This window comes from Oryx dammah, unplaced genomic scaffold, assembly GCF_014754425.2.
Source record: "Oryx dammah isolate SB20612 unplaced genomic scaffold, SCBI_Odam_1.1 HiC_scaffold_19, whole genome shotgun sequence".
NCBI lineage: Eukaryota > Metazoa > Chordata > Mammalia > Artiodactyla > Bovidae > Oryx > Oryx dammah.
This window is the reverse complement of record NW_024070203.1, coordinates 82146930-82219018: the sequence shown is the minus strand read 5'-3', so window position 1 is coordinate 82219018 and position 72089 is coordinate 82146930. Positions and strand designations below refer to the sequence as shown.

Sequence of the window (72089 nt, the reverse complement as noted above, 5' to 3'; positions counted from 1 at the left end):
TCAATGGTGAAAAATTGAAAGCATTTCCCCTAAAGTCAGGAACAAGACAAGGGTGCCCACTTTCACCACTACTATTCAACATAGTTCTGGAAGTTTTAGCCACAGCAATCAGAGCATAAAAAGAAATAAAAGGAATCCAAATTGGAAAAGAAGAAGTAAAACTCTCACTGTTTGCAGATGACATGATCCTCTACATAGAAAACCCTAAAGACTCTACCAGAAAATTACTAGAGCTAATTAATGAATATAGTAAAGTTGCAGGATATAAAATCAACACACAGAAATCCCTTGCATTCCTATACACTAATAATGAGAAAGTAGAAAAAGAAATTAAGGAAACAATTCCATTTACCATTGCAACAAAAAGAATAAAATACTTAGGAATATATCTACCTAAAGAAACTAAAGACCTATATATAGAAAACTATAAAACACTGATGAAAGAAATCAAAGAGGACACTAATAGATGGAAAAATATACCATGCTCATGGATCGGAAGAATCAATATAGTGAAAATGAGTATACTACCCAAAGCAATTTACAAATTCAATGCAATCCCTATCAAGCTTCCAGCGATATTTTTCACAGAACTAGAACAAATATTTTCAAGATTTGTATGGAAATACAAAAAACCACAAATAGCCAAAGCAATCTTGAGAAAGAAGAATGGAACTGGAGGAATCAACCTGCCTGACTTCACGCTCTACTACAAAGCCACAGTCATCAAGACAGTATGGTATTGGCACAAAGACAGAAATATAGATCAATGGAACAAAATAGAAAGCCCAGAGATAAATCCACACACATATGGACACCTTATCTTTGACAAAGGAGGCAAGAATATACAATGGAGTAAAGACAACCTCTTTAACAAGTGGTGCTGGGAAAACTGGTCAACCACTTGTAAAAGAATGAAACTAGATCACTTTCTAACACCGCACACAAAGATAAACTCAAAATGGATTAAAGATCTAAATGTAAGACCAGAAACTATAAAACTCCTAGAGGAGAACATAGGCAAAACACTCTCCGACATAAACCATAGCAGGATCCTCTATGATCCACCTCCCAGAATTCTGGAAATAAAAGCAAAAATAAACCAATGGGACCTAATTAAAATTAAAAGCTTCTGCACAACAAAGGAAAATATAAGCAAAGTGAAAAGACAGCCTTCCCAATGGGAGAAAATAATAGCAAATGAAGCAACTGACAAACAACTAATCTCAAAAATATACAAGCAACTCCTGCAGCTCAATTCCAGAAAAATAAATGACCCAATCAAAAAATGGGCCAAAGAACTAAATAGACATTTCTCCAAAGAAGACATACGGATGGCTAACAAACACATGAAAAGATGCTCAACATCACTCATTATTAGAGAAATGCAAATCAAAACCACAATGAGGTACCACTTCACACCAGTCAGAATGTCTGCGATCCAAAAATCTGCAAGCAATAAATGCTGGAGAGGGTGTGGAGAGAAGGGAACCCTCCTACACTGTTGGTGGGAATGCAAAGTAGTACAGCCACTATGGAGAACAGTGTGGAGATTCCTTAAAAAATTGCAAATAGAACTACCTTATGACCTAGCAATCCCACTGCTGGGCATACACACTGAGGAAACCAGAGTTGAAAGAGACACGTGTACCCCAATGTTCATTGCAGCACTGTTTATAATAGCCAGGACATGGAAACAACCTAGATGTCCATCAGCAGATGAATGGTTAAGAAAGCTGTGGTACATATACACAATGGAGTATTACTCAGCCGTTAAAAAGAATACATTTGAATCAGTTCTGATGAGATGGATGAAACTGGAGCCAATTATACAGAGTGAAGTAAGCCAGAAAGAAAAACACCAATACAGTATACTAACACATATATATGGAATTTAGAAAGATGGCAATGATGACCCTGTATGCAGGACAGCAAAAAAGACACAGATGTGTATAACAGACTTTTGGACTCAGTGGGAGAGGGAGAGGGTGAGATGACTTGGGAGAATGGTATTGAAACATGTATAATATCATGTAAGAATCGAATTGCCAGTCTATGTCCGATGCAGGATATGGCACGCTTGGGGCTGGTACATGGGGATGACCCAGAGAGATGTTGTGGGGAGGGGGGGTGAGAGGGGGGTTCAGGTTTGGGAATGCATGTACACCCGTGGTCGATTCATGTCATTGTATGGCAAAACCAATACAGAATTGTAAAGTAAAATAAAAAATAAATAAATTTTTTTTTAAAAATGCACATGGAATGTTTCAAAACAAGTCTCAACAAATTTAAGAGGGAAATTATTTAAGGCATGTTTTTGACCACAATGGTGTGAAGTTAGAAATAAATTAAAACAAGAAATATGGGAATAAAGAACATACTAATAAAAAACCAACGAAGTCAATAAAAGTCAATAAAAAACCAATAGATCAATGAAGAAATCAAAAAGAAATCAATAAATACCTTGAGACCAATTAGAATAAAGCCATAACCTTCAAAAAATCTATGGGAGGCAGCAAAATTAATTCTAAGAGAGAAGTTTATACCAATACAGGCTATCTCATGAAACAAGAAAAATTTCAAACAAACCATTTAACCTATCATCTAAAGGAATCAGAAAAAGAAGAACAAGAAAATACCAAAGTCAGCAGATGGAAGGAAATAAAGATCAAAGAGGAAATAAAATACAGAGAAGAAAATAATATAGAACAGATCAACAAAGCCAAGAACTGGTTTTTTGAAAAGATAAAAAAAAATTGATAAGCCATTACCCAGACTCATTTAAAAAGAGAGGAGGAGAAGGAACAAAATGAACAAAATAAGAAATGAAAAAGAAGGAGTTACAAATGTATCAAAGAAATCATAAGAGAATACTGTAAACAAACTGGACAAAATATGTCAACAAACTGGACAATCTAGAGGAAATGGATAGATTCCTAGAAACATGCAATCTTCTGAGACTGAATCAGGAAGAAATACTAATCTGAAAAGATCAGTTACTAGTATTGGAATTGAATCAGTGATCAAAAACTCCCAACAATTAAAAGCCCAGGACCATTCAGGGGAATTCTACCAAACATAAAAGGAATAGTTATTATATACATCTCTCAAACTATTCTAGAAAAATGAATAGGCGAGAAAATTCCTAAATTTCTTCTGATATTAAAACCAGATACTACAAAAAGAGAAAGAAAGAAAATTACAGGCCAATATCCCTGATGAATACAAATACAAAAACTCTCAACAAAATAAAAGCAAATCAAAATCAATAACATATAAATAGGTCCATACACCATGATCAAGTTTGATTTCTTCCATGGATATAAGAATGATTCAATATGTGCAAATAAATCACTGTGATACTTCACATTAACAAAAGGAGGGATAAGAAAATGCATGATCATCTCAATAGATACAGAAAAAGCATTTGACAAAACTCAACACCCATTCATGATAAAAACGCTCAACAAAATAAGGCATAAAGGGAACATACCTCAACACAATAAAGGTTATATATGACTAGACCACAGCTAACACCACATTCAATGGAGAAAAGCAGAAAGAATTTCCTTGAAGTTCAGGAGTAAGACAAGGATGACCACTCTCACCACTTTTACTCAACATAGTACTGAAACTCCTAGTCACGGTAATAATCAAGAAAAATAAACAAAATGCATCCGAACTGGAAGGGAAGAAGCAAAACTGTCACTATTTGCAAATGACACGATATTGCATATAGGAAACCCTAAAGTATCCACTAAAAAACTATTAGAACCAATAAACAAATTCAATAAAGTTGCAGAATACAAGGTTAATGTACAGAAATCTGTTGCTTTAAAAAAAAAAATCTGGCTGTGCGACATACCTTGCAGGATCTTAGATCCCTGACCGGGAATCAAGCCCAGGCACAAATGGTGAAAATGCTGAAAGCAAGAATTTCATTCAGATTTGATGGAGAAATCAGAAGATTTACAGACAAGCAAAAGCTAAGAGAATTCAACATCTCCAAACCAACATTATAACAAATGCTAAAGGAACTGCTCTAGACAGCAAACACAAAGAGAAAGACCAACAAAAACAAACTCAAAACAATTAAGAAAATTACCAGTTAAGAAAATGAAAATAGAAATATATGTTAAGTCACTTCAGTTGTGTCCAACTCTTTTGTGACCCCTGAGACTGTAGCCCACCATGCTCCTCTCTCCATGGGATTCTCCAGGCAAGAATACTGGAGTGGGTTGCCCTGCCCTCCTCCAGGCGATCATCTTGAACCAGGGAAGGAACCTGCATCATTTATGTCTCCTGCATTGGCAGGCAGGATCTTCACCACTAGCCCCACTTGGGAAGCCCCTCATAGGAACATACATATCGACAATTATCTTCAATGTAAGTGGATTAAATACCCCAACCAAGAGATACAGACTGACTGAATGGATACAAAAATAAGATCCATGTATATGCTCCCTACAAGAGACGCACTTCAACCCTAGAGACATATACAGACTGAAAGTGAGGGAATGGAAAAAGTTATGCCATGCAAATGGAAATTTTTTTAAAAAGCTGGAGTAGGAGTACTCATATCAGACAAAATAGACCTTAAAATAAAAACTGTTATACAAGAGATAAGAAAGGACACTACATAATAATAAAGGGCTTAATCCAAGAAGAAGATATAGCAATTATAAATATTTATGCACTCAACATAGGAGCACCTCAATACTTAAGACAAATGCTAATGACCAAGGACCTTAGTCGGCAAAGTAATGTATCTGCTTTTGAATATACTATCTAGGTTGGTCATAACTTTTCTTCCAAGAGTAAGAGTCTTTTAATTTCATGGCTGCAGTCACCATCTGCAGTGATTTTGGAGCCCAAAAAATAAAGTCTGACACTGTTTCCACTGTTTCCCCATCTATTTCCCATGAAGTGATGGGACCAGATGCCATGATCTTCGTTTTCTGAATGTTGAGCTTTAAGCCAACTTTTTCATTCTCCTCTTTCACTTTCATCAAGAGGCTTTTTAGTTCCTCTTCACTTTCTGCCATAAGGGTGGTGTCATCTGCATATCTGACGTTATTGATATTTCTCCCAGCAATCTTGATTCCAGCTTGTGTTTCTTCCAGTCCAGCGTTTCTCATGATGTACTCTGCATATAAGTTAAAAAAGAAAAGTGACAATATACAGCCTTGACGTACTCCTTTTCCTATTTGGAACCAGTCTGTTGTTCCATGTCCAGTTCTAACTGTTGCTTCTTGACCTGCATACAGATTTCTCAAGAGGCAGGTCAAGTGGTCTGGTATTCCCATCTCTTTCAGAATTTTCCACAGTTTATTGTGATCCACACAGTCAAAGGCTTTGGCATAGTCAGTAAAGCAGAAATAGATGTTTTTCTGGAACCTCTTGCTTTTTCCATGATCCAGCAGATGTTGGCAATTTGATCTCTGGTTCCTCTGCCTTTTCTAAAACCAGCTTGAACGTCAGGGAGCTCACAGTTCACGTATTGCTGAAGCCTGGCTTGGAGAATTTTGAGCATTACTTTACTAGCATGTGAGATGAGTGCAATTGTGTGGTAGTTTGAGCATTCTTTGGCATTGCCTTTCTTTGGAATTGGAATGAAAACTAACCTTTTCCAGTCCTGTGGCCACTGCTGAGTTTTCCACATTTGCTGGCATATTGAGTGCAGCCCTTTCACAGCATCATCTTTCAGGATTTGAAACGGCTCAACTGGAATTCCATCACCTCCACTAGCTTTGTTCGTAGTGATGCTTTCTAAGGGCCACTTGACTTCACATTCCAAGATGTCTGGCTCTAGATTAGTGATCACATCATCATGATTATCTGGGTCGTGAAGATCTTTTTTGTACAGTTCCATGTATTCTTGCCACCTCTTCTTAATATCTTCTGCTTCTGTTAGGTCCATACCATTTCTGTCCTTCATTGAGCCCATCTTTGCATGAAATGTTCCCTTGGTGTCTCTAATTTTCTTGAAGAGATCTCTAGTCTTTCCCATTCTGTTGTTTTCCTCTATTTCTTTGCATTGATCACTGAAGCAGGCTTTCTTATCTCTTCTTGCTATTCTTTGGAACTCTGCATTCAGATGCTTATATCTTGCCTTTTCTCCTTTGCTTTTCACCTCTCTTCTTTTCACAGCTATTTATAAGGCCTCCCCAGACAGCCATTTTGCTTTTTTGCATTTCTTTTTCTTGGGGATGGTCTTGATCCCTGTCTCCTGTACAATGTCACGAACCTCATTCCATAGTTCATCAGGCACTCTATCTATCAGATCTAGGCCCTTGAATCTATTTCTCACTTCTACTGTATAATCATAAGGGATTTGATTGAGGTCATACCTGAATGGTTTAGTGGTTTTCCCTACTTTCTTCAATTTAAGTCTGAATTTGGTAATAAGGAGTTCATGATCTGAGCCACAGTCAGCTCCTGGTCTTGTTTTTGTTGACTGTATAGAGCTTCTTCATCTTTGGCTGCAAAGAATAGAATCAATCTGATTTCGGTGTTGACCATCTGGTGATGTCCATGTGTAGAGTCTTCTCTTGTGTTGTTGGAAGAGGGTGTTTGCTATGACCAGTGCATTTTCTTGGCAAAACTCTATTAGTCTTTGCCCTGCTTCATTCCACATTCCAAGGCCAAATTTGCCTGTTACTCCAGGTGTTTCTTGACTTCCTACTTTTGCATTCCTATAATGAAAAGGACATCTTTTTGGGGTGTTAGTTCTAAAGTATATTCAAAAGCAGAGACATTACTTTGCCGACTAAGGCCCGTCTAGTCAAGGCTATGGTTTTTCCTGTGGTCATGTATGGATGTGAGAGTCGGACTGTGAAGAAGGCTGAGCACTGAAGAATTGATGCTTTTGAACTGTGGTGTTGGAGAAGACTCTTGAGAGTCCCTTGGACTGCAAGGAGATCCAACCAGTCCATTCTGAAGGAGATCAACCCTGGGATTTCTTTGGAAGGAATGATGCTAAAGCTGAAGCTCCAGTACTTTGGCCACCTCATGCGAAGAGCTGACTCATTGGAAAAGACTCTGATGCTGGGAGGGATTGGGGGCAGGAGGAGAAGGGGACGACCGAGGATGAGATGGCTGGATAGCATCACGGACTCGATGGACGTGAGTCTGAGTGAACTCCAGGAGATGGTGATGGACAGGGAGGCCTGGCGTGCTGCAATTCATGGAGTCACAAAGAGTTGGACATGACTGAGCAACTGAACTGAACTGAATGACCAAGGAGAAACAACCTGGAAGATATGAACACATTCTCAGAAATGAACAAATTCTTCCAAGACCAAACCAGGAAGAATTGGAAAATATAAACATACCAATCAGAAGTAAATAAATTGAAACTGTGAATAAAAATCTTCCAACAAACAAAAGTCTAGGACCATATACCTTACATACTAATTCTATCGAACATTTAGAGAAGAACTAACACCTATCCTTCTCAAACTCTTTCAAAAATTGCAGAGGGTAGAACACTCTCAAATTCTTTCTATAAGGTCACCATCACCCTGATACCAAAACCAAAGCCATCATAAAAAAAAGAAAATCATAGACAAATATCACTGATGAATATAGATGTAAAAATCCTCAACAAAACACTAGCATTCAGAATCTAACAACACATTAGAAGGATCATATACCATGATCAAGTCATGTTTATCTCAGGAACGCAAAGATTCTTCAACACAGGCAAATCAATCAGTGTGATACACCATATTAACAAATAAAGAATAAAAACTGTATGATCATCTCAATAGATACAGAAAAATCTTTTTGACAAAATTCAATATCCATTTATGATAAAGACTCTCCAGAAAATGGGCATCAAGGGAACCTACTTCAACATAATAAATATCATATATGACAAACTTACATCAAACATCATACTCAATGATGAAAAACTGAAACCATTTCCCTTAAGAACGGGAACAAGACAAGAATGTTCACTTTCACCATTCTTACTCAACATAGTTTTGAAAGTCCTCAGTACAGCAATCAGCAAGAAAAAAAGTAAAACAAATACAAGTTGAAAAAGAAGTCAAACTGTCACTGTTTACAGATAACATGTTGCTACACATAGAAAATCCTAAAGATGACACCAGAAAATTACTAGACCTAATCAATGAATTTGGCAAAGTTGGCGGAAACAAAATTAATGACAGAAATGTCTTGCATTCCTATACACTAACAATGAAAAGAGCAGAAAGAGAAATTAAGAACATAATTCCATGTACAAATGCAACAAAAGTAATAAAATACCTAGGAATAAACCTACCTAAGGAAGTATAGGACTTGTACTCAGAAAACTATAAAACCCTGATGAAATAAACAAAAAGGATATAGGCAAATGGAGAAATATACCATGTTCTTGGATTAGAAGAATGAATATAGTGAAAATGAATATACTACCCAATGCAATCTGCAGATTCAATGCAATTTCTATCAAATTACAATGACATTCTGCACAGAAGCAGAACTAAAAATTTTACAATTTGTATGGAAACACAAAAGACTCCAAATAGCCAAAGTAATCTTGAGAAAGGAAAACAGACCTGGAGGAGCAAGCCCTCAACTTCAAACTATACTACAAAGGTACAGTAAACAAGACAGTATGGTCTCACACAAAAACAGAAATATAGACCAATGGTACAAGATAGCAAGCTCAGAGATGAATTCATGCACCTATGGTCACCTAATCTATGACAAAGGAAGCAAGAATATAACAGTGTAAAAAAGACAATCTATTCAATAAGAGGTGCTAGGAAAACTGGACAGTACATGTAAAAGAATGAAATTAGAACACTACCTAACATCACACACAAAAATAAATTCAAAACGGATTAAATACCTAAATGTAAGATCAGACACTATAAAACTCTTGGAGTAAAACATAGGAAAAACAGTGAAATAAAGCACAGCAAGATCTTTTTGGATCTTGCTAGAGTAATGAAAATTAAAACAAAACTAAACAAATGGGATGTCATTAAACTTAAAAGCCCCTGCATAACAAAGGAAACTATAAACAAGAGGAAAAGACAACCCTCAAAATGAGAGAAAATATCTGCAAACAAAGCAACAAAGGATTAATCCCCAAAATATACAAACAGCTCATGCAGCTCAATATCAAAAAAACAAACAATCCAATCAAAACCTGGGCAGAAGACTTAAATAAATATGGCCAAGAGGCACCTGAAAATATCCTAAACTTCACTAATTATTAGAGAAATGCAAATAAAAGTTACAATGAAGTATCACCTCACACCAGTCAGAATGACCATCATTTAAAAAATGTGCAAACAGTAAATGCTGGAGAGGATGTGAAGAAAAGGGTACCCTCTTACGCTGCTGGTCGGACTGTAAATTGGTTTACCCACTGTGGAGAACAATATGGAGGTTCCTAAAAAAACTAAAGGTAAAACTACCAAACAACCCAGAAATCCCACTACTGGGTATATACCCTGAGAAAACCATAACTCAAAAAGACACATGTACCCCAGTGTCCATTGCAGCACTATTTACAATAGCCAGGACATGTAAATAACCTAGAGTCTACTGACAGATGAATAGATAAAGAAGATGTGGTATACATATACAATGGAATATTGCTAAGTCACTTCAGTCGTGTCCGACTCTGTGAGACCCCATAGATGGCAGCCCACCAGGCTCCCCTGTCCCTGGGATTCTTCAGGCAAGAACACTCCTCCATCCATGGGATTTTCCAGGCAAGAGTACTGGAGTGGGGTGCCATTGCCTTCTCTGACAATGGAATATTACTCAGCCATAAAAAAGGCATGAAATTGAATCAGTGTAGTGATGTGGATGAACCTAGAGCCTGTCATACAGAGTGGAGTAAGAAAGAGAAAAACAAATACCATATATTAAAGCACATATATGGAATCCAGAAAACTGGTACTAATGAGCCTATTTGTAGGGCAAGAACAGAGGTACAGATGTAGAGAATGGACTTGTAGACACAGAGGGGGAAGAAGAGAGTGGGACAAATCGAGAGTATTAACATATACACATCACCGTGTGAAAGTAGATAGCTAGCAGGCAGCTGCTGTATAGCACAGGCAGCTCAGCTTGCTGCTTTCTGGTGACCTAGAGGGGTGGAATATGGGGGTGGGAGGGAGGCTCAAAAAGGAGAGGATATATGTATACCTATGGTTGATTTGTGTTGTTGTACAGCAGAAACTAACAAAATATTGTAAAGCAATTCACATTTTTTTAAATGAGAATACCTGAGTACACTTTTTTAAAAGAAGACATATAGATATGCATATATTTGACCATATCAACAGATGCAGAAAGGGCTTTTGGTAAAGTTCAACTTCATCATTTATGATTTTTTTAAAAATCTCCAGAGAGTGGACATAGAGAGAATGTTGTTGTTGATGATGTTGTTATTATTGTTTAGTTGCTAAGTCACATCTGATTCTTTGTGACCCCATGAAGGGTAGCCCACCAGGCTCCTTTGTCCATGGGATTTCCCAGCAAGAATAATGAAGTGGGTTGTCATTTCCTTCTCCAAGGGATCTTCCCAACCCAAGAATCAAACCCATGTCTCCTACATTGGCAGGCAGAATCTTTGCTGCTGAGCCACCAGAGAGCCCACAGGGAACATACCTCAAATAAAGACCATATATGACAAACCTATATCTAACATCATACTCATGGTAAAAAGCTGAAAATATCTCCTCTACGATCAGGAGCAAAACAAGAAGGCCAATTCTCACCACTTCTCTTCAACATAGTTTTGGACGTTCTAGCTACAGAAAACAAAAGAAAAAGAAATACAAGGAGCTCAAATTGGAAAGAAAGAAGTAAAAACTGTACCTGTTTGCAGATGACATGATATTATACATAGAAAATTCTAAAGACACCACCAGAAAACTACTAGAGCTCATCAATGAATTAATTAAAGCATCAAGATACAAAATTAATATATAGAAATATGTTGCACTTCTATGAACTAACAACAAATTATCAGAAAGAGAAATTAAGGAACAATCCTATTAAGGAACCATCACATCATAAAGAATAAAATACCTATGAACAAACCTACCTGAGGAGGTAAAAGACCTGTACATTGAAAACTATAAGACATTGATTGTGAATTCCCTGGTGGTCCAGTGGTTAAGATTTCACACTTTTCGGGCAGTGGGCACAGGTTTGATTCCTGGTCAGAGAACTGACATCCTGCATGCCATGGAGCACAGCCAAAAAACAGACACCAATGAAAGAAATTGAAGATGACACAGAGAGATGGAAAGATATATCATTATGATGGATTGGAAGAATTAATATGGCTAAAATGAGCATAATGCCCAAGGCAATCAACAAATTCAATGCCATCCCTATCAAAATACCAATGGCATTTTTCACAGAAATAGAACAAATAATTTTAAAATTTGTATGGAAAAACAAGACCACTGGTAGTCAAAATAAAACTCCTGGTAGCCAGAACAATTTGAAGAAAGAACAGGGCTGGAGAAATTATGCTCCCTGACTTCAAGCTATTCTACAAAGCTACAGTAATCAAAACAGTATGGTACTGGCACAAAAACAGACACATAGATCAATAGAACATAATAGAGAGTCCAAAGATAAAGAATCTACCTGCCGGTGCAAGAGACACAGTTTCGATCCCTGATCTGGGAAGATCCCACATGCCATGGAGTAACTAAGCCTGTGTGCCACAAGTATTGAGCCTGTGCTCTAGAGCCCAGGAGCTGCAACTATTAAGCCCATGTGATGCAACTACTGAAAGCCTGTGCCCCCTAGAGCCCATGCTCAGCAACAAGAGAAGCCACCACAATGAGAAGCCTGTACATTGCAACAAAAAGGAGCCTCCACTCATTGCAGAAAGCCCACACAGCAACAAAACCCAGCACAGCCAAAATTAAAATAAATAAATAAGATTAAATATAAAAAAAGAATAGAGAGCCCAGACATAATCCAACACTCTCATGGTCAATTAATCTATAAAAAAGGAGGCAAGAATATACAAAGGAGAAGACAGTCTCTTCAATAAGTGGTGCTGGGGAAACTGGACAGCTACATGTAAAATAATGAAATTAGAACATTCTCTAATGCCATAAACAAAAATAAACTAAAATTAATTAAAGATCTAAATGTAAGATCAGATACTATAAAACTCCTAGAGGGAAAAAACATAAGCAGAACACTTTGGCATAACTTCAGCATAGTAGTTTTTCTTTTTCTTTTATTTTCTTTTTTGGATTTGTCTCCTAAAGCAAAGGAAACAAGAGCAAAAATAAACAAACGAGACCTAACTGAACTTAAAAGTTTTACACAGCAAAGAAAACCATTGACAAAACAAAAAGAAAATCTACTCAATGAGGAAAGATATTTGCAAGTGATATGACCAATAGGAATTAATATCTAGCATATATAAACAGTTCATACAACTTAATATCAAAAAATAAAACAACCCATTTTAAAAATGGGCAGAATTGAATAGACACTTTTCCAGAAAGAAAATACAGATAACCAACAGGCACTGCGCTGAAAAGATGCTCAACATTGCTATCATCAGGGAAATGCAAATCAAAACCACAAAAAGATTTTACTTCATACTTGTCAGAATGGCTTATAATCGAAAAGAACACAAATGACAAACATTGGTGAGAATGTGGAGAAAAGGGAAGCCTTGTTCACTGTTGGTGAGAATATAAATTAGTGCAGCCACATTGGAAAATAGTATGGAGATTTCTCACAAAACTAAAAATAGAGCTGCCATATGACCTGGCAATTCCACTGTTGGGCATATATACATAACAAAAACACTAAATCAAAAGGTACACTTACTTCAGTGTTCACTGTTTTTGTTGTTGTTGTTCAGTCGCTAAGTTGTGTCTGTCTCTTTGTGACTCCATGGACTGCAGCATGCCAGGCTTCCCTGTCCTTCACTATCTCTCAGAGTTTGCTCAAACAAATGCATATTGAGTCAGGGATGGCATCCAACCATCTCATCCTCTGTCACCCCTTCTCCTCCTGCCCTCAAACTTTCCCAGCATCAGGGTCTTTTCCAACAAGTCGGCTCTTCACATCAGGTGGCCAAAGTATTGGAGCTTCAGCTTTAGCATTACATCTTCCAATGAATACTCAGGGCTGATTTTCTTTAGTATTGATTGATTAGATCTCCTCACTGTCCAAGGGACTCTCAAGAGTCTTCTCCAGCACCACGGTTCAAAAGCATCAATTCTGCAGCCCTCAGCCTTCTTTATGGTCCAACTCTCACATCCATACATGACTATTGGAAAAACTATAGCTTTGACTAGACAGATCTTTGTCAGCAAAGTCATATCTCTGTTTTTTAATGTTCACAGCAGTATTATTTACAACTGCCAATGTATGAAAGCAACCTAAGTGTCCATCAACAGTTGAATGAATAAAGATGTGAGGTATATATATATATACACACATATATACACACACACAATAGAATACCATGCAGCCATTAAAAATGAAAATATTGCCATTTGTAGCAACATGGATGAACTTGAAAGTTATTATGCTAAATGAAATAAATCAGAGACAAATACTGTATGATATCACTTATATGTGGAATACAAAAAATATAACAAACTAGTGATTATAACAAAAAGGAGCAAACTCACAGATATAGAGAACAAGCTTTTCAATAGCATTGGGGAGAGGGGCAATACAGGATTTGGTGATTAAGAAATACAGAGTATTATACATAGGCTACAAGGATAGATTGCACAACACAAGGAGTGTAGCCAATATTTTATAATAACTATAAATGGAGTACAACCTTTATAAATTGTAAGCCACTATATTATACACCTATAGCTTATACAATAGAATACATCAATCATAACTCAATAAAGAAAGAAAATATTACACCCAACTTTGAACCTATAGTCAACAATCTAGATAACATGGACCGGTAGGGAGTATTGAGCTGATGTAAATGTATAACCAAGACTGCACCACTTTATGGGTTATAGTTTCAAATATATTGTTAGTAACATTGATAACATGATATAAAAATATTATTAGTAAAAATAAAATGTGAGAAAAGGGAAGTGATAGGAATTATGAAGATGCTAATTCGCTTATTTTTTAAAGCAGAGTTAGTCATAGAATCTGAAATATAACTACATGTTTTCAAAACATAAAAATTTCCATTCTTAATGACTTTTAAATCCTAGCTATTTTAGGAATTAACATCTTATGCAAGAGAAATATTTTCTAAATTTCAAGAATTCTTATATTGTATTTTTTTTCTCTGTTATTAAATTTAATAAAGTTAATAGTTTAAAACAATGACATTTTCAAAATATCTTCTCTTTCCCCCAATTTCAAAAATACAAGACAGTATAGTGCTGACTTCCCATGTGGTGCTAGTGGTAAAGAACCCACCTGCCAATGCAGGAGACAGAAGAGACATGGTTTTAGTCTCTAGGTGGGGAAGATCCCCTGGAGGAGGGCATGGCAACCCACTCCAGTATTCTTGCCTAGAGAATCCCATGGGCACAGGAGCCTGGCGGGCTACAGTCCATAGGGCTGCAAAGACTGGACAAGACTGAAGCGACTTAGCATACAGAGTACTGGCATAAGGATCAACATAGAAGTCGATGGCAGGAAGGTGAGATCCAGAAATTAACCCTTACATTAACAAGCACTTATTTTCAACAAGGCTACCAAGACAATTCAGGGAGGAAAAAAATAGTCTCTTCTATGAATGTTCTGGAACAACTGAATAATCACATGCAAAAGAATAAAATTTGACCCTTCCTCACACTGTACACAAAATTTAGCTCAAATTAGACCATCAATAAATGTAAGTGCCCAAACTTTAAAACTCTTAGAAGAAAATACAGGAGTGATTCTTCATGACCTTAGAAAGCTTTGCACCAAAAGCACTAGAAACAAAAGAAAAATTAGACAAACTGAACTTCATCAAAATTAAAATCTTTTGCACTTCAAAAAATACTATCAAACAAGTGAAAAAGACAATCCATATATTAGGAGAAAATGTTTGCAAATCCATATGTCTGATCAGGGACTTATAATTAGAATCCATAAAGAACACACAATTTAGTAATAAAAGGGACAAATAACCCATTTTAAAAATAGACAAAAGAGCTAAATAATTCCTTCTCCACAGAAGATATACAAATGACCAATAAGAACATGTAAAGACACTCAACATTACTAGCCATTGCTGCTGCTAAGTCGCTTCAGTTGTGTCTGACTCTGTGCAACCCCATAGACGGCAGCCCACCAGGCTCCCCCGTTCCTGGGATTCTCCAGGCAAGAACACTGGAGTGGGTTGCCATTTCCTTCTCCAGTACATGAAAGTGAAAAGTGAAAGTGAAGTCGCTCAGTCGTGTCCGACTCTGTGCGACCCCATGGATTGTAGCCCACCAGGCTCCTCCAACCATGGGATTTTCCAGGCAAGAGTACTGGAGTGGGATGCCATTGCCTTCTCCATTACTAGCCATTAGGAATATGAAAATCAAAACCATCATGAGATATCACTTCATACTCACTGCTGCTACTGCTGCTAAGTCACTTCAGTCATGTCTAACTCTGTGCAACCCCATAAATGGAAACCCATCAGGCTCCTCCATCCCTGGGATTCTCCAAGCAAGAGCACTGGGGTGGGCTGCCATTTCCTTCTCCAATGCATGAAAGTGAAAAGTGAAAGCACTAGAACAAGCTAAAATCAATAAAGTCAGATAATAACAAATGTCGGTAAGGATGTGGAGAAACTGGAACTCTCACACACTGCTAGTGAGAATGTATCAATAAAATGGTGCAGCTATTTTTCAAAACTGCTTGGAAATTCCCTAAAAGTTAAACACAGTACTGTCAAATGATCCAGTAATTCCACTCCTAGGTATACACCCAAGAGAAATGGAAACATGAGCCCACACAAAAACTTGTATACAAGCATTCATAGCAGCATTATTTGTAATAGCCAAAAAGTGAAAATAACCAATGTCTATGACAAATGAAGGGATAATTCAAGTTGGTATATCCATAGGATGGAATATTAATCAGCAGTAAAAAAAAAAATTCTAATAATAAGATGATACATATCTTATATATATCTAATACATATCATAAGATGGTACTTGAAAACAGTATCCTAAGTGAAAAAGGTCAGTCACAAGACAACATACTATATGATTTCATTTATGTGGCATGTTCCAAAGAAGCAAATCTATAGAGCCTGAAAGTAGATTGTTGATTGCCTGGGACTGAGAGGATTGAGAAGAAATAGACAGTGAACGCTAATCTGTGTGAAATTTCTTTGGGGGGATGATAAAAATGTTCTAAAATTGATTGTGGTAATAGTTGTACAAATCCACATGCTAAGTTGCTTCAGTCGTGTCTGGCTCTTTATGACCCCATAGCCAGACAGGCTTCTCTGTCCATGGGATTTCCCAGGCAAGAATACTGAAATGGGTTGCCATGCCCTCCTCCAGGGATCAAACCCAAGTCTCCCACACTGCAGGTGGATTCTTTACCATCTGAGCCACCAGGGAAACCCAAGAACACTAGAGTGGGCAGCTTTTCCCTTCTCCAGGGGATCTTCCTGACCCAGGAATCACACCAGGGTCTCCTGCATTACAGGCAGATTCTTTACCAACCGAGCTACCAGGGAAGCCCTAAATATGCGGAAGGGGTCAGTTAATTATTTTATGTATGTTTGATATACTTCATAATGTAAAAGAATCAAATTGTGCCTAAAATAAAATTCTAAAACACATACAAAGATCCTGCCTTTATAAGATTGCTTGTCTGCATGCCTACTATATATGTGTGTAGGTATGTATGTGTGTGTCTGAGTGTACATATGTGTGTGTGTGTATATATAAACATATATATGCTCTACCTCTATAGATAGATCAATCTAGAAAAATGTTCACCTAAAATTAACATAACATTTTATCACACAGCATTGGCATTTATTTTCTTTACTATGCTTCTAAAGTTTGGATGGCACTTCTAATAACAAATACATACCTTTTTTTTCCCTAAAAGTCAGAGTTTTGCTTTATTTTTTTCCATGCCTTATACATATTTCCTTGGTTTTTACCTAACATCCATTCCCTGTTCTAGGACCCACCCTATCCACTAGACCACATTACATTTAGTTGTCATGTCTCCTTAAGGTCCTCTGGGCTGCGCCAGTTTCTCAGACTTTCCTTATTTTGGCTGACCTTGACAAGTTTTAGGAACACTGGTCACATATGTTGCAAAGTGTCCCTGAACTGGGATTTATCCGATGGGTTTCTCATGATTACACTGGGGTTACAGGTTTTGAGGAGGAAGCCCACAGGGTAAGGTACACCACATAAAGAGCACATACTAATAATGTGACTTACCACTGTCGATATCAACCTTAATCACCGGGCTGAGGCGGTGTTCATCATGTTTCTCCTCTGTAAAGTTACCCCTTTTTTCCCTCTTCGGAAGAAAGTCACCATGTGCTCCTTACACTTAAAACGTAGGTAGCTATCCTCCACATCTTTGAGGGCAGAATATCTACAAAAAAATATTTGGAATCCTCAGCATGGGAGATTTGTCTCTTCTCCATTTATTTATTTATTCCTTCCTTCCTCCAAGCATTTATTTATCTCAGCATGAGCTTGGGGATATTTACTTTTTAACATGAATTATAATCACTTTATTGCTGAAATAATCCCAACTTTAGCCATTGGAATCTCTTTCAGTTGGCCCCTATGTCCCTTTGACATAGCCCCTTCACCGTGTGGTTTTTGTTTTGTACAAATTGTTTCAGAGCAATATGCATAAGGATTAGTCTACATTAACAGTGCTATAGATATATTAATAATGCATAGTACACTGTCAAGCACACTTAAGTAAAATTACTGATATAACTTAGCTTCCCTGATAGCTCAGCTGGTAAAGAATCTGCCTGCAATTCAGGAGACCCTGGTTTGGCCACCTGATGTGAAGAACTGACTCACTGGAAAAGACCCTGATGCTGGAAACGATTGAAGGCAGGAAGAGAAGGGGACAACAGAGGATGAGATGGTTGGATGGCATCACTGACTCGATGGACATGAGTTTCAACAAGCTCCGGGGGCTGGTGATGGACAGGGAGGCCTGGCATGCTGCAGTCCATGGAGCTGCAAAGAGTCAGACAGGACTGAGAGGCTGAACTGAACTTAGCTAACAATAATAGCTCAACAACAATATTCTTTTTTAAAATTCCACCTCATTTTTTTAAATTTTTTACATTGGGAAACACTGACATATTGCTAACAGCTAACTTCTGTGGAGGACTTACTATGTCAGCACTTACCATGCATCTACTGTTCCATTTAATCCTCACAATAACCCTACGGCTAAACCTTGAGGAATATTTAATATAAAGTTAGTATTAACCTTATTTAATACAAGGCTTAGATTCACACTCTAGAAGTCAAGCACAGCACTTCTCAAAGTGGGGTTCCTGTACCAGCAGCATCAGTAACACCTGAGAATTTGTTATGAATGCATATTCTTGGCTGTCACTCCAGACCTCCTGAATCAGAAACTCTGGGGTAGGGTTTAGAAGGTTGTGTTTTAATATACCCTCTGGACAGAGGATCCTCGTGGGCTCCATAGGGTCGAAAAGAGTCGACCTAGACTGAAGCAACTTAGCACATCCTGCACGCTAAGTGATTGTGAGTCAATTCTTGAGAAAATGATGGAGTCGGAACTTAATTCCAGGTATGAGAACTCAGAGTCCATTAAAGTCTGTGTGCTTTATCATTTAATAATATTTTCCCCTTAATTGCTAAGAAGAAAATCAGTTATAGGTGATTTCTATTTAAAAACTGGTGTTAAATGAGGTAGGATTCTAGGGTAGTTTCATTCTGTACTCTGGGCTTCTACTGCATGACTAAATAATTTTAAGTACTCAATTCACCACTAGAGAGAGTCCCTATACCCCTCAAGTATGAGTGTGTCTAATCCCTCAGTTGTGTCCAGCTCTGCGACACCACAGACTGTGTGGCCTTCCAAGCGCCTCTGTCCATGGGATTCTCCAGGCAAGAATACTGGAGCAGGTTGCCATCTTTACCTCCAGGGGATCTTCCCCACCCACAGATTGAACCCACATCTCCTATGTCTCCTTGCATGGGCAGACAGGTTCTTTACCGCTGAGCCACCTGGGAAGCATAAGTACTGAAGCATAAGCAAGAATACTGGAGTGGGTTGCTATTTCCTTCTCCAGGGGATCTTCCTGATTCAGGGATCGAACTCACGTCTCCGGCGTTGCAGGCAGATTCTTTACTGTCAGAGCTACAGGGAAGCCCATTTATTTAGGCATAAACACTAGCAAATAAATACATCATGGTTGATCACTCAACATCTTTCTTCATTTCTAAAATGGGGCAAAAGCTTAGTGGAAGAGAATGACAAAATAATTACATAATTTAAATAAAATGATCTAATTCAAGCATCATCACCTCTAAAGTTCCAAAGAAATGAGAACAGAAAAAAAATTTAATGATCCAGTTATGTGCATAGCTTTCCCTTTCCACATTATTCAGAGAACTTAGGTTAAAGATTGGTAAATATAGCATCTGGTACATGGTGAGTTCTCAGTATGTAGATCTGAATAAATGAGTAAATGGAGTTAATGTAACTCTTTGCCTTCACTGGACCTTTCTTAAGCCATCCCTCACTGGAATTCATTCAACTTTACACAAAATAAGATTGTGCTATTTTCACAATAAATATACAAATATCGCATAGTAGTTTATGAGAAGTCAGGTTATACTGCTTGTAACCTGGAACAATAATACTGAGAGATTTTGGAATGCTATACACAATGATGGATCCACACTCTGCTTATTCCAAACAAGAAAAGACATTCATTGACTATTTAGTAATTTATGTTTATGTTTGTTTAGCAACTTTGCCAAAAAAAAAAAAAAGCATAATGAGAGGAGTGGGTCCTGGTACAGTGGAAAGAGAGGGAAGACAAAGGATTTAATTCCAACTTCCCTACTATCTTATCATGTGACTTTGGCCATGGCACTTGGCCTCCCCAGGTCCCCAGCTCCTCTTCTATGAAATGTGTCCAGATAAAATACAGCCTATAAGAAAGAAAATGCCTCCAAACAGTGAAAGAGACTTGAGCACAATTGTGCTGATGCATGTTTTGAAATGTCTGTTGACAGAAGAGTAAGATCAAAGAATCCAGATCTCAGGGGAAGAGTTCCTAGAACACATATGTTGGGTAGAGACTGAGAAAGTACAGTTCAGTATATATTTGTTCAACAATTACTATACTATGTATGTAGCATCTGCCAAAAGATTTGAGTTATATGATGAATAAGATAGTCCCTGCTGCCATCAATATCTTCACACAGATACCAAGATAAGGACTATGATGATCAATCTGTGTCACTACGACTAAACTACAGGATGCCCACACATTTGGCCAAACATTATGCTGGGTGGGTTTGTAGGGGTGTTCCTGGACAGGCTTAACATTTGAATTGGTAGACTGAGTAAAATAGATTGCCTTCCCTAACATGAGTGGGTCTCATCCAACCAATTAAAGACCTGACTAGAACAAAAAGGCTGAGGAAGAGGGAATGCCTCCTGCCTGACTGTATGGGCTGAGATTCAGGGGGTTTTTTTCCTAGTCTTCAAACCCAGCCAGAAAATTGGCTTTTCTTGGGTCTTGAGCCTGACAGCATTCATACTGGAAATCATGCCATCAGCTCTCCTGGGTCTCCAGCTTATTGACTATGTATCTTGGGACATGGTCTCCATAATCATATGACCCAATTCTTTATTTATAATAGAGGGCTTCCCTGGTGGCTCAGAGGTTAAAGTGTCTGCCTGCCATGCAGGAGACCCGGGTTCGATCCTTGGGTCGGGAAGATCCCCTGGAGAAGGAAATGGCAACCCACTCCAGTATTTTTGCCTGGAGAATCCCATGGACGGAGGAGCCTGGTGGGCTACAGTCCATGGGGTCGCAAAGAGTCGGACATGACTGAGCGACTTCACTTTCACTTTTTATAATAGAGCCATATATATGGTTTTCTTTGGAGAACCCTAATACAAGGACCAACCTCCTTACATGGCCAAATGCCCTACAAGAACTGGTCATACCTACTCTCCCACCATAAGGCACATCTCCCACCATAAGGCACATCACCCACTTCCTCTGCTCTAGCCTCACTAGTTTTCTCCCACATCCTCACATGCATCATGCTTCCTCTGTCATGGGGTTTTCAATCATCCCTTCATTCATTAACAAGCTCAACTAATTATTGAGTTCCTACCTTGAGCCAAAGGCTGTGGTAGCATAGGGACCATAATATAAACATGATAGCAACGTGCTTGGTTTCATGGAGCATATATTCTAGTCATGGCAAATAACATACAAATAGGTTAACTTCAGAGAGTGGCACACATCCCAAAGGAAACAAACAAAAAAGGAGGATATGGAAATAAGTAGGTGACCAGAGAAAGTCTCACTGTGTAGGTGCCTTTTAAGTAGAATTTTATATGATGAAAAGGACTAGTCATGTGGAGATATAATAAAGGAGTGTTCTAGGCAAAGAAAACAAAAACAAGACTGACTCTGAAATGAGTTTGATATATGCTAGAGATAGCATAGTGGGGTGGTGAGAGGAGGGAGATGAGTAAGTAAGAGCAAGATACAGCTTTCATAGCCACAGTAAGAATTCCAAATTTTATTTTAAATAAATAAGACTCACTGGGAGTGAATCTTAGCCACTGAGCTGCTATAGCAAAAATGCCACAAACTGGGTAGCATATTAAAAAACATAAATTTAAGTTCTGGAGGATATGAAATCCAAGCACTGGCCTAGTCGGTGCCTTCTAAGAGCCTCTCCCTCATGGATGCTGTCTTCTCAGTGTACAGAAGGAGACAGGGAAGCTCTTCAGAGTTTCTTTTATCAGAGCACTCACCCCATTCATGAGGCCTCTGCCCTCATGACCTAAGCACCTTCCAAAGACCCTACATCCTTATATCATCACCTTAGAGGGTAGGGTTTCAACAAATGAATTTTGGGGAGATACAAACATTCAGACCCATCCAGTATAGGCTTTGAAAGGTTGGCACGATCCGACCCACATTTTTTATTTTGCATTGCCGTGTGTCACTATAGACACAGAGAAATCAGTGGAGATGGTTTGCAATAAAGGTGGACGATGACAGGAACTTGGATGATGGTGATGTAGAAATGAAGAAGGAGTGGTTCAGGATACGTTTTGGAGGTAGAACAGATGAGAACTGCCAGTGGGGAAAAAGGATGACTGCTAGGTTTTTGACTTGAACAGTCAGCTGGAGGGTAGTACCATTTTCTGAAACATGGAAGTTGAGGTTGAAATGGGAAGTGGGAAAGGGTGTGGGGTGGGTATTTGCCTATATCCTCTCTCTGGACTGTCTTTCTCTCTCTCTTCAACCAGTTACCCCCTTTCCAATCTTTGGATCTCAGCTTAAGTGTCATTTTAGCTATGTAGTCCTTTTCCCCAATAGTTCAAAACAAACTTCTATATTCAGTATATGCTTGCTTGGTGTCCTGTACTTTTTCTTAGCTCTTGTGTCACATTGTAAAAGTGGCCCCTAACACATTGTCTCTATTGCCCCTACTAACAGCCTTCCCATCAGAACACTTGGGCATGAGACCATCCTAGACCATCCAAACACCAGCAGACCCACCAGCTGACCAGAAAGGTATGAAAGAGCCCAGCTGAGCAGACTCAAAAGTAGAACCACCCAACCTACTCACAGTATTCTGAGTTAGCCAAAGGACTGCTGTAAGCCACTAGGTTTTGGAGTGAGTTGCTACATAGCAAAGAGTGATACAACAGTTGCAGTCTTACATGTTGCAATGTTATGGTACAATCTTAGTTGCAATCTTACATACATGTATCTGTGTGTTTGATTAGTCTGTCCCTTGGAGGAGACTGTGGGCTCTGTTATTCTGGTTTTCAGTTACCACGCCATGCTCAGAGCCGGCATAGTATCTGAAACACATCAGGTATTCAATGGACAACTTGCTGAATGAATGCAGGGGGAGAAGAGAGGCGTACTTCCTAACAGGAGAGAGGACAAATTCTGTAAGAAAGGTAACAAAAGACTGGGGACATCCCTCTTTCCAAAACGAACTTTTATCAGAACATATTGCTGAGGATTACAAGACCAAGATTACCTTTCCTCTGCGTCCAAGAGCTCTAAACTAGGAGACAGTACAAAATCAACGGAATATACCGCCCTGGAAGGGGCTCTAACACTACCTGCAAGAGGGACCTGTCCAAGTTGTCACAGGAGGGTTCTTGAAAGACAGAAAGCCGAGATTTCGTCTCCTGGTGTTTACCTGGAAGAGGAGCACAAGCGAAGGCCAAGGACATGGGGTTTTGTTTGTTCAGTTCAGTCATTCAGTTGTGTCCGACTCTTTGTGACCCCATGGACTGCAGCACGCCAGGCTTCCCTGTCCATCGCCAAGTTTCGGAGCTTACTCAAACTCACGTCCATCTAGTCGGTGATGCCATCCAACCATCTCACCCTCTGTCCTCCCCTTCTCTTCCCGCCTTCAATCTTCCCAGCATCAGGGGTCTTTCCCAGTGAGCCAGTTCTTCGCATCAGGTGGCCAGAGTACTGGATTTTCAGCATCAGCTTCAGCTTCAGCATCAGTCCTTCCAACGAGTATTGAGGACGGATTTCCTTTAGGATGGACCGATTGGATCTCCTCGCAGTCTAAGTGACTCTCGAGTCTTCTTCAACACCACAGTTTGTATATCGCTAAGGTCTGTCTCTTCACTAAACTCTTAAGGCCCTTTAGGGCAGGTGGGGTGTGAGGGGCGGATTCTTATCTTTGTATTGATTATTATTTCCAGGGTGGAACATTCTCTTTTCCATAAAAGAAGCTCAGTAAACTTTTGCTGAAGAAATGAACAGGGCGGAAAGCGCTGCAGCTCCTTGCAAGAGCCTACACTTTTCGGACTTTCGGCCTCCACACGGAGAGGTGGACAAGCTGAGCTTAGGTTCTACGACTCAGCCGAAACCCGCCCCAACGGCGTTCGGTTCATCTCCCTCCTCGTTACCGGGTGACCGGCTGTGTTCCCGGCCCAGAGTGCGGGGACAGAGGCGCCTCAGGAGAGACAGAGGCCACAAACCGTTCACCAACCTGCCAGAGGCTTTCGCCCGCGGGGGACGCCGGAGCTGACGCGGGTGGAGCGCGCCCCGCGCGTGCCCGCATCAGGGCCCTTCCGGCGCTTCCGGGCGCGGGTCGCGGGGGCGCCAGGGCGGACGTCGGGGTCAGCGGACGCGGGTGGGCGCGCCCCGTGCGTGCCCGCATCCCGGCCCTTCCCGCGCTTCCGCGCGCCGCGTTGCCGTGGAAACTCCGAGGCCCTCTCGGCGGCGGCGGGGGCGGCGGCGGGGGCGGCGCACGGGGCGGGCTCTCGCGCCCCGGCGCACGTCCGGGCGCCGAGACCCTGTCGTTGGGTCTCAGCCCGGGGTCTCCAGCCGTGAGCGAAGCAGCATGTTGAGGCGCAGCTTGGAAAACCGGTAACGGCCGCAGCGGCCCAGGGTCCCCCGACCATACACACACATGCGAAGGCTCGGGTCGGGGCGCGGAGCCTTCCTCCTTGAGCCACTGGACCGAGTTCGGGCCCTCAGATCGGGCTCCGAGCGGCGCCCGCCGCGCTCTGGGCCGACCACACTGGGCCGCGGCGGGCCCCGGCGGCGCCTCCCCAACACGGTCCCCGGGCGCCGGCCCTGCACTGCCGCTGATCCAGCGGGGCCGCTCGCGGCGCCTGCACTGCGGGATGTGCAGGCCAGGCCCGGGATGGGGGCCCGGAGGAGACGCAAGGGTTGCTTCAAGGTTTGCGCCGGCGAAACTGCAAACTGCGTCCCCCGGGAATGTTGGCGTCATCACGTGAAACGCGAAGATGAAGTCATCTCATCTCATCAGATGGGAATGATTTGCCTTTTTTGTGTCTCCTTTCTCTCTAGGGACGCTCAGACCAGACAACTGCAAGATGCTGTCACCAATGTGGAGAAACATTTTGGAGAGCTGTGCCAGATCTTTGCTGCTTACGTGCGGAAAACCGCCCGACTGCGAGACAAAGCGGACCTCCTGGTGAACGAAATCAACGTGTATGCCTCTACCGAGACCCCGCATTTAAAGCAGGGCCTGAAAAACTTTGCGGACGAGTTTGCCAAACTTCAGGATTATCGACAAGCCGAGGTATGGAATGAGGTCACAGCGTCCTGTTAATGAGTGAGCCCTGAAGTGGTGGACGGAGCCGTGAAGACCTATAATCTACCCAGCTGCAGTGGCGATCACACACTTGATGATAAACGTGCATTGTCATGTCGGTAGCACTGTGTGAGTCTTATTAAAGGGAAGCTTCCTGTAATTTTTACCGTTTTCAAACTAATCTCTAGGGTGTCTTGAAGTCCTGAATTTCCCCACCTCATTTGCCAGCTTTTAGCCAAAGGGGTGGCTGTTTACAGGGGATAGTAAACATAGTACCCGAGGCAACAAAAGGAGCATGGCTTGTGTCTTGTATGCAGGTAGGTATATTTTAGAGTAGTGTATCTGGAGATGGAAGATATTGGGAGTGGTACTGTGTATGGATAAGTAGTAACTGGACAAGGCGTCTTTGTCGCTGCTTCCGTGCACTGGAAAGTTGAGCTGTGTTTCATTGAGAGGAGCGGGGGCCGGAAAAAGTGCACTGATTTCTTTTACAATCAACAGTGAAATTTTGTGAAGTTCCCCGAACTGAACTGAACTGAACCACCCCACCCAGAAAGGACAGGGGGGAGGCGATGGCGTTGTAATTGTTTAAATTGTTAAATCCCATTTACTTTTTAAATTTTTATTTATTTATTTTTGTCTACGCTGGGTCTTCATTGCTCCCTGGGTTTTCTCTATCTGGGACCAGGGAGGCTACTCTTCCTTGCAGCGGGCAGGCTTATTGCGGTAGCTTCTCTTGTCGCGGAGGTGGGGCTCTAGGCCCAAGAGCTTCAGTAGTTGCAGCAGGCGGCCTCAGTGGTTGCTGGCACGTGGGCTTAGTAGTTCCGCCGTGTGTGGGATCTTCCCACTCCAGGGATCGAACCGGTGTCCCCTGCATTGGCGCCTGGACACCTATCTATCCACTGTGCCACCAGGAAAGCCCAGCCCATTACTTTAATACCTCGTTAGCACTTTCACGTATATTTATTTGAAGGTTCAAGACTCAGGTCGGAAGTTTTCACTTTAACTTTTAACTTGTCAGAAGTTGCCCAGTTTTTGAGCTGTATTACTTCTTTTGTGCCTTTGGTCCTTTTTAAAAGCCTAAAACAGATTTCAATTATCAAAAAAAAAAAAAAAAAAAAAAACCTTGAAATAAAAAAGAAGATAATAATCCTTGAAATATAACTGCTAATGATACAGAAATTTGAGTATTACTTTGGGGGAAAATGGTGGGTTCTTATATGATGTTTTGTGTGTAATAAACTTTCAGTTATATGTAATTGGGAACTTGACTGTTTCATAGGTAGATAATACTCAGAGATAATCCTAAAATCCTACTTTAGCCAATAATTTCAGTGCCCCTTGCTAGAAAATCTTTATGCTTTTTATCGAATAGCAAAGTGAATTGATTTACATGTGTTCTCCTTTTTATTTCCTTTGCTTACCAAATGGTGGAGGTGCTAAAGAACAATGAACAGAAAAGGTAGGCTACAAAAAGGAGAACAGAAAAAGATTTAGCTAATCTTTACACTGAATAACCAGTGTATGGATTATTTGAAATGGAATAAATAATCCTGAATATTCATGGATTTGTTTTTAGGATTCCTAATATTTAAATGCTTAGTGAGAACTTGATCTCTGTTTTCCTAAAATCTTTTAAAATGAAGTATTCATATACATTCTGTTTATAGAAACTAAACAAAAATCTATAAAGTGATATATACTCACTGATTATAAAAACATGTATCAACAAAATAAAGCTTTTTTCCTGCTACAAAAGTAATACATGTTCATTTTAAACAATTAAATATATGTCATCTTGTATTACCTATCCTGAAAAAGAAAATTTTAATGTCCAGGAATTGTTTTTCTTATATTTATATAAATAGCTATATACTTCCCTTTTTTAAAAAATTGATTTCTTTAGTGCCTTCCACTAGTGCTATTAGTAAAAGGAGAAATTACTCAAAATCTGATAAATATTGCAATGTTTAAGAAAACTGTTTAATTCTACGTAAAAGAGAGATTGACCACATAGTTTGACAGCTCAGGAACACTGAGACCATTTATCTTGTTTTTAAGCTTTGACAATTTACAAATGTCTTCCCGGAAAAAAAAAATTACAGTTAATACAGTGGTCTCTAGGCTTTTTTACTTTTGATGATTCAGTTGTTTTAAATGTTTCCAGTATGCTATATTTTTCAGCTTTGATTTCCTTATCTGGAAGGTTGGGCCCTTACGTTTCAGATATAATGTATGTAAAGTATCCATTCAAGTGTTAAACACAGTGAAAGTATAGCTGCAATAAAATTTGAGGTGTCTTAAAACTTACCAAAGCTCTGATTGCTACTGCATACCTTCACAGTTTTTAATGTATTTGAGTTTAGATTCTGAGTCTTACCAATTTCCAGAGATTATTTTTTTACTTATAAATGTTACTGAAATTTTAAAAATTTCAAATGTTAATCAGTATAGTGATTATGGTCCGGTTAGACAGCATAGGTTTTATTTCACAATTTAAATTTTGATGTCTATGTTTCTTTCCAGTTATATTTTATAATAATTCTCAATAGGTTGAAAGACTTGAAGCCAAAGTAGTTGAACCTTTGAAAGCTTATGGAACCATTGTAAAAATGAAGCGAGTAAGTAAATTCATTTTTTTCTATTATTATTAGGTATTCTGGCAAAACATACAAGGTTTCCAATAACTGTCCTTTTAGTGGGGGCTTCCCTTGTAGCTCAGTTGGTAAAGAATCTCCCTGCAGTGCAGGAGAACCGGGTTCCATCCCTGGGTTGGGAAGATGCCCTGGAGAAGAAAATGGCAACCCACTCCAGTATCCTTGCCTGGAAAATCTCATGGACAGAGGAGCCTGGAGGGCTGCAGTCCATGGGATCACAAAGAGTCAGGCACGACTGAGCGACTAACACTTAGTTCAGTTCAGTCAGTCGCTCAGTCATGTCCAACTCTTTGTGACCCCATGAATTGCAGCATGGCCTCACTGTCCATCACCAACTCCCGGAGTTCACTCAAACTCATGTCCATCGAGTCGGTGATGCCATCCAGCCATCTCATCCTCTGTCATCCCCTTCTTCTCCTGCCCCCAATCCCTCCCAGCATCAGAGTCTTTTCCAGTGAGTCACCTCTTCACATGATATGGCCAAAGTACTGGAATTTCAGCTTTAGCATCATTCCTTCCAAAGAAATCCCAGGACTGATCTCCTTTAGAATGGACTGGTTGGATCTCCTTGCAGTCCAAGGGATTCTCAAGAATCTTCTCCAACACCACAGTTCAAAAGTGTCGATTCTTCGGCGCTCAGCCTTCTTCACAGTCCAACTCTCACATCCATACATGACCACTGGAAAAACCATAGCCTTCACTAGACAGACTTTTGTTCGCAAAGTAATGTCTCTGCTTTTGAATATGCTGTCGAGGTTGGTCATAACTTTTCTTCCATGAGTAAGCGTCTTTTAATTTCATGGCTGCAGTCACCATCTGCAGTGATTTTGGAGCCCCCCAAAATAAAGTCTGACACTGTTTCCACTGTTTCCCCATCTGTTTCCTATGAAGTGATGGGACAGATGCCATGATCTTAGTTTTCTGAATGTTGAGCTTTAAGCCAACTTTTTCACTCTCCTCTTTCACTTTCATCAAGAGGCTTTTTAGTTCCTCTTCACTCTCTGCCATAAGGATGGTGTCATCTGCATATCTGAGGTTATTGATATTTCTCCCGGCAATCTTGATCCCAGCTTGTGCTTCTTCCAACCCAGCGTTTCTCATGATGTACTCTGCATAGAAGTTAAATAAGCAGGGTGACAATATACAGCCTTGACGTACTCCTTTTCTTATTTGGAACCAATCTGTTGTTCCATGTCCAGTTCTAACTATTGCTTCCTGACCTGCATACAGATTTCTCAAGAGGCAGGTCAGGTGGTCTGGTATTCCCATCTCTTTCAGAATTTTCCACAGTTTATTCTGCTCCACACAGTCAAAGGCTTTGGCATAGTCAGTAAAACAGAAATAGATGTTTTTCTGGAACTCTCTTGCTTTTTCCATGATCCAGCGCATGTTGGCAATTTGATCTCTGGTTCCTCTACCTTTTCTAAAACCAGCTTGAACATCTGGAAGTTTATGATTCACGTATTGCTGAAACCTAGCTTGGAGAGTTTTGAGCATTACTTTACTAGCATGTGAGATGAGTGCAACTATGCGGTAGTTTGAGCATTCTTTGGCATTGCCTTTCTTTGGGATTGGAATGAAAACTGACCTTTTCCAGTCCTGTGGCCACTGCTGAGTTTTCCACATTTGCTGGCATATTGAGTGCAGCCCTTTCACAGCATCATCTTTCAGGATTTGAAACAGCTCAACTGGAATTCCATCACCTCCACTAGCTTTGTTTGTAGTGACGCTTTCTAAGGCCCACTTGACTTCACATTCCAAGATGTCTGGCTCTAGGTCAGTGGTCACACCATCATGATTATCTTGGTTGTGAAGATCTTTTTTTGTACAGTTCTGTGTATTCTTGCTACCTCTTCATAATATTTTCTGCTTCTGGTGGGTCCATACCACTTCTGTCCTTTATTGAGCCCATCTTTGCATGAAATGTTCCCTTGGTATCTCTAATTTTCTTGAAGAGATCTCTAGTCTTTCCTATTCTGTTGTTTTCCTCTATTTCTTTGCATTGATCACTGAGGAAGGCTTTCTTATTTCTTCTTGCTATTTTTTTGAACTCTGCATTCAGATGCTTATATCTTTCCTTTTCTCCTTTGCTTTTCACTTCTCTTCTTTTCACAGCTATTTGTAAGGCCTCCTCAGACAGCCATTTTGCTTTTTTTCATTTCTTTTCCATGGGGATGGTCTTGATCCCTGTCTCCTGTACAATGTCACAAACCTCAGTCCATAGTTTACTTACTTAGTAAAAGGTACAGTAGTGTTCAGTGATTCTTATTACACTGAAGCATTATTTCTTAGAACTTTGAGAATAATGAAGTATTTTTATATACTACTATAGCATCATTGCATTATTTTGTTTATTGTGGAAACTTTAAAATATTTAAAATTTATAGTCATTAAGAATATATGGACAGAAATTGTTTTACTAAATATTCTCATATTTTTGTTTTAAAGCAAGCAAAAACTTGCAAACTAAAAGTCAGTGTGACGAAGCTGCTTTTCAGATTCTTTTCTTGTAGTACAACATAACGATTTGATGTTTGTATATATTGTAAAATGATTAAATAAGCCTAGTTCACATCTGTCACAATACATAGTTAAAAAAAATTTTTCCTTGTGATGAGAACTTTTAAGATCTAGTTTCCTAACAACTTTCAAAATGCAGTACAATAGTATTAATTCTAGTCACCATGGTAGATAGTACATTCCAAAAGTTCTGTATTTAAAATCAATTTTATTGAGGTATAATTTATATGCAGTAAAATTCTCCTGTTTTAAAGTTTTGATAAATGTGTATACACATGTAACTACCACACAATCAAAATTTTGTGTGTGTGTATATACATATGTGTGTGTATATATATATATATATATAATTTTGCACTGCAATTATCATTATTTAATAGGATATTAAATACACACATGCACATAGTCTTACATACAAAGACACACACTGGTAATATAGTAATAATTCCAGTGGTAATGATGCCTGGATCAAATAAGGAATGTTTTCGCATTCTTAAAACAAAGAAGTGTGTATTGTATTCTTAAATCAGAGATATTTATTAACAAAAAATGCCTTTTTGCAGGATGATCTCAAAGCAACATTAACAGCAAGGAATCGAGAAGCTAAACAGTTAACTCAGTTAGAAAGAACACGTCAGAGAAACCCATCTGATCGACATGTTATTGTATCCTTTGAATTTTGGTCTTTAAAAAAATATTCTGTAAGGTATGCTGTACAAAAGTAAATATATATGAAAATTATCCATTTATACTTTAAATGTGCAAAGAATATGAATATAAAGTTTGAAAAGAAACACAGACATTTAAAATGCTTACTGTGGAAATTAGTTAATTTTAAAGAGAATATACAACTTAAATCAGTCCTCTTGTGTTGTTTTCCACAATAGATATTCAAAATTTAAAACACTCATACATATAGATGTTTTATAAAGAGTACATACAAAATTCTAAGATATTTTACATTAAAAATGATTGATGACTAAATATTAATTGTAAAAGTAACTTAAAGATCTGTCATTAATCCTAATATATCAATGCCTTCTCAGCCCTGCATTTGAGAAAAGGAACAAACTATTTTTTTCCCAGTGAAATTCCCTTCGTCTTAAAAAAACAACTACTTTGTGAAACTGCAATTATAACTTCCAGCCAAAGACCCTTAGGATATTCCAAGGTATTGAGATTCACAGCTGGACACAGGTCTTAATAGGCTTGTCTACTGTTACAAGGCTCTTCTGTTAAGAATGATTATTTCTGAAACTTAGAATGTGCCTATTCAAAACTAAACAAAAAAGAAAAATAGCACCTGACTAATTGTAAGCAACTGGGATAGGTACAATTGTAGAGAAAGTACTAACTTACTGTGGGGCTTCCCTGGTGGCTCAGCTGGTAAAAAAAAATCCGCCTGCGATGTGGGAGAACTGGGTTTGATCCAGGGAACCTGGATTTGACCCCTGGGTGGGGAAGATCCCCTGGAGAAGGAAAGGCTACCCACTGCAGTATTCTGGCCTGGAGAATTCCGTGGACTGTATAGTCCATGGGGTTGCAAAGAGTCAGACACGACTGAGCGACTTTCACTTCACTTTCAGCTTACCCTGCTGCCTCCTTTCCCCACGCTTTCTTATGTCTCATGATTCTGACAACCTGATACTAGAAAATAAAGGACAGTCTACATGTAAATGCATCTACTGTCAATATAAAAATACTCAGTCATAGCATCAAAGAATATTTACCAGGATGACCCCTAAAATTCTTCTCACTGTTAAAAAGAAACATGTTAAAGTTCAGTATGTAAAATAAAGAGGTATAAGAGGCTGGGGTGAAGAAGAATCCTAGTGCACTACCTGGACCCCTCCCAAGGCCCCTGGTAGCTTCTGAAAAGTTTCCTGCAGCACAGTTTGAAAAACACCAATCTGGCTCACTCTTATAGGCCATTTTGCACTCAGACCAGTTTCATTAAATATACTGATACCCTTATTCATAAAGCATTATAATATTTTAATCAAAAGTATCTCCTACCCAAATTAGTACGTTATATGATTTTGAAGAATTTTCAACAAAAGGAAGGAATACAGATCTGTATCCACTTTCCTAAAAATAGCTGTGTAACTTTGGGCAAGTTGCTATGCTGGAGTGAAAGGATTTGAGACTTAAAGAAATGAAAAATAGTTGCTGAAGGGTGGTAAGAGATTAACATACAGATGTTCCAGCTGTGGCTTCTGCTTCCTACTCTTTGCTAGTTTAACCAACTCAACCTACCCTTGCAAATTTTAAAATGAAACTGTCAAAAAATGGGGAAGGAAAATACCTGTCAAAATTAAGTAGTCATGGTAAAGAATTTCATGAGTCACATGTATTGAGCTGTATTAGAAAACTACTCTGAGTATTTTCATTAGTAAAAGGTTAATACACATCATAACATCTAGAAAGTTTTTCAAAATAATAAATCCTGTGATAGTTATTTTAAAAAATCCGAAGCCCGGTAATAAAGTGAACTGTTTCTGATTACTAGTTATGAGTAAAAGTTTGCATGTAAAATTATGCAGGAAAACTTGACACCCTCTACACAGATATATATGAATATGTTTTAAAGCTTAGTTTCTTGAAATTGTATATGTGAACTAACCTAGTTTTAAGAGTATATAATCAATATAAGTTACAATTAATGTATAGTCTGATTGCAAGAGGATATAATTCTGTCAGCATATGATTTTAATTTATTGGAATAAATTGTTCTACTTGAAATGTATTTTTCCTTTATGAAAAATTTCAGTCGCAGGTGGGTAATAAAGTGATGTGTCAAGAGATGGATCCCTGTAGTAAACCCTTTTACTTTATTTTCATTTATACATTTTCTTAAAAAAGAAAGCAAGTGTAAATGTTATAATATTATGTGTCACAAAATGTTACTTAAAACTGCAGATTTTTTCTATGCAATAATTATTAAAATGATATGTGATACTTTTAAGTGAACATAATACTAACATAGGAAACAAAACATTATTAGAACTTAATCAGAAAATTGGGCCATGTTTTTAAAACATGTTTTATTCAACAAAAAATTTTAAATATTTTTGGACAACTGTTGTCATTAAAGAAGAGATATTTTAAAGAAAAATACATGCCGCTAGCTATATATATGGCTGTTGAGCTCATGAAATGGCAACTAGAATAACCAGCTTTTTAATTTTAATTAAATAGCTGCATGTTGCTAGTGGCTGCCATTACTGACTGTACAGTGTGAATCTAAACAGTATGAGTACTTTGAAGCAAAACATTAGACTTTCCATCTAACTTATTAGTTATTGGTATGTATGTATATATATATTTTGTAATAAGCATTAACTAAGTAGTAATAGTGCAATATTACTAGCTTATAAGAAGAATATTCATACTGAAATAAACATTTGTAGTGTATATTCTTTGTTGTTGTTGTTCAGTCACTCAGTCATGTCCAACTCTTTGTGACCCCATGGACTGCAGCACACCAGGCTTCCCTGTCCTTCACTATCTACTGAAGTTTGCTTAGACTCATGTCCATTGGGTCAATGATGCTATCCAACCATCTCATCCTCTGTCAACCCCTCTCCTCTTGCCCTTAATGTTTGCCAGCATTAGGGTCTTTTCCAATCAGGCTGTTCACATCAGGTAGCAAAAGGATTGGAGTTTCAGCATCAGTCCTTCCAATGAATATTCAGGGTTGATTTCCTTTAGAATGGACTGGTTGGATCTCCTTGCAGTCCAAGGGACTCTCAAGATTCTTCTCTAGCACCACAGTTCGAAAGCATCAATTCTTTGGTGCTCAACCTTCTTTACATGTATATTCTACTCTACCTGATTAGGATATTACAGCAGTAGAAACATTTCATGCATTTGGAGAACAAGATTGAAGATACTTAAGTCACAGGTCTTTTGGCAGGACAAAGGGTTAAAGGGGAGAGAGAGAGTGAGAGGAAAAGGAGAGAGTAATAAATGGCAGAGACTGGAAATATGGGAAAGCAGTAGAAAATATAGAGAATAGTTTTACAGTAAATCAAACAAGGATGATAGCAGGAAAAAAATGGTTTGTATAAAGAAAGGGAAGGAGTTTTGTTTTGAGATCATGAATCATATAATCTGATAAAGTTTTTTATTCTGCTGTGTTTATCATATAGATCGCTTTATGTGGTAATATGTATTTTTGAGTGATTTACACTGTTATGGCAAAAAGCCAGTCTTGCATTTACAAATGCATTTACAGTACTGCATTTACAAAAAGCCAACACTGTATTTACAAAAGTAGCATTTACAGAAAGACTCAATCAAAAGGATTCTGACGATTTTTGTTTTTTGTATCTTTGGTTGGGGAATACCTCTGTAGGCAGAAACTGAATTACAGAGAGCTACAATGGATGCTACGCGAACAACTCGTCATCTGGAGGAAACTATTGACAATTTTGAAAAGCAGAAAATAAAGGATATAAAGGTAACAAAATAACTGTTAAGGTTCAAAATATGTATTCTAAATTAATTTTTATTTAAATTTATGAAAAATTTAAATTACTGGTTTTCTTTAGCACATAAGTCTGTGTGAGAAAGATATCAACAAAATATATCAAATGTTATTTTCTTATGGAGACAACAGTATATAAAGGGACTACATTCCCAACCAGAGCCCAGATATTCAGATGTTATCAAAAATACTATTAACCACAGAAAAATAAAGTCTGTTATGTTTTTATGTATCAGGTGCTACACTAGTCCAGGCACTTTACATAAATTGCCTTTTAATCTTGACAGCCACCCCATAGTGTAGCACCCAGGTATACTACGTACCGGTGTCTGTCTCATTCCTTTTAATGGTGGAATAATATTCCATTGTATGGATATTACCATGAAAGTGAGGTGATTAAGCAGAGATATAAGGCAGTATCACAGCCCACAGTTCAAAGTCTGAACTATAAGCCAGTTATATATTTTAAAAACCTGTGCTTTCCCTGACTATACAGCATTGTTGCAGGAAGCGGGACCCCTTTCAGGGCCTGAAACTGGGCTCTTGTCTAACACTCGGAAAAGAACTGTCTGAGGAGACAACGTGCTGAGAAAGCAAGAGATTTTATTGGAAGGGGCGCCTGGGTGGAGAGCAGCAGGGTAAGGGAACTCAGGAGAACAGCTGTGTCACATGGCTTGCAGTCTCACGTTTTATGGTGATGGGATTAGTTTCCGGGTTGTCTTTTTTATTCGGACGCAAGAGTCCTCTCTGGTGGTGCATGCCTTGTTCAGCCGAGATGGATGCCAGAGAGAAGGATTCTGGGAGGTGGTCGGACATGTGGTGTCTCCTTTTGTCTTTTCCTGAACTCTTCCAGTTGGTGGTGGCTTATTAGTTCCCTGTTCCTTACCAGGACCTCCTGTCATAAAACAACTCATGCCAATGGTTACTATGGTGCCTGGCCAGGGTGGGCAGTTTCAGTCAGCGTGCTTCCCCTAACACTATTACTAATTTTTTTGGCTTGTAGCTTTCTAATTCCTACATTATCGAACAAATAAGAGTAGCTAACCACATAAACTTGCATCCACCAAAATTTAGTGTCACAGGAAGAACAGCCTTATTTTATTGTAACACATCAGTAGACATTCAGGTTCCTAGACTTGAGATGGTATTTTTTTTAACTGGAGGATAATTACTTTACAATGTTGTATTGGTCTCTACCATACAACAATGCAAGTCAGTCATAATTACATGTATATGCCTTCCCTCTAGAGCCTCCCTCCTAAATCCCCAAACCGAAAGACGGTCTTCAGTGACTTTTTCATCAATATTTTGGAAAGATTTGGAGGATTACTTATGACCATGTTGTGTCCTTTAAAACAAGTCATCTAAGGATGCCTTTTCACTCACTGCAAATTCTTCTGGAACAGCTTTTAAAGAGAAGTATTTTTTGTTATTTTCATAACTTACAAGTTATCCTTCTTTCAAAAGTTATGCCCTTATCAATAAAATCAGCATTATCTGCCACTTAAATGTACCATTCCTCTCTGCAATCAATGAAACATTTATTTGTCCTTTTATATTTTTTAATCTCCTATCATAGTTTCATAGGATTCCAGAACTTTGATTTTTTCCAGTAGTCAGGCTCAAAGGTCTCTACTTTGGTCCTGAAGGTCGAAGAAAAAAAAAAAAAAGTAAGCCTGTCGGTTCAGCACTCAGAGTGTAATGTAGATCGCTGCTCAGGAAGAGCTCCGTAGGAGGCTGTCCTGAGATAACCCTTTTGCCGATATGGGGGAGCACTGGCAGGGCGTAACGTAACTGCCGGAGGGAGAAGGGAAGTTGAAATAATTACCTTTAATCTAAAAAAGGAGATTGGAGACTTGTGAGATATGCCTGATTCCTTGCCACCTAACGGCTTCTTTAGTGACCTGGGAGCCCGATTCCTCACCCTACCGCTGTTCTTCATGCCTGCACACTTCTCTTTTACATGTGGCAATCTTTGATCTTTGGGCTCACTTCCATGTTCTTCTTGCATGCTGGCTAACTCTACAGGTGGTTTATAATCCCATGAGCACCACCAGTTAGAAAACTGGAGCAGACAGTGAGTGTAGAATTCCCGCCTGCAAGCTGGGATCTCCTGAAGCAGCAGGACAGGGAGTGAGGCACTGCCAGGGGAGGGTGCACGGGGGAGAAGCGTGCTTCCGCGCGCTCTGCCTGCGGTCTCATGCCCCTACAAGAGGGAGGTCTTGTGGCAGTCACACAAAAAAAGAAAAAACAGGAGGAAACGGAAACAAAGGAGAGAGAATGCATATACCATACAATTCACCATACAGCTCAGCATTTTCTAATATGTTCAGATATCTACAACCATCACCACTCAGTTTTAGAACATTCTTATCATCTCAGAGTGAGGCCTAGTACACTTTAGCTTTTACCTCCCTGCTCCCACAGCCCTCACCCACAGCCTAAGCAACTGTCACTAATCTCATGTCTCTTTGGACTTGGCTGTTCTGAATGTACATTCATATGAATGGAATCATAAAATACATGGTTTTCATAACTGGTTTCTTTCACTTAGCGTGCTTTCAAGTTTTATCTATGGCATAACATGTATCAATACCTATCTCATTCCTTTGTATGGTAGAATAATATTCCATTGCATGGATATTACCATATTCTACCTTTTTGCTATCATTATTAACGATAGAAACATTCATGTACAAGTTTTTGTGGAGCTACATTTTCATTTCTCTTAGACATTTTTCATTTTCGTTCAACCCTGTTGAATTGCTGGCTCATAAGGTGACTCTATCTTTAATTGTGTGAGAAACTGCCAGACTGTTTGCCAAAATGGCTATGCCAGTATATTTTCCCACCAGTATTATATGAGGCTTCTGGTTTCTCTGCATCCTCCCCAATACTTGTTGCTCACCAAACTTTTTCCTTATAGCCATCCTAGTGAGGGTAGAATGGTATCTTACTGTGGTTTTGATTTGTATTTTCCTGCTGATGTTTATGGCCATTTGTATATCTTCCTTGAGAAAAAAAATGTCTATTCAGATTATTTTAATTGGATTTCTTTTTTATTTCATTTTTAAGAGTTCTTTTTATATTGTGTGCAAATCTTTTATCGAATGTTTTGCAGTTATTTCCTTCTATTCTGTGAGTTCTTTTCACTATCTTGATGGTATCCCTTGAAGCACAAAGCTTTTTAATTTTGATTAAGTCCAGTTTATCTTTGGGCTTCCCTGATAGCTCAGCTGGCAAAGAATCTACCTGTAATGCAGGAGATCGTGGTTCGATTACTGAGTCTGGAAGTTCCCCTGGAAAAGGGAAAGGCTACCCACTCCAGTATTCTTGGGCTTCCTTGGTGGCTGAGCTGGTAAAGAATCCACCTTCAATGTGGGAGACCTGTGTTCGATCCCTGGGTTGGGAAGATCCCCTGGAGAAGGGAAAGGCTACCCACTCTGTGTAGAATTCTGTGGACTGTGTCATTATCTAAGAATCCATTGCCAAATCCAAGATTATAAAGATTTATCCTGGTTTTCTTCTAACACTGTTACAGTTTTCACTATTAAGTCTTTGATCCGTTAATTTTTATGTATCACGTGAACTGAAAGTTAAACCCCATTCTTTTCCATCTGTCAGCGCAGTTGTTCCAGCACAATTTGTTGAAGAGACTGTTTTTTAAGTCCTGGCATTCTTGTCGAAAGTTAGTTGATGTGTTTTGTTTCTGAACTTCCATTCTCTTTTATCGATGTATGGTGGTGGTTTAGTCACTAACATATCTGACTCTTGCGAGCCCATGGACTGTAACCTACCAAGCTCCTCTGTCCATGAGATTTCCCAGACAAGAATACTGGAGTAGTTTGCCATTTCCTTCTTCTTATTCCAGTACCATACTGTTTTAACAGTGCTTTGTCGTAAGTTTTAAAATCAGGATGTATAAATTCTCTATTTCGTTCCTTTTTAAGATTCTTTTGATTATTCTGAATCTGTCGTAGTTTGGTATGAATTTGGGAATCAGCTTATCAGCTTCTCCAGGTCAGCTGGGATTCTGACAGCGTGCGCATGTGCGTGCATGGTCACTCAGCCATGTCCTCCTCTTTGCGACCCCATGGACTGCTGCCCGACAGACTCCCCTGTCCATGGGATTCTCTAAGCAAGAATACTGGGGTGCATAGCCACTCCCTTCTCCAGAGAACAGAACCCAGATCTCCTGCACTGCAAGCAGATACCGTCTGAGCCACCGAAATTCTGAGAGGGATTGCATCAAATCTGAGGATCAGTTTGGGTAGTACTGCCTTCTGAAGATGAACTCTTCCAATCCATGAACATGGGCTGTTTTTCCATTTAGTTAAAGCATCCTTAATTTATTTTAATAATGTATGTTTTGTGCTTTTTTAAGCTGTTTCCTCAGTATTTCATAATTATTGATGCTATTATAAATAGGATTGTTTACTTCATTTCATTTCAGTTGTGCATTGCAAACACACAGAAATACAATTGATTTTTGTGTACTAACCTTATATCTTACAACCCTGCAGAAGTCTTTTATTAGCTCTGATAGATTTTTGCACATTCCTTTGGATTTTCTATATATAAGATCATGTCATCTGTGAAAATGTACACTTTTAATACAAACTCTATCAAAATCCCGAATTATGAGTTCCAGGATTCAAGTCCAATCTGTTAGGATTATGAATCTCCATTCTCTGTATCTTTCCTCCTTATCTGTCAGATGGTTCCTTTTCAAAGTTAAGCCTCGTTTGAGATGTTTTACGATAAAGAAGGATGCACAAATCCTATACCCAAAAGCCTTAAAAATCAGATAAAAAGGGTTACTTTACCACACCCTTATTTCTGATAAAAACAGTATTCACGTACTGCTATGTTGATGTTAGCTTGTCTGACAAACACTCCGAGACAAATTCTTGGAAAAAATCAGATGCCACTCATATTTTGGGAGAAACAGACACAGAACATTCTTTTTTTTTTAAAAAAAGAATGTTCTTATTGTTACCTGATTTCAGGCAACTGTTACAGATGGAAGCAGAACTTCTGGGTGCTTAAATCTCCCTGAGGGTAGAAATGATTGACAATAGTGAACACTGCTCATAATGTATTAATTATAAGGTGGGGTTTATCAACACGTCCATCTGAATTTTAATAGCAGCATTAATTAGTAAGGTAGCACAATTCTTAGTAAAAGACTTCATACAAACCTTGCAAAGTGTTTGTCTTTCTGAGAGAAGTTGCTATGAACTTGGTTAGTTGTATAGAATGTGAAAGAAAACTCATAGTTCTATTTGTTTCCCATGTAATAGGAAAAGTCATCAGTTATATGTTGTCAAGGGAATTTTCTGACCTATGAAAAGGATCTTGATCAGGAGCCATTCCAGTGACAGACAGGGATAGCAGTTCAGTATTGGTAAAGTAGCTGATGTGAACAAGAAACAGCTTCAAGATTTAGTTATCAGCTTTATTTTTCTTATAAATATAAAATGACCATAAGTTTTCATAAAATTATGGAAGAAAACATAATTCCCTACTGAGAAATAATCAGCATCTTGGTTTATATCCTTCTAGACTTTTTTTCTATGAAACATACACAAGAAATATACTAAGGAGAATGACAACAACAAATATTTCTTAAGACATTAACTATGCCACACATTCTAAGCATTTTATGTGGATAAACTCATTTCCTCCTTACAATGTTTTATGAAAAAGGCAATACTGTTACCCCTATACAGTTATATTTAAGTGGGACCACACTATATGTAGCATCTTTTTAAAATTTAATATATAATGGATATATTTGTGCTAAGAAAGATCCATATTGTCCTTTTTGATATCCCCGTATAGTATTTTGCTGTACTATATGGAGAATAGTATAGCTATATGCATATATTCATGTTTAACCATCACCTGTTGATGGACATCTAGATTATTTTTGCTATTATAGATCTCATTGCATCATTAAACATCGGCCTTTTTGCTGGTTCAGTTGTTTTGGGGGGGATAAATTACTGGAAGTAGCATTCTTGTTCAAAGAGCATACACAATTTCAATTTGGATAGCTATTTATAACTTCTATCCACAAATCTTTTGACTAGTTTACATTTCTGCAGAACATTATACAAGCACCCAGTGTAACAATGTTGAGTAGTAGTATTTTTAATAGTACCCAATCTGATAGTGAAAAATCAGTATCATCTTAATTTGCAGTTAGTACTGTTGAGGAAGAGTGTTTTTTCATACATTTAATGTCACTAAATTACTCTCACTTGACCTTAGCTTATATTTTTAGTGTGTTGGCATTTTTGGTTAATTTTTAAAAAACTCTTCAGACTGAGAAGATTAACCCATTATATTAAAGAGAAGATATGTTGAAATATATTTTCCCATTTTGTTGCTTATGGTATGTTTTTGCCACCTTATGGTCTTATTTTTGCTGCCAGATCTATTAAGGCTTCTCTTTCTGCCTTCGTGTCATGTTTAGAAAGAAGTATTCATCCCCAAGATTATATAGCTATTTGGTATATTTTCTTCTAGTCTTTGTATGATTTTTTAGTATTTTAAATATTTAAATAGCTTATGCAGTTGTATTTTACATATGGCCTGAGGCAGCTATGTCTAAATTTATTATTTTCAAATGAATAGAAAGTTCCCCTGAAATCATTCAGTGAATAGCCTTTACTCCTGAGAGCTGTCATTGTACCTTTATTTGTAAAAATTGTTAACAAGACTTTTAATGACTTTTTTGTTAAATATTCTGCTTTCCAGTTAAACCAGGATGGAGGTTTTGTTGCATAAGGAACAGTTTCTCAAAAAAAAAAAAAAAAAAAAAAAGGAACAGTTTCTCATTTATCTGGTTTACTTCTTTAGCAATAAAATTAGCTAACTTGTGCTGAGCACTTACTCTAAGCCAGTAGCCATACTATACTTTTTCTTGGACTACATTTAATCCTTAAGGCAAAACCTATGATTTTGAAATTAAGGAAAAAGAACAGATAAAATGCTGACTATTACACAGCTGACTTGTTCCGGTCTTGATTTGAACTCATGCTAAGTCCCTTCAGTCGTGTTCCACTCTGCTACCCCGTGGACCTAGCCCACCAGGTTCCTGTCCATGGGATTCTTCGGACAAGAATACTGGAGTGGACTGTCATGCCCTCCTCCATGATCTTCCCTATCCAGGAACCGAACCTGCATCTCTTATGTCTCCTGCATTGGCAGGCGAGTTCTTTACCACTAACGCCATCTGAGAACCCCTGATTTGAAATCAGGTTTATCTTAATCCAGAGCCCCTATTTTTAACTACTGTGCTACCTGCTTTACAGAATACTTGCCAATGCGTAGAGAATTCCATTAACTCCCCCACCCCCCACCAATAAAATTGAAGTACCCACCCAAATGGCCTTCTTGTCAAACAAAATAAAATTGAAAAGGGGGGAAACGAAATTCCTTGAATGCCCGTCTCTTACCATACTGACCCATTCCAGATTAGCAGATTACATGTGATCATTGAAAAGTGTATTTATTTGAGGAAAATTATTTCTAAATATGATACTACAAGATAAACTGTATGGCTATCTTCCAGGGTGCAGGACCACTCCTATCTGGATGGTTAAGATAGGAGAGCAGAAATGAAGGAAAATGAGTATTTGACTATTGCTTTTGAGCCTAACCCATTTAATCTGTACTGCCCCTTTAAGGACAATGCTTGAGTATTTTCTATCCTATTCTTATTCTGTCCACTTCTCTACATTAATGCTCCAATTTTATTTTGATAAGAGACAAGATGATAGAAGGATGAGATCCTATTTTATTGAAAACATATCTGGTTTACATACTTTCCCTGGCTACCAGTTCTCTCACCCCTGCTTAGATCAACGTGCACATCCTCATTCATTCTCTTTTCTCATAGCCTTCCTGACCAGAAGTTATCATCTTGCTGGTAAGAGTTTACCTGCAGTGTATTTGCAAAGGAAATAATTGAGTCCAGTGAGAACAGCATAGTACAATGAGCAGGAGCTATGACCTTGAAGAATCAGACCCAAGTCTTAACATTGTAGCTATGAGCAATACTGAGCATGTCATATATTTGTAAATTGGAGAGCTCTATGCAAATGTATCCTGCTCTTTTGGGGAGTAGGAATTGTGGCTGGAGAATACAAGCAACATATAAATATGTTAGGATGGAATTCTTGCCTAAAACCATTCTTTTAAACACCAGTTGGAGTTGCTAAAAAAACAGGTTCAGAACTGACCTTCTTAGCTAATAGTGACATTTTAGTGATGTACTGACAAACATCTTTTTTAAACGTAAATATCTAATAGAAGAACATACTTAAAAGTGGAAGTAAATAATAAGATACTAAATATTTTGTGTAATTTTAAAGTTTTGCTGCAAAAGATATTTGCAACTATTTTTATTCCGATTATCATTTGTACTTCATTTTCCCTGTTGAAAAACCTCTGTATTTAATAAAATGTCAAGACTATAGTAGAGAATAACTCTACTAAATTCACAAAGCAATTTGTTTAAATTCAAATTCTTGTTTTTTCAGACTATATTTTCAGAATTTATCACTATTGAAATGTTATTTCACGGCAAAGCTTTAGAGGTCTACACTGCTGCCTACCAAAATATACAAAAGATTGATGAAGAAGAAGATTTAGAGGTAGGACTATGTCTCTCTAAGCTCAATTCTTCTATTGATATGGAAATATTTAAAAGAAACCTTTATAGTGTGGGTAAAAATGTCTTAAATTACACTTTGTGATTTAGATGTCATTGTATGCAGTTCCAAATAGCTGAACCTTTATGACTTTCTAGTTAACTTTTCAAATTAACCATAGTTAAGTTCGAAGAATATCTAGTAAAACATAGAAACAAAGCCATAATGTGAAATAAGGTATCGTTTTGACTAATGGTGTAAGTCACTTATGTGTGTTAAAAATACAATTTATTGATTTAAGTCAAAATTTGAGTGTTTATGCCACACACAACACCAAAAGCTTCACATGCATTTTCTCACTCACTCCTGTAACTCAATTGCTGTGATCATTCATTTACAACTAAAGAAGCAGATGTAGAGGCTTTAAGTAACTTAACTTGCCCTTGACCACTTAGCTAGAAGAGCAGATTCTGGCTTCTAACTAGCTTTGTGAGACTTAATCTGTAACCTATGAAATGTGTAGATTTGTATATAGGTGGGGGGTGGGGGAGCAGTGTCTGTAGGCGGGGGGTGGGTGTGTGGGTGTGTTTTACTCTGTCGTGTCCGACTCTTTGTGACCCCATGGACTGTAGCCTGCCAGGCGCCTATGTATGGGATTCTCTAGACTTCCTTTGTATTGATAGTTAAATGCAAATATTAACTCTTAAATATTCAAGATGTACTTTGTCCATATCTCTCTACAGTAGAAGTGAGAACAGCCATGTATTCTCAAGATATAGCCAAAATTTTTTAATTATTTAAGTTAATTCCATAATTTTCAAGGATCCATTTATTTTTTAAGTAAAATATCTATCGAGATCCCCCAAGGCTTCACTTCCCACTACTCCACTGGTTTCAAGAAATGTGAATTCAGTAAAACCAGACTATACAGCTTGGCCAAAATGAAGTACATGTTTTAGTATATGTTTTCCAGTGCCAAAATCTGATCTCACTTTTACCTCAGTAAAGCATACACAATTATATTTCTATTACTATTTGTTAATAGAATGGCTTCTATTCCCTACTAAAGCCAAGGTTTCTTAATTTTCACTCCTTTTTACATCCTATTTTTTAAAATAATCATCAAGCTTTTAATTGTAATTTATAAAATAGTAAATGTTTATACAGTGATTACTTTAACCAGCTACTGACCTGTGCATTTTCACTGTATTATTTTAATCCTACCATGAATTTTAATAAAAGTACTTACTGTCCTCATTTCTACGGATGAAAAAACTGAGGCACCGTGAGGTTAAGGAACTTTTCAGAGGATCCCATAGCTAGTAAAATAGCTGGAAGCCAAACTGTAGTCTTGACTACAGACACTGTTTCTATCCTGTCTGCGCTGCCAGAAGCATGATTCTTGGTGAGTGACGTGAACTATTTCCTGCAAGAAACACTGCATTGAGTGGCAGGTTTAAAATTGATCCCCTACTTTCCCTATAAGGTTAAAGTTCCCATTACAAGTATTTTCATTCTCCATTTTCTAACACCCTTGACTTAATGCACTTTCAAGTTCCTCAAGCCCTCTGGACCCAAAGATTTTCTTTCTCGCTCCACAGGTCCTAGGTGTCTTTTTTTGTCACAGCATTTCCTTTACCACTTCTCTTAACACTGTTCTTCATCAGCTAGCTAGGTAGCTTGCAGGAGAGATCCATAAACACTCAAAATCTCAGTGCTGTCTAGATGTGTTTTTGAGTATCAGCTTCCCCACTTTTTCTGATGGGGCACTGCTGAGCAAGTTAATTTCTTCACACTTCATTGCTTCTCTCTAAAATGGAGACACTTAGGTACATTCGTCAACTGTTTATTGAGCATCGGTTACATGCGACACCGTTCTGAGCGCTGAGGATTCAGCACTATAGAGTTGGTCCAAGTTGTCAAAAAGCAGAAACATAAAAAAGGAGTTCAGGCATTAAAAAAAGATATGTTTCATAATATGAAGGAAAAAATGATAACATACTGTTGTGCGAATGAGTGTATGTGATGGAGGATCCTAAATAGTCTGGAGAATCAAAGAATGATTTATTAATCAGAAGTTTGAGGAATGTGTCGAATCCCTGTCTACAATTTCAGGCAGAGTACAAAGGTCCTGAGGTATAATGCATGATGATGCTGGAACTTGTGGAAAGGAGAGGAAAGCAGTCTGGGGAAGAGTTGTGTGGGACAAGCCAAAGTAAAATTACATCAGCTACCAAGGAGAGGAAGGACCCTTTAAATACAAAGTCTCTTGGAAACAAGTAGAGAAAAGATGCAGAGAGGGACAGAGAATTCCCTATTCTTAGGTAGTAGTCCTTACTACGCGAGAACTGCAGATTTATTCAGATAGCAGCTAGTATTTTACATCCAGTTATATCAGAAACCATCTTAACTGATTCGTTCTTCACATTAAAAGTACTATCATATTCCCCTTCAAAAGATCACCTCTGTACATTCAGTTTAGAGCATATTCAGATCTTGAGACTCACTCCTAGAAAAGATCTTGGACCACATATTGGAAAATGCAGTATTGCCAATAAATATTCCTGTAAATATGTTCTTTTGCAATAGATTAATATTTAACTGGTTTATTAGACTTTTATCCCAAGGGTGGTATATTATCTTCCATTTCCCACTTTTATCTTTGCTAGAAAATCCAAAGAATGTTGTTTTAACAAAAATGTATTTCTTCCAAACACCAGTGACTTCAGTCATCCGCTTTTGACATCATACCAGGATGGCAGGGTCCATGTCTAGCACCAAAATCTCACTGGGTCTTCAGTCAAACTGTTAACCTAATTATCCATATGCCTGGATTGCCCTAAAACACAAGTCTTGTTAAGTTTCATCCCTTGATTGCTTTTATATGCTGTACTTCTTTAATGTTTAAAAAAGGCAGAAAAAAGACCAAGCTTTTGTTTGTTGGTTTGAAGTTTTGGCTAAAGGGAAAATGCACTGTGGGGAATCATAATCACACTTGCTTTAAAAAAGCAAAACGATAGCATGAAGAGTTGAGGGGAAAATGAATATGAAGAAATTCACATTTGATAGACTTGCTTACATTACAAAGTGGTATAAAAGATAAGGAAGCTTAAGAGTGCAGTAATAGTTGGAACTACTACTTTCAGGAAAAAGAACTGACAAGCAATGACATTCCAGATGCTACTGAGATTGGAATTTCATAGAATGGCTCCATTTACTCTTCTGTGATGTACTGGGACAGCACTGTAGTGAATTTAAACTGTTGAGTTGAGGATAGGCAGAACAGAAAGAATCAAAGGTGTGACTTACTGTCTCACTGGCTTGCATGCTCTTTGAAGGTAGGAACTTTTCACGTTTCACAAGTAAAATCTCTTAAGTGACTGTTTCAGGACCCATCATCATTTTACATGGTTCAGTAGAATTTTTTAGCTTACATCTTTTCAACATAAAATATTTTTTTAATTTTTGTTTTAAATTTACAATAAATTAAATAAATAATGTCCCCGGGGCAAGGGTGGGGGAGCGGAGGTGGTTAAACAAATTCTGAACTAAAGGGAACATGACTTTATAGATTTCCAGTTTAGTATCTAATTTATAACACTGTTTTATCATTGCAACAGGTTTTCCGACATTCTCTGTATCCACAAGATTATTCATCCCGTTTAGATATTGTAAGAGCAAATTCGAAGTCACCTCTTCAAAGATCATTGTCTGCTAAGTGTGTATCTGGAACAGGACAGGTGAGCTAGAAACCGTAATTTTAAGGAATATAAGCTACTGCCTTTTGAATTGTTCAGTATTAAAAATGTTTCCCTTAAATCATAGGATCTTGAATAACCTGCTCTTCCCCTCTTTATATAAAATGATGTAAAACTGCACTAGGATCTGTTCTATTATTGATATTTCTTTTATTATCTGAAAGATATGACTCTCTGAAGCAGAACATTTGAGAGCAGAGGTAGAAGGGACAGGAGAGTGCTAATTTACATTTGTTCAGTGATATAATGTGAAGATCACAGATTCTGAAATCAAACTGCCTAGGATTTGAATCCCACTAGCATGGCTTAGCAGCAGCAGCAGCATGGCTTACTGGAAATTATACCTAAAAAGGACCTTTGCTGAATGTTATCATAGATCCAGAAGCACGTATCCTTAGGTAAAGCATCAGTTTTCTCTTTTCTTCTATATCCAGAAAACCTGAGATCCTCTTTTTTAGGGGCCACAGAGAAAATACCAGGTTATGTGAACCACGTAGTCTCTGCCCCAACCAAGAGCAGCCACAAACAATACATTAACAAATCAACATGTTGTAATAAAACTTTATTTATAGAAATAAGACAAACTGGGCTTTAGCTTGCCAACTTCTGATTTAGAAAGCTATGATCTTTTCCATATCTAGCCTTCAGAATTTAAAATTGAGCATTCAGTTGTATGTGACCTAGTATGTTGTTTTCATTTTATCTTCTAAGCACTTATTTACTGCTTTTAACTTACACATCTCTCCCCCTAACCAAATTATACTTTTATTATTCCAATACTAAGTGCCTTGCACATTAATTCCATAAATCTACAGTATATAGTACGTAGAGAATTTTGACTATTTAGAGCTAATAGTATCACCTAACTTAGCCAAGATCTGTGTAACACTTTAGACTACGTAATGCCAAGGTTTCTCAACCTCAGCACTGTTAACTTTGAGCCAGATGATTTGGGGCAGGGGGCGGGGGGGTGGGTGGTGAGGGATCTTGTTCTGTGCATTGTACAGATGCTGAGCAGCGTTCCCAGCCTCTACCCACAGGAGCTCAGTAATGCCCTTACCCTCCCCCAGTCATGACAATTAGGTGTCTGCAGACATTGCAGATGTCACCTGGGAGACATAGTCACCCTCTGAAAAGTGTGAAGCAGGATGACCCAAGTGGCAACAGTCAGAAATGAAAGCCAAGTCATGAATTCAGATTCTCATCTCATTAATTTTAAATCACACTATGTTCAAAGTTTAATATTTTTGCCTAGTTGAAATATCCTTGTGTTCTGCCATCCCTTTGAGAAGTCTCGTGTTTTTGTGACCTAAGAATTATTTAACTTAAAATATTTTTAATATTTATAATGTACTTTACTTTTCTCTGGAAGTATATTATCAAAGTACTGATATCCAACTGGAATTCAAATGGCTAATTTCACACCTCTCTTCAAAAAAAATAACATGAATGAAAAAATTTTGTGACTGTTTTCAAACCTTTACGGACAATTCATAATTTAGAATTTTCATTACTAAAGATTATTATTTATGGATATTTTTCTGATATTTGTTCTGTGTACCCTTATCTATCAGGACATAAAAAAGATAGCAGGTATGTAAAAATATTTTTAAGTTAGTGATTTTTAAAACACGTTAACTTTTAACAGGTATTGACCTGTCGACTAAGAAAGGATCAGCAAACAGAAGATGATGATGAAGAGGATGAAGACTTAGATGTTGAAGAAGAAGAAAATTAAATTTCTTAAGTAAATTTTGCATTTCCATTTTCATCTTAAATGACCTGGAATCCAGAATTACTAAAATTGCAAAACATAATACTGGCTTGATACGTTAAACCTCAAAATTAAATCCTATTGGAAATGTAGAAATTATTAAAGGAAATTTATGCCAACCAAAAATGGAAGTTTTAAAAAACATCAGTCATTTCAACATTTCTACCTAGCATCATACTCTCTTTTTTATAGGTTTCATTGTTTTTTAAAAACAATGTATTTCAGAAGTATTTCAGATACACTAACCTAGTTGGTTGTAGTAGGTAAATAACAACAAAAACAGATTTAACAATTCCACCTACTTCCTTTAGATTAAGACACCATGCTTTCAACATCAGAAAAGGGTCCTAGGTAGTCATTCTGATTAAATACAAATTTTATTCCATAAAGCTTTCATCAAAAAAACAAGTGTTCTTTTTCCTTTTTTCACTTTTACTACAACCTTAAGTTTCATTCTTCAGTATATAAATTTACTTATCAACAAGAGTATTATAGTCACTCTCAAATAATAGTAATAGGGCACTATCAGTGTTTTACAACTATGTGTAAGCATAAATTTTAGCTTTAAAAAGCTACTTTCAGCTTGATTCTGGTTTTAAAACAAAACCACTGTCAAGCTAAAGCACTATATATTTTTTGGCACCACAACTTTTGGAAAGCTAGAATTTGGTGGAATGTTTCCCTTAAGAAATATAGCAAATCATAAATCAGTAAAAAATTATAAATTTTATCAGCCTACCATATAATCAATAAGAGTACACAATCACTGTTTCCTGAAAATAGAAAACAGTTTAATCAGAGCCTTTCAGTATTATCTGATGTTTTTATTTCTTTGGATGGAGAACTGTACTTCTCATTATTTCATAGATCCAAGTCTGGCATATAAAAATTAGGAAACTGATATTATCTGGGATTACCACAAAAAGAAGTTATTCATAACAGAAAAATACTTTTCTAGAATGCTTTTTTGACTTTTGTATTCATGGTCTGTTCTTAACAAAGCATTGCTTCCTGAGACTAGTCCTAAGTGATACTTAATAAAATATTCAAAACATTTTAAAACTGTAAATATCCCAGGTGGTGTTAGTGGTAAAGAGCCCACCTGCCAATGCAGGAGATGTAAGAGAGGTTGGTTTGATCCGTGAGTTGGGAAGATGTCCTGAAGAAGGGAATGGCAACCCACTCCAGTATTCCTGCCTGGAGAACCCCGTGGACAGAGAAGCCTGAAGGGCTACAGTCCACAGCATCACAGAGTCAGACACAACTAAAGTGACTTAGCACACAGCATGCACAAATAATTTACATTCATAAAAAACTGAGGGTGTCATTGCATTTTCTCAGTATTTAATCTTGGTATTGTAGCTAGGCGAAAAAAACAAGGTTGTAGTATTTCTCTTGCAGATTATGATCACAACTCACTTGAGCATCAGTTGCCCTATTTGTAAAATTAAAATAGTGCCCGATATTTAAAGTAATCAAATTATGATATAAAATGTATGCTGTTTAAAAAAATATTGTAAGGACAAAAGGACTATTACATGTAATACTTTAACTGTATAATTAATTTTTAGGCCAGCAATAGGTTGGCCAACCTGAAAGGTTGCTGTTTAATCGCTAAGTAGTGTCCAGTGTTTGTGACTCATGGACTGTAGCCCACCAGGGCTCTCTGTCCATGGGATTTCCCAGGCCAAGAATACTGTAACAGATTGCCATTTCCTTCTCCAGGGAATCTGCGTGGCCCAGGGATTGAACCCGTATTTCCTACATTCACAGGCAGGTTCTTTATCACTAAAGCCACAAGGGAAAGTCTTAAAAGGGTTATAAAGTTAACTATTTCTACAATTTGTGAGCTGGGACAAAAGGCTATTACATGGATACTTAGGTAACCATATTTTAAAATATAAAAATCTCTTTTTAGCTTCCTTATAAAAAGACAGGCAACTAGTCTGACTAGTTAGTTGGCTATAGGCTTCCATTTGTCTCCAAAATAGGTATATTAGTGTTATTGGAACTATATGCTGCTGCTAAGTCGCTGCAGTCGTGTCCGACTCTGCGACCCCATAGACGGCAGCCCACCAGGCTCCGCCGTCCCTGGGATTCTCCAGGCAAGAACACTGGAGTGGGTTGCCATTTCCTTCTCCAGTGCATGAAAGTGAAAAGTGAAAGTGAGGTTGCTCAGTCATGTCCGACTCTTCGAGACCCCATGGACTAGAGCCTACCAGGCTCCTCCGTCCATAGGATTTTCCAGGCGAGAGTACTGGAGTGGGATGCCATCGCCTTCTCCGATTGACTATATAGTTAATTCATATATAGTACCTATTACAGTTCACTAAATATTAGTTAACATTTAATGCAGAGATGGAGGTGATAGGGTCACTGCTTAGTAGGTGATACATGGACCAAAAGCCAATGCTCATGACAGTGTTGTCAGTGTGTAAGTGTGCACTCCTAAGGAGTCTTACTATCTCGATTATGAGATTAAGCTTACTTTCTAGGCATGATCTGTATTCTTCAGATGCCTCAAATCAAAAATGTTTGGCTTTAAGATAACTAAAATACCACGGGGTATTAAACTTGATAACCGATATGCCACTATAATACCTAATAATTCTAGGAGAGGAAACACAACTGGCTATGAGATAATCATTGAAGCTGGGCAATGGGTTTTTGAGGATTTAGTGCACTGTTCTCTTTTACATGTTTGAAATTGGTGGTGTGTTGGTAAACTGGCTCACTGGGGTGGAAGACACCCTGATACTCTGCACTTACCAGTTTCCATGGTGTAAATACTCCTACCATGGCCAATTCAAATTACCAACATGTCACTGAAGGTAAAGTTGTGAACAGATGTGCAGAAATGGCTCCCAAGCAGAAGCCAATTTTCTGTAGCAAACTTAAAGTTAAAAAAAATACTAAACTGAAGATCATGGAATAGAATTCTTATCGATCCAGTAATTTTACAATCAAAATACAAAGCCTGTGCTTATTACTGTGTTAGCCTTTTAATTACCACCACCATTCCACCCTAGCCTAGTCGGAGAAGCAGTTCCATATTAAGTTATACTTCACCTTAAGCTTCATCATAGCTTTCATTTATTTATATGTATTTATTTGAGAAGCATTTTTAGGTTTTCCAATACACTTCTCAGTAAGCTTGATCAAATAAACCATACAATCTCTGAGCACTTAAAAAATCTTTTCTTCCTTTTGTCATTTTCCTAGCTTGTGAGCTTACTAGTTTCAAGTGCCATATTGATGTGTTTTTTGAACCAAATTTACCACTTAATTCATTTTACTGCAAGTAGGATATTCAACATAATTAAAAACACAGAAACTTCAGTTAGTTTTTCTTTGACTTCTTTGAATCACTGAAGATGAGTACTGCAGTACTAAATGGCTAAATACTAAAATGTATTCGACAATACCCTCCCAACTACTGTATATAAATTCAAATTTTATTTGCTCAGTGTGGGGAAGTATCACAAAATTGAGGGAAATCAACTGTTTTATATAAATTATAAAAGACCCATCAAAATCAAATCATGTTAGATAAAATGAACAATTTCAAATTAGAAGCCAGTATATACTGTCTGTCTCATAGAGAATCCCTGGATATGTAGTAACTTCTAGTTAGTCTTTTATTCACAATGTTTGGGCATATTAATTTTATTTTTTTAATGCTATTTTTAAAGCAACAATGGAGGTAAAATAGCCTTTCCTCTTTTGAAAATATTTTTAGCCTGGTCTTTAGTTGCTAAGTCGTGTCAGATTCTTTTGTGACCCCATGGATATAGCCTGCCAGGTTCCTCTGTCCATGGGATTTCCCAAGCAAGAATGCTGGAGTAGGTTGCCATTTCCTTCTCGAGGGAATCTTCTGGACCCACAGACTGAACCCATTTCTCCTGCATTGGCAAGTGGGTTCTTTGCCACTGAGCCACCAAGAAAGCCCAGCATGGTCTTACTAAAATTAAAAACTATCATTTAACAAAGTTGGTAGGCCAAAGTATTAAGAGCATGAACTGGAGTGAGTAAGTCTGTCAGGGTTGAAATTGGTTCATGTTTTACAACTATGACTTTAGGCAAGTTATTTAAACTCTGAATTTATCTCATTTGTGAAATAAATATCTGTAAGCCTCTTAGGGCATATTGACATTATGCATGTAAAGCACTTACACTGCCTAGCACATAGAAAGTGCCCAATGTTAGCATTATTATTATGGTATGAAAAATCAAATCCAGTATTTGCAAACTCTCTACAGTGTCAAATATCAAAGAAGTAAAAATTCAGTCTCACAGAATTCTTGTTATATTTAGTCATTGAGTCTTCAGATAAAAAAAATTTAGAAATTAAGAATAAACAACCACAAGGTATATAAATCATCAGTAAATTCTTCCTATAAACAAACTATGTCCATTTATCAGATTCTTCCCAACAAGAACCTGAAGGTCCCCTTGTACCTATAATTACTTCTGTCATTTAAGTACTGAGTAAATCTTATCAGTCTGGTTGATGAGATGTTGGAATAAACCACAGAACTACACAAAGAACTCATATACTATTATAGAATGTCTGGTCCCTCCTGTCATATTATTTAATATAGCTGTTGAAAACCTTCACAAAAAAAGCTGTAATTCTTTTATATATATATATATATACAATACAAGTTAATTAGTTCATCTATTCAGTTGCAATTTTTTTATTTTTATAAAAACTTTTAATTTCCTAAGCCTTTTACATAAGTAAACTTCAAGTTCACAGTCTGTCAATTTTGAACTATTTATGATTAAGGAGAGGCTTAACACAGTAATATCTCAGACAAGGAAGAAGGCATTAATTCTGCAGGCAGTTAGCAATAAAAATGCTAACCCTGAACAATCAGTCACTGACCATTTCCTTATACAATTGGAGTAGAGATGTAGACTACAGAATGGAAACAAAAGTAAACATAAAACTTGTCTTCCCCAAACACAGTTTTCTACTTTATACAAGTCTTGACATTTACCCATGACATCAACAAAAATTACTGCACTCAGGGAATTAGTTCTCCCCCCACCCCACCCCACCCCCATCAAAAAAAAGCATATATATTTTTAAGTTAGAAAAAGTGAATGGCAATTTGCAAGCAAAAGAAAACCAGATTCACATTCTACTATTTACATTTCTTCTGTTCACAGGTCAAAATTAAAATGTTTCTTTTCATTAGATAATTAAAAATAAACACTTAAAATGCATTTTACTGCATCAATACTGTGGGGAGATAATTATGAATTTAGAAATGCTCTCTAGAGCAAAATTAACTTAACCTTGCGGGGGCCAACTGGTCTATCATTCAGATCTTTAATAGCAGCCATAGCTTCATTGTAGTTTATCATGGCAACAATGGCTTCCCCTGTAGGCAATCCTTGCTCATTATACTGTATTGAAACTGAATCAGGTATGATTCTATAACCATGGAAAAAGTCTAAAATCTCATTAACATTAGCTTTAAATGGAAGATTCATTATCTTAATAGGTGTTACTCTACCTGAATTACAATTTAATTTTGGATCAGGCATAAATCTCCCCTCAGGAAAACTTCCCATATTACGCTTTCCAAAATCAAATTTGCCACCTTCTGGGCGACCAAAATTCACAAAAGGACGATGACTTCTAAAATCAGGGGGGCTCCTAAACTCCTCACCAGGAAGTCTAAAACTGTCAGGAACTCTGGAGTCCTCCTCTGGAGCTTCCCTGAGGTCTTCCTCCGGGAGCCGCCTGAAGTCCTCATCAGAAGGGCTTCTAAAATCTTCCTCCTGAGAACTCCTGAAGTCCTCTTCAGAAGGGTGCCTAAAGTCTTCATCCGGAGGGCCCCTGAAATCTTCATCCTGTGGGTGCCTAAAATCTTCCTCTCGGGGGCGCCTGAAATGTTCCTGGGGTGGCCGCCTGAAAAGCTCCTGAGGCGGTCGTCTAAAATGCTCCTGGGATGGCCGCCTGAAGTGCTCCTGCGGTGGCCGCCGGAAATGCTCCTGAGGTGGTCGCCGGAAGTGCTCCGGGGGCGGCCTACGGAAGTGCTCTGGGGGGGGCCGTCGGAAGTGCTCTGGGGGCGGCCGCCGGAAGTGTTCCGGGGGTGGCCGCCTGAAGTCCTCGGGAGAACCTCTGAAATCCTCCTCAGGAGACCGCCTGAAGTCCTCCTGGTGGGGTCGCCGGAAGTCCTCCTCAGGAGGGCGCCTGAAATCCTCCTCCGGGGGCCGCCTAAAGTCCTCCTCAGGTTGTCGCCTCCATTCCCCTGGGGGAAGCCGCCTGAAGTCTTCCTCAGAAGGCCGCCTCCAATCCTCCTCAGGTGGCCTCCTTAAGTCTCCCTCTGGGGGGCGCCTCCAGTCCTCCTCCTGGGGTCTCCTGAAGTCATCTTTGGGAGGTCGCCTGAAATCCTCCTCAGGTGGCCGCCTCCAGTCCTCCTCCCTTGGGTACCGGAAATCCTCCTCCCGAGAGTGCCTGAAGTCATCCTCAGGAGGTCGCCTGAAGTGTTCCTCCCGAAGGCGCCTGAAGTTTTCCGGGGACCGCCTGAAATCCTCTGGGGAATGCCTAAAGTCTTCTGGAGGGCGTCTATCAGGTGGTCGAAAATCCCCCTGAGGATGCTTGAAATTGTCCAGTTGCCTCAAGTCCTCTTGCTGATGCCTAAAGTTTTCCGAAGGGCCACCTGAGTATACTGGTGGATCATTTGAGTCAAACGAATGGGAATGATCATCTCTATCACAAGACTGTGAATGGTCATGCATTCTTTCACTGGACATTGAAGAAAAATTTACACCAAACTCCTGCATTTGTGCCTCAGATATGAGCCTTAACAACACCTCTGTCCCCAAGAATCTCCGTCGGTTTAAACGTTCAGCTTTCACAGCCTGTTCTTCTGATTTGAATTTCACCAACGCTTCTCCTAGACCAACTCCTTTGTCATCATAAAGCAAGCAAATGTCATCCTCAGCAAGGGAAAAGTCAGCAAAGAACTTCTGCACTTCAACTTTTGTAACATCAAATGGAAAATTTCTTATATATATGCACAATTTCTGGCCAGAGTAGCCTTCTTGAGAGTGTTTTTGTGAGACCTGTCCAAGTCTCTCTTTCTCTGTTGATGCTGGTCTTTTCTTTTCATAACATTCAATGAACTTCAGCATCTGTTCCCTAGAAACTGGATCAATATAAACTGGACGATATTGTAAAACAGTCTTATGTAAACCCAGAGCAGTGTTATAGTCTTTCAGAGTCTTGAACATCACAAAGGCATATCTTGTTCTTCTTTCATCTTTATATAAAAACCTAATTTGTTCATTTGTCAGATCAGTATCTCTAAAAAAATTTCTTAAATCTCTTTTGTTAATACTTACAGACAGATTTTTTAAGTGAACATAAAATCCAAGAGGAGAACGAGAACATGTTCTTCTGGGAGATTTTGAATGAGATCGTTTCCGAAAATGTCTATCATTAATTCCTCTTGGTGATGTATGTTCTTCTGTCCTCATAGAAATGTCACCTTCCTTAATTAAAGTACCTCCAAAATCAATCCACTGTTTTTCTGAGCCTTGCATTACTTCAATAAATCTTGAACCCATAAAACTTCTATGACATTTAAGACCTCCTGAAGCATCAATACATGAGGCAAATTTTACTATGGCATCACCGTTATTTCGGCCATCATGATGCTTTAAAAAAATTACTCCATCCACACATAAACCAGAGAAAAAGACACGTACATCATCTTCATTTACTAAGTAAGGCAAGCCTCGTAGAAACAAGTAAGGATTCTCAGCTGTCAATGGCCGTGTCTTTCTTGGCCTTAAATCACCATGTCCTGTACCGTTAGTATGAAACCCAGCATCTTGATTAATCGGAGAACCATATCCAGAATTACTTCCTTCTTCTTTAATAGCCTCAACAAAATTAGATAAGCTGCCAACCCCTGATGCCCCAGATCCTGGTCTCTCTCTTCCCATGCGGTCAGTTCTTTTCATTTCTATAGTCTTCTGCATTTCTGCTTTACTACTAAGAAAGAGCTCTACAGATGAATCCTTGATAAACCCTCCTGAACGACTTACGGCACGTCTTGCATCTTCATCTGTTGCAAAAATAATAAAAGCCTCCCCAATTTCCCCTCCAATTATATGCACTCCTCCATCAGGAATAGTCAATCCCGTGAAGAAGTGACGGATATCCACAGGCCCCGCAATAAAAGGAAGCCCCAGTAAACGGATGACTACAGCCATGCTGAGTGCAAACCACAGCAATAATGACCTGCAGACAGAAAGGTACACATAATAGCAAGTCTTATTTTTGAAGTACCTAATCCAAAACTAAGCTTAATAATTACTGGTCCCTACCTTCTTCAGCATTTATAAATGAAAACAAGATATGAGTTCACAATGATATTGATTGTATCTAATTCTTTAAACAAATGGAATAAATTTTCTCCCAACTAAACAAATAAACCAGCTTTGAAGAAACATTTCCTATCACCTATCCTATACAGTGTTGAGTAGAAAAAAGGTCACATCTCTCTAAGTCTGCCAAGTGCTACTTCACAACATGACCAAACAATTTTCAGACATATCTGCTAGTGAAACATGAGAGACAGCTTTGTGGATTAAAGAATTTTACCAACCACAACAAATTTTACATAGTTATAAAAGCCATCTATGGACAGTATATAATTTCTGCTCATGATAACAAACTGCCTACCACTAGTGCATCACTGGCCAAACATAAAGTACAGAAGCCATGCATACCCAGGTGTACTATTCTACTTTTTTTTTTTTTTGGTCAAGCCTCTGTGAAAAGCCTTAAGCTCTGGATATCTTACCTTTTTATTTCTTGAAGACCTGTTAATTCTGTAAAAGCAACTTAACTGTGGAAAGAAAATGAAATATAATTAATCCTTGGACCCTGTAATTGACCTTAAACAACGCCAGATTAGGATATTCACTTCACAATTACCTGTTAAAAGTGAAGCAATATAAGAAGGCATAACTAAGGGTATTACAAAATGGTTGTCTTTGTTCCAAGGGGAAAATTAATCATCTTTTAGCAAAAAGGTAGAAATTCCAAGGAGACATCTGCAAATTATTTAGAAACAAAAAACCTGAAAACTTAACAATTGGTCCTTAATTCAAAGTGGCCCCAGAAAAAGGTGACAGAAATGTTATATATTCAGACTGGACTACTGGTTACCTGGGAGGATAAATTTATCAAGGCTAAAAGAATCTATCCTTAAGTAAGGTCTGTGCATTTGACTGTATGTGAATTTTACAACCTATTTTTAAAAATATTTTCTACAAGTAAAAATGACAATTTAACACCAAAAATTCCCAAAACCCTATCTTCCACTTGAAAAAACCAATATCTAATTCGTCATTTCTAACTCTCCTGTAAATCTTTCAAATCATAAGAGCAAATCAAACTAATAAATGATACAATAAATGAAGAAAAACATTTTTAAAGCAATAAATCCAAACCAATGGCTACCATCTGGACACAATTTTATGTTCTAAATAAACACCTCACACTTCCAAACATGGAACCCAATTTCCTGACTCCACTAAGACAAATAGTAAAATATGCCTAAAATCTAAAATCTCAATTACTTATACTCAACTATTGCTACTCTGTATCTTAAACTCAAATTCTATTATGCTAATAAGTTTATCCCATTTTGAATAACTGTCCTGCCTTCTGGGGAAACCCAAATGACTATGCAGAAAGGTAGAAACATAGTAAGAATACATTAATTTGGAATATTTGGGGATATCAGTATTAACTATTGAAAAATCTCAAGATTCCTTACATCAAATACTTTCAGAGATATCCAAACTAAGTATTACCAAATATGTTTTTTAAGACCTGTTAATGATTATAAATTGTCTTTAATGAACAAATGTTTTAATTCAGTACTTACACTTAAATACCACTCATCCACAAAGTGCTGTCTGAAAATATGGTCTTTGAGGTCTGCAAGGTCTATTTTCCTTTGAAAAAGGTCCACAGACTACTTTTCAAACTACAACTAACGATGATATAAAGAAATTAACTGGCATTTTTTTACACATTTGAGTTATCAATGCCAAATTCATATTAAAAGTATTAGTGAGGTTTGCTGCCAAGTCACTTCAGTCATGTCCAACTCTGTGTGACCCCATAGATGGCAGGCCAGCAGGCTCCCCCATCCCTGGGATTCTCCAGGCAAGAACACTGGAGTGGGTTGCCATTTCCTTCTCCAATGCATGAAAGTGAAAAGTGAAAGTCAAGTCGCTCAGTTGTGTCTGACTAGTAGGACCCCATGGACTGCAGCCTATCAGGCTCCTCTGACCATGGGATTTTCCAGGAAAGAGTACTGGAGTGGGGTGCCATCACCTTCTCCAATTAGTGAGGTTTACTATAAAATATTAATGCATGAAAATGGTGGGGCAGACATAGGACATATAAAAACTCTTTGTACTTTCCACTCAATATTACTGTGAACATAAAAAATAGTTCTAAAACTTAGTCTATTGGACAATATCTCCATGGTACCCCCAAACATCCTAAAAATGAGTATAAGCTTAATTTCTTCAACAAACCCACACCAACATTTTAATAAAAACTACAAATGGCTTCTGGAATAGTTGTTCACATTACTATTCCAAGAATCTTTCCTATGCAAATGACTTAGCTCCTGTTACTTTTGGAAAGTAGTGTAAAACATTTTATCCCTGCTAAACTTTTTAAAAAATAGCCAAGAACATTTCACAAAATAATTAGTCAAATTTTAAAAAGTCTTATAATTTGTCTTAATTTGAAAACATTTTAACTAAGTAGTTTCATGAGTACAAACTCATGAATTCCAATTCAAAAATATAAAAAAAAATTTTCTTCTAATTTGCCACAGCGAAACATAACTCTTGCTTAAACTTTTTTTCCCTTGAAATAGAAGGGTAATACTATTTATCCCTCTACAGAAATACACTTAGGAGATCACCTGTAAGAAACCAGATATCAAAATGACCAACTTTCCTGTGGTTTCCACGTGATTTTCCTAAGCAAATACCCCAGAAATTCTATTCTTAGAACGCTACACAAAAAGCAAAAAACCCTACTCAACACTTAAAATGTTTCTTACGAATGCAACAAAACCATCTTTATAGCTGTGTTGAGAGTTATTACAACTTCTAACTTTTTTTAAAAAAAAAAGGAACTGAATCCTTAAAAGCTCATTTAAGTGTAAGTGGCTGAAATTAACAAGCTCATTTTAAATAACTTAGCTGATTTTACCCAACGATTCATCCCACTTAATCATTATCACAAAAACCCCACGAAATGCTTATTTTCTAATCAAGCCTTAGAGGGAAATGGGAGGAAAGCTAATTTAAAATCCTATTATCTCCGATCCATTTATCTTAGCTAGAGAATAGCAAGTCATTTTCCAGACATGGTGAGAGACAGATAACTGCTATTTCTTAAAACCTAAAGTTATGATGAAGTACATTTAAAATGCAAGAGTGAACCCTGCAGAAAATAATCTACCCCACGCCATAAGGATTCTTTATGACGATTTGCCTTTTTATCCTTTTATAACGTAGATGATTAAAATAAAAAGCCAAAGCCATGACGACACAGAGCCTGGTCCCCAGAAGAAACTGGAAATGAAGGCGAATCCACACGGCACCGGAATTCCCATTAACATCCATCCTCCTCAAATGGGGATCATCCGAAGGCATTGCTTCTATAGCTCAAAAAGCCTTTGTCCAGACTCCCAGGGGTCAGCGCTTCCTTCTTGTGCTCCAGGCCAAAGTTCCTACGTGGGATCCGATGCTCTTGCCAGACCTTCAGCCAAATCAGCCTTCAAATCAACCTGGACCACCCAACCTCCGTGCCTTTCCGTTACACCGGCTCAAGGGCAAACATTCCGCCCCGACTCGCCCAAGGGTGAGCTGTCCCTACACCTAAACACTTGGGCTCCCCTCAAGCCTAAAACTAGCCGGGCCTCCAAGCGCTTTTCCTGCCACCACTGACTACGATGACATAGCAAAGAAAAACAAGTACCTATGGAATCCTTCCAGATCTCCACTCTCTCAAGCCGACTGAAAAGGGCACGCACAACACCACATGGAGGCTGCCGGGGAAGTCGGGTGCGTTTAGCAGGGGAAAAGAGGGTGCCCTGACGGCAGAAGCTACGCTCGCTGCTGGCGCAGCCCCGCCTTTCCCTGTGCTTCGGTCCCGGCCGCCAGGCCCTCCCCACGCCCGACGCCCCTGCGGTAACTGCTTCGCACTAGGGCGATCAAACACACACCGCTGCCGCCGAGTCGGAACCCCAAGGCTGGGGGTGGGGAGCACTCCTCGTCCGCAGCAGCCTCCCCAGAGCCGGGAGAGCCCTCAGCGAACCCAGAAGAAGATGGCGCCCACTCTCTCCCCTCCGATCCGGACAAACGGACGTACGGTGGCTCTGCCCATGCGCTCTGCAGGCGTCCCCCCCACCCCCACCCCCTTTCCCGTCGCCCCGGCTCCGTCTGCGCACGCGCCCTAACGTTCGCAGACTTCCCGTTGTCAAGCAGGAGGGAGGAGGCGCTGGGGCGCGCGCTAGCCAGCGGCCCGGCGGGACCGAGCTACTGCGCATGCTCAGAGCCCGCGCCGCGCGGGACTCCTTACGGGGACCGCGGAGAGCTTCCAAACAGGAGTTTGCGGTCAGCACACGGCTGTGATGGGAAACGTGTGTAACAACCGAAGTACACTAGACGAACGTTCGTGATTCCCAAGGGCTACGAATAGAGTCGCAAAAGCAGAGGAAACACTTTTGAGTGCTGACTAGCGCCCCATGGGACTCCTGGGCGCGGAGGCCTTTTTGTCCCCTTTTTGTTTCTTTGGCTTCCCTGGTGGCCCAGATGGCAAAGCGTCTGCCCGCAATGTGGGAGTCCCGGGTTCGATCCCTGGGGTCGGGAATATCCCCTGGGGAAAGAAATGGCAACCCACCCCAGTACTCTTGCCTGGAGAATCCTATGGACAGAGGAGCCTGGCAGACTACATACAGTCCATGGGTTCGCAAAGGGTCAGACATGACTGAGCGACTTCACTTTCACTTTGTTTCTTATAGGCAAGACTCTAGCCTCCATGATCTCTCAGTTCCAAAAGGCAGCCGTCAACATCAACAGTTAAGAGTCGTGTCTGACCCTGCAGCCCAATGGACTGCAGCCTACCAAGCTCCTCTGTCCATGGGATTCTCCAGGCAAGAGTACTGGAGTGGGTCGCCATTTCCTTCTCCAGAGAATCTTCCCAACCCAGGGGTGGAACCCAGGTCTCCTGCATTTCAGGCAGATTGCTTTCTCCTGCACTGTAAAAGGCAGGAACAGTTCCTAATCAAAGGAGGAACAGCAACGAAATCACCACAGGCCGGATTTGAGCTCACCAAGATTAGGAGACTGGAATATTTTTGCTCGAACCTGTGCTTTGGCAGGCATATTCTTTGCCGCTGACCACCAGGGAAGCCCCGCGTCACTCCTGATCATGCACAAAGCTGTTTTCTTGGGGTCTGCTTTCCTCAAACGGTTCACCACTTTCTGTACAACAACTTTTATTTTTTCCAGTCAGTCAGCTTTAAGTCAGACCGATTTCTTTTTCCCTCAATAAAATTCAGCTCCATTCCACATGCCATCTTTACTGATAACTTAAACCCTGCTTTCCTATTGTTTGCTGAAAATTTATTTCTGTTAGCTTTAATCATATACTTAAATTATAATCCTCGTCTCTTAAAACCTTCATTTCCTATGAAAACTAAGAAGTAAGCAATTAATGTCCTCTGCATTAGTATTTTGTAGACTAGTAACAAATACCAGTGATAATTTCTTAAAAAAAAAAAAAGCTTTCAGATTGAGAACATCGCAGGGCGGCACCAAACACATTCATTAATAGTTTTAAATATCTTTAGTTTCTCTGTAAAAGGAAGTCATTGTTCAGTAATTAATGTTTCAGTATCTTATTTGGGAATGACCAGCTATTCAATAAACTTTCCTCAATTTAATGCAACTCCAGAATTTTAAGTTAGCAAAATTGCAAAGACTATTTTAGAGATTTCTAAAGCATATTCATTCTTAACAGTTTATCTAAACGTTCTGATCTCATTTACATTTTCTATCCCTAAAAGCTTCTTTATATTGAATTGGGCCACCACCAGCTGATGGGTGTGTCGCTTATTTTGCTGGTCTGTTACAAAGCCATACACTGAGGCTCTAGAACTACTCAACCATCTTGGATCTATTTGCTTCTAATCAGAGTAAGTAATGTCCTTGGGTGATGCCTTTCTTTCAAACGTTGTGCCCTGCCCCCTCCCCTCCTGTTTTATTTCCCACTCTCAGATATTTTACTCCCACATTCTTGTGGGAAGCAGAGGGATGATGGTCTATCTTGTGTAAGTGTTTCAAGGCTGAGGAGGGGCACCGACCCTGCCTGGCAGGGAATAAAGATCTCTGGATACCTGATCTATGGGCCTCAGGGGGAGGACAGCTCCTTATTTTAATTCACAAGGGATGGAAACCTCTCCTAGCCATCTTTGTGCCATGGAAATGTTGTGACTGCTTCCTTAGCCCTCTTGTGAATCTCCTTAATAATGAATCCCTTTTTGTAACAGCATCAGAGTACAAAAGTGTACATAAATAACAAAAGATATGGTAAACATCTGATAGGTAAAGAAACTTGGTTACAGTAACCAGAATTATGAATGATTACATGTAACCTACAAAATAATTCTAGTTAAATATTTCTCCGAAAGAGACCTTTGGGGCACTCGAAAGTATCCCAAGGGAATGGCCATCCTTCGGAAGTGGAAGAGTTAATCTCTTTTGTAATTAAAAGAAATTTAATTACAATTTGATATTTGGGAAGCTTGTCAAAAAGTTTTAAAACACTTGGTCAAGCTGCAAGGAGATCCAACCAGTCCATTCTGAAGGAGATCAGCCCTGGGATTTCTTTGGAAGGAATGATGCTAAAGCTGAAGCTCCAGTACTCTGGCCACCTCATTCGAAGAGCTGACTCATTGGAAAAGACTCTGATGCTGGGAGGGATTGGGAGCAGGAGGAGAAGGGGACGACAGAGGATGAGATGGCTGGATGGCATCACTGACTTTATGGATGCGAGTCTGAGTGAACTCCGGGAGTTGGTGATGGACAGGGAGGCCTGGCATGCTGCGATTCATGGGGTCGCAAAGAGTCGGACACAACTGAGCGACTGAACTAACTAACTAAGCTAAATCATTCATTGTAAGACAATACTCATTGCTTAGCCAAAGTAACCAGATATCTCAAAAGCAAATATTAATACAAATCCCATAAAGGCAAAGATATTTACATAGTCTGTAGTTAAAAGCAGTGTTTCAACAATACTGAAGGAAAAAACCAAAACTGTTTTATGAAAGAAGCCAATTCTGACTGTTGGAACTGTTTCTTTGACTTGCTTTTCCTTGCTTTTGTTATCATGATCATACCTAAGGGCCTGCTTCAGAGGACTCTGTCCCTCGCCTGAGGGTAAACTGAAGTGCCTTTGTTCAGTTCTCAGAGAGATGATCTGACCCTGCCCACCTGTGAATGAAGAGATTAACTCTTCCACTTCCGAAGGATGGCCATTCCCTAGAAGATGTTTTGCCAGATTGAAGACCCTTTCACTTTACTTCCCCACTGCCTCTCCCTCTCTATTCTGCCTTTTGACTTTAGTTCCTCCTGGCTTCTTTCTCTTTCGCTCTATGAAAAGAACCTCTCATCCAGACCACAATTAGATGATTATTTTGAGGCATTAACCTGCCATCTTCTTGGTCAGCTGGCTCCTTTGTCTTAACCCCTCATCTCTCAAAATTATCGGCCTATCGTTCGGCAAGCAGAGCAAGCTTGAACTCAGTAACAGAACGACAGAACCAGGGATTCAGGGTTGATGGCGTTCTCAAAGGAGAAAAGTTAGAAAAGTAGGCAGCTTCATCATGAGTAGAGGGACCATAGTATCTCACACTTTATCTTTTCCCAGGTGGAAGTGGGGCCAGGCAGGGGTAGTGAGATGTCCCATACATCGGGTTACTTGAGAGGGAAATTGGGGAGCATCCTTGTTAGCAGGAAAGATCACTGAAGCCAAGACTGAATGAATGACATGGTGGCTTCCAACCCAGCTGGGACCCTGGCCTTACTGGAAGGAAGTCTTACAAGGGCTTATGAGCAGATAAAGAAGACCAGAAAGAGGAAACAGCATTATATTCAGAATCTCATCCAGTGGAGAGGACATTTTTTAATACTGAGGGCCAAAACCCAGAGAAAAATAACCAATTGAAAATTTTCCTCATAATTTGGAAAGTTTTAAGATAATTATATAATGTATTTATTTGATTTTTAGATTAAGAGGAAAAATGCAAGTGATTTGTAATAAATATTAGTAAAATATGTACTGCAGTTTGATTCTAATGCTAAAAAAGATACAGAGACAGAGCAAATGTATAGAAAGACAGAAAATCAAAAGACAGAGATAAAAATCAGGGACAAGGAGAAACAGAAACGAGCTTGCACTTGGTAACAAAACCCGTCTTGTTCCAGCCCATTTTTAACAAAATCCATTTAACCAACTAAACTCAATCCAGTCTTAAAGACTCCTGATCATGCATAATTCGGTATCTTTTATTCCTTATACCTTACACTGAAAATGTTACAGAATCCAAGCTTGATCTGCTCACCACACAACAGGCCAATGAATCCGAAAGACGAGGTGTTGAGGCAACGAAGAGACTTTAACTGGGGAGTCAGCAGACCGAGAAGATGGCCGGCTAGCACCTCAAAATAACTATTTTATCAGGGTGTGGATGCCAAGTTCTTTCATCAATCAGAGAGAAAGAAGCAATGAGGAACTAAAGACAAAAGGCAGAATAGAGAGGGAGATGCAATGGGCAACTTAAGTGAAAGGCTCTTCGTTCTACAAACAACTCCAAGGGAATGGCCAGCCTTCAGAAGGGCTGTGTTAATGTCTTCTGTTCACATGTGGGCAGGGACGAACTATCTGTCCATCAGCTGGACAAAGGCACTTTAGCTTACAGTCAAGCAGAGGGTCAGCGTCTTCCAGGCAAGTCACTAAGTATCACTATAATAATACAAGCAAGTCAAAGGAACAGTTTCCAACATGGAGTCAGAACTGGCTTCCTCCCTACAACAAAAAACTCACCTAGAGCCAGACATCCTGGAGTGTGAAGTCAAGTGGGCCTTAGGAAGCATCATTATGAACAAAGCTAGTGGAGGTGATGGAATTCCAGTTGAACTATTTCAAATTCTAAAAGATGATGCTGTGAAAGTGCTGCACTCAATATGCCAGCAAATGTGGAAAACTCAGCAGGGGTCACAGGACTGGAAAAGGTCAGTTTTCTTTCCAAACGCAAAGAAAGGCAATGCCAAAGAATGTTCAAACTATCGCACAATTGTACTCATCTCACATGCTAGGAAAATAATGCTCAAAATTCTCCAAGCCAGGCTTCAACAATACGTGAACCATGAACTTCCAAATGTTCAAGCTGGATTTAGGAAAGGCAGAGGAACCAGAGATCAAATTGCCAACATCCACTGGATCATGGAAAAAGCAAGAGCGTTCCAGACAAACATCTACTTCTGTTTTATTGACTATGCCAAAGCCTTTGACTGTGTGAATCATAACAAACTGGAAAATTCTGCAAGAGATGGAAATACCAGACCACCTGACCTGCCTCTTGAGAAACCTGTATGCAGGTCAGGAAGCAACAGTTGGAACTGGACATGGAACAACAGACTAGTTCCAAATAGGAAAAGGAGTACGTCAAGGCTGTATATTGTCACCCTGCTTATTTAACTTCTATGCAGAGTACATCATGAAAAACACTGGGCTGAAAGAAGCACAAGCTGGAATCAAGATTGCCAGGAGAACTATCAATAACCTCAGATATGCAGATAACACCACCCTTATGGCAGAAAGTGAAGAACTAAAGAGCCTCTTGATGAAAGAGGAGTATGAAAAAGTTGGCTTAAAACTCAACATTCAGAAAACTAAAATCATGGCATCTGGTCCCATCACTTCATGGCAAATAGATGGGGAAACAATGGAAACAGTGACAGACTTTATTTTGGGGGGCTTCAAAATCACTGCAGATGGTTGACTGCAGCCATGAAATTAAAAGATGCTTGCTCCTTGGAAGAAAAGCTATGACCAACCTAGACAGCATATTGAAAAGCAGAGACTTTACTTTGCCAACAAAGGTCCGTCTAGTTAAAGCTATGATTTTTCCAGTAGTCATGTGTGGATGTGAGAGTTGGACTATAAAGAAAGCTGAGTGCTAAAGAATTGATGCTTTTGAACTGTGGTGTTGGAGAAGACTCTTGAGAGTCCCTTAGACTACCAGGAGATCAACTAGTCCATTCTAAAGGAAATCAGTCCAGAATAGTCATTGGAAGGACTGATGCTGAAGCTGAAACTCCAGTACTCTGGCCACCTGACGTGAAGAACTGACTCATTGGAAAAGACCCTGATGCTGGGAAAGATTGAGGGCAGGAGGATAAGGGGATGACAGAGGATGAGATGATTGGATGGCATCACAGACTCAAGAGACATGAGTTTGGGTAGACTCTGGGAGTTGGTGATGGACAGGGAGGCCTGGTGTGCTGCGGTCCATGGGGTCACAAAGAGTCAGACAGGACTGAGCGACTGAACTGACTGCAACAAAAACACATATCTTGCTTTCCTTAAGTTTTGTGGGTTTTTTTACATTGAGATAATTTTCTTGTTGAGAAATCTGAAACAGATGGAATAAGGTCTTATTTGACATCTAGTAAACTTAGGTACAACAGAACGAAACTTAACATAGATAACTCTAAGGACATGTCTATGTTAATCAAACCAACAAGCTTCAGCCACCTTCAACAGTAGATATCAATTTAGTACTGAATATTTCCAAGAATATAGGTCCTAATATTTATCTTGGCCATTTTTCTATTTATATAGATTTAATTTCTCAGTGCTTGCTTTCAAGTATCAAAATTCAGAACTTAGAGATACCAAGGAAATATTTTATGCAAACATGAGCAAAATAAAGACAGAAATGGAAAGGACCTAACAGACTCAGTAGAGATTAAGAATAGCAAGAATACACAGAAGAGCAGTACAAAAAATGTCTTTATGACCTGGATAGCCAAGATAGTGTAGTCACTCACCTGGAGCCAGACATCTTACAGTGTGAAGTTAAGTGGGCAAAAAAGTTAAAGCCAGTGGAGGTGATGAAATTCCAGCTGAACCATTTAAAAAGCTAAAAGATGATGCTGTTAAAGTGCTGCACTCAATATGCCAGCAAATTTGGAAAACTCAGCAGTGGCCACAGGACTGGAAAAAGTCAATTTTTATTCCAGTCTCAAAGAAGGCAATGCCAAAGAATGTTCCAACTGCTGCACAATTGCACTTATTTCACACACTAGCAAGGTCATGCTCAAAATCCTCCAAGCTAGGCTTCAACAGTATGTGAACTAAGAACTTCCAGATGTACAAGCTGGATTTAGAAAAGTCAGAGGAGCCAGAAGAACCAATCCAATTACCAACATCCATTGGATCATAGAAAAAGCTAGAGAAGTCCAGAAAAACCTGCTTCATTGACTACGCTAAAGCCTTTGACTGTGTGGATCAAAACAAATTCTGGAAAATGTTTAAAGAGATGGGAATACCAGACCACCTTATCTGCCTCCTGAGAAATCTGTATGTGGGTTAAGAAGCACCAGTTAGAAACGCACATGGAACAACTGACTGGTCCAAAACTGGAAAAGGAGTATGACAAGGCTGTATATCGTCACCTTGCTTATATAACTTTGATGCAGTGTACACTGTGCACAATGCCAGGCTGGATGAAGCAGAAGCTGGAATCAAGGTTGCTGGGAGAAATGTTGACAACCTCAGATATGGAGATGATACCACTGTCAACTAAAAATATATATAACTTGAGGTTTGTAAGTTAAGTTTTGTTTGGGCTGGGGTGAGGACCGCAGCCTGGGAGGCAGACCTCAGATAGCTCTGAGAGATTGCTCCGAAGAAGGAGTCAGGTAAGGTCAATATATAAGATTTTAGTGAAGGGGGAGCTCAGTGCAATCAAGGGCTTAGTTTACAAAAGTTTTGGCACAAGGAGCTGATGTCACCTGGAAGGGATTAAGTGATTTTCTAGATTTGAAGAAGTGCAAAGATTGGGATCATGAAATCAGTTCCTGAAAATATCTAAAGACCTGTTGCACCAGATTCCCTGGAGCACAGAGGGCCTCACTCCACCCTGAACTCCTTCAGAGGATGTTGAAGGTCAACAGCTGCAGCAGCACAGGGTTCAGTCTCCACAGAGGCAGATGGCAAATGCCCTTGTTGTTGTCAGTCTTAAAGGAAATCAGCCCTGAATATTCATTGGAAGGACTGATGCTGAAGCTCCAATACTTTGGCTACCTGAAGTGAAGAGCCAGCTCATTGGGAAAAAACCTGATGCTAGGAAAGATTGAAAGCAGGAGAAAGGGGCAACAGACGATGAGATGGTTGGATGGCATCCCCCCATCAATGGACATGAGTTTGAGCAAACTTCAGGAGATAGTGAAGGACAGGGTAGCCTGGCATGCTGCAGTCCATGGGGTCGCAAAGAGTTGCTGAACAACTTTCAAGTCAATTAGAAGAGTTCGTGTACAAAGTAAATTTTACATAAAGACCAAACCAGAAATCTCAATTTTTTATGCTTGAGTTCTAAATGCTTTTTCCTGCTCCCCACTTCTCCCCCTAAGGGCCTGAGCACAAGGGGAGAGAAACTTCAGTCCAGTTTCACATCCTGTGCCAGTAAAGTTCTAATTGTTAGTTTTAGACCCATTTTTTGGCTTTGAGTGAGTAAAAGTTGCTCAGTCATGTCTGACTCTTTGCGACCTCATGGACTCTAACCTGCCAGGCTCCTCCGTCCATGGAATTCTCTAGGCCAGAATATTGGAGTGGGTAGCCATTCCCTTCTCCAGGGGATCTTCCCAACCCAGAGACCTCACTTCTTCAAGGAATCTTCCCAACCCAGGGATCGGACTCAGGTCTCCAACATTGCTGACAGATTTCTTTACTGTCTGAGCTACCAGGGAAGCCCATAGGTTGACCAGTCATTTAAAACTTTTCCAAAGGTGTTGCCAGATAAGGGGGTGGGTAGAATCTTAGAGGAAGCGCTTCCTATTTTAGCTCAAGCAGTTTGTACCAGATATCTGCGCACTCAAACCAATTGGCAGGCTCAAACCGAAGCAACCAAACAAAAGCGAAACCTCACCAGCTGGAAGTCATACTCAAAATAAATGGCAAAGAGATACCCAGAAATAAAAAGCTAAATGGTAAAAATGCCCCAAGAGGATGGCAAAGAGATGCTCAGAAGTCAAAGCCAAATTGAGTGAATGCCCCAAACATGATTTCCCATCCCCACTAGACCTGTGACCTTGTCCAAGGTGTGCCTTACAAAAGGAGTTGCCCTTCACAGGGAGAACTCCCCCAGTTGAAATCAAAGTTCTCCAGATTGGCACCAGAGTTCCCCGAATTGGAACCAAAGTTCCCCAGAAGAGGCAAGGTCAAAGAGGTCCTGGTGTACACTCCATGAGACTTACCAAATTGCTGGCAGGTGTGTTGCAATGTACCAAAGGCACTCTTTCTAATCCTCCAAAAGTTAATGTCTTCTCAGAGTAGAAGTCTGCGGAGAAAGGCAAAAAAGGCCTGTGCAGCTGCTAGGGCGACCTCGCCCCTGTTCTCTGCAGCAAACTTGGAGTTCTGTAGCCCAGAAGGAAGACGGGGTGTGATCCCAGCACAGCCCTACAGCAGGGGAACCCTGAGAGCCTAACCTCAGAGAAATCTTCCAACCTTCCAACTCTCCTAGAGGAAAGAGGCTGGGGTGGAGAGAGATCCAAAAGTGTCCAATCAAGCTGAGTGGCCTGCGGGGCCACCTGCGCACGATCAGATCCCGGACAAGTCTGCAAATTTGTAGTCAGAATCTTAGCTCTCTGTGCACCAATGCCAAGCAGAAATACAGAGACAGAATTATGGAGGAGAAAGAGTGGCTTTGTTACTTTGCCAGGCAAAGGAGGAACACAATAGGTTAGCTAGTGCCAGGAGTCAGGAACTTCTCCATGGTAAGAAAAGTTTAAATACTCAGGCAGCAGTATGGGATAAGGATCAAGGCAGTAACACTCTTATATTCTTTCCAGTTTCAAAAGGGTGGGGCTGCTGACAAGATTAGGGTGTATGCAGGTTCCTAGGGGACCTCTCCCCTGTTCTCTGCAGCAAACTTGGAGTTCTGTAGCCCAGACAGGGTGTGACCCTGGCACAGCCCTACAGCAGGGGAACCCTGAGGGCCTGACCTCACAGAAATCTTCCAACCTTCCAATTCATGTGTTTAAGTAAGCTCCCGGAGTTGGTGATGGACAGGGAGGCCTGGCGTGCTGCAGTCCATGGAGTCTCAAAGAGTCAGACACAACTGAGCGACTGAACTGAAGTGAACTGAGGGTCCTAGGGGGTCCATCTCCTAATCTTTTTGTTTTAGTTTATGTATTTGGCTAGGTCAGGTCTTGTAGCATGTGGGATCTTCATTGCTTCGTGTAGGATCTTTCATGATTTGTACTCAAGTGGAAAAAAACTGAGATTTCTGGATGGGTCTTTATGTAAAAGTTAACTTGTAAATGAACTATTTAACTGACTTGAAAGTAAGTGCTTATAAATTAAATCTAAATCTATAGAGAACTGGCCAAGATAAATTTTAGAACCCATGATCTGGGAAATATTCTGTACTGAACTGATATCTGCTATTGAAGGTGGCTTAGGCTTGTTGGTTTGATTAATATAGACATGTCATTAAAGTATTCAGTGTTAAATATAGTGTTTCTGTTGAATCTAGATTTGCTAGAGGTCAAATAAGACCTTATTCCATCTGTTACTATTTGTTAACAATAA

The 72089-nt window shown here is 39.1% G+C and overlaps 2 protein-coding genes across 6 annotated transcripts; one reads left to right on the top strand and one right to left on the bottom strand.

The window, feature by feature from the left end:
• The first annotated feature begins 24418 nt into the window (after positions 1-24418).
• Positions 24419-52019, top strand: CIBAR1 (CBY1 interacting BAR domain containing 1). Of its 3 annotated transcripts, none has more exons than XM_040261089.1 (9): positions 24419-24583; positions 25031-25265; positions 27830-27898; positions 31018-31119; positions 34353-34358; positions 34812-34916; positions 43496-43609; positions 47227-47346; positions 49013-52019. In XM_040261089.1, exons 1-9 carry the CDS (start codon positions 24558-24560, stop codon positions 49100-49102), a joined length of 867 nt encoding a protein of 288 aa, XP_040117023.1. In that variant the 5' UTR covers positions 24419-24557; the 3' UTR covers positions 49103-52019. The 3 variants fall into 3 exon arrangements, with proteins under 3 accessions (XP_040117023.1, XP_040117022.1, XP_040117024.1); XM_040261088.1 differs by lacking the exon at positions 34353-34358 and adding an exon at positions 33225-33230; XM_040261090.1 differs by lacking the exons at positions 34353-34358; positions 43496-43609 and adding an exon at positions 33225-33230.
• Positions 52020-53819: 1800 nt separating this feature from the next.
• RBM12B (RNA binding motif protein 12B) lies at positions 53820-61639 on the bottom strand. 3 transcript variants are annotated; one of them, XM_040261086.1, is made up of 3 exons: positions 61432-61639; positions 57970-58014; positions 53820-57404 (listed from the first exon to the last, which is right to left on the bottom strand). In XM_040261086.1, the coding sequence occupies exon 3, from the start codon at positions 57374-57376 to the stop codon at positions 54422-54424; it is 2955 nt and encodes a 984-aa protein (XP_040117020.1). In that variant the 5' UTR covers positions 57377-57404; positions 57970-58014; positions 61432-61639; the 3' UTR covers positions 53820-54421. The 3 variants fall into 3 exon arrangements, with proteins under 3 accessions (XP_040117020.1, XP_040117021.1, XP_040117019.1); XM_040261087.1 differs by having other exon boundaries at positions 61185-61578; XM_040261085.1 differs by having other exon boundaries at positions 53820-58014; positions 61432-61601.
• Between the last annotated feature and the right edge of the window lie 10450 nt (positions 61640-72089).

Excerpts from the sequence above, each read along its gene's own strand:
- CIBAR1 (XM_040261089.1), top strand. The coding sequence starts at position 24,558 with ATGTTGAGGCGCAGCTTGGAAAACCG. Across the intron at positions 25,266-27,829 it reads AGGATTATCGACAAGCCGAG|GTTGAAAGACTTGAAGCCAA; the intron begins GTATGGAATGAG and ends AATTCTCAATAG. Across the intron at positions 43,610-47,226 it reads ATGAAGAAGAAGATTTAGAG|GTTTTCCGACATTCTCTGTA; the intron begins GTAGGACTATGT and ends TCATTGCAACAG.
- RBM12B (XM_040261086.1), bottom strand. The coding sequence starts at position 57,376 with ATGGCTGTAGTCATCCGTTTACTGGGGCTTCCTTTTATTGCGGGGCCT.